The sequence below is a fragment of the Amblyomma americanum genome, chromosome 4, assembly GCF_052857255.1.
Source record: "Amblyomma americanum isolate KBUSLIRL-KWMA chromosome 4, ASM5285725v1, whole genome shotgun sequence".
Lineage (NCBI taxonomy): Eukaryota > Metazoa > Arthropoda > Arachnida > Ixodida > Ixodidae > Amblyomma > Amblyomma americanum.
In genome coordinates this window covers 51738735-51810823 of record NC_135500.1, presented here as the reverse complement: position 1 = coordinate 51810823, position 72089 = coordinate 51738735, and the positions used below count along the sequence as shown (strand labels likewise).

At 46.9% G+C, this 72089-nt stretch overlaps 1 long non-coding RNA gene and 1 pseudogene across 1 annotated transcript; both read right to left on the bottom strand.

Moving 5' to 3' along the window:
* Positions 1 to 24627: 24627 nt before the first annotated feature.
* Positions 24628 to 70465, bottom strand: LOC144129493 (uncharacterized; annotated as a pseudogene).
* On the bottom strand, positions 53317 to 58728 carry LOC144130116 (uncharacterized). The gene is made up of 4 exons (XR_013313973.1): positions 58519 to 58728; positions 57935 to 58032; positions 55457 to 55596; positions 53317 to 53363 (listed from the first exon to the last, which is right to left on the bottom strand). It is a non-coding gene; the product is annotated as an uncharacterized LOC144130116 (long non-coding RNA).
* Positions 70466 to 72089: the final 1624 nt, after the last annotated feature.

Sequence of the window (72089 nt, the reverse complement as noted above, 5' to 3'; positions counted from 1 at the left end):
TACGCTTTTTGATTATTAAAACGATACCGGAACGGTGTTTCTGTTTGGCCAATATATTGAATCTTACAGATATAACATTCAAGCATGTAGATTACGTTGCATGTATCACATGAATAGTTACCTCGAATATTCACAATAAAGTCTGATGCTGTGCTAGAAGCCATTGCTGATGTCGTCATCTGCGCGCAGACATTGCAACGCGATTTTTTGGATGGCTGACAGCCGATTGGCACATTTGTGCTTGTTTTAGAAGAAGTGAGAATGTCACTGAGGTTTTTGCCACGGCGGTAGACAACACGGGGCGATTATTGAAAAATGTGCTTGAGTCGATCACTTTGCATGAGGATGACATGATGTTTTTTTTTTTTTTCAAAATGCCCTTGACGTTTAGAATTGTTTCCGAGTGAGTAAGCACCAGGTTGATTTGTGATTGATTAGATGATTGGTTTTCTGTTTTGAGGAGTGTCTTGCGGTGAAGAAGGCCTGAGGACGGAAGTTTGGACTTCGAAGAAAGGGTGCACGATGCTTTGTCTTTTTTTCGACAACATAGAAATGGCTTAAGTTTTACATTGTTTAGATGTTAATATTGAGTTTTGTGAGGAACAGGGTTTGTTGGGCGTATGCTCCGCGCGCAAAAAAGGGGCTTGTGCCATATGACTGTGCTCATTCCAAGCTCATAACAACTGGTATTGCTACACTTTGCCTCCAATCCGACCTTAGAAAATTATGCTCTCACAAGATGCACCTAAGTTTTAAAAAGCAATTGGCCAGGCTGTCTTCAGCTGGGTTCCCTGGTTCGCTCGGAACAGCTGTCGTTCAAAGCCTGCGGCAGAAGATGAGAAGAAAGGCTGTGAGAGCAGGGGGAAGGATATCTCTCGAGAAGAGGTGGTGTGACCTGTGGTGGTGCCCTACGTGCACAAGTTAGCCCACAACTTGAAAAAGGTCGCGGGCAGGCATGTTGTGCCGCTTGTTTTTTCAACCCCTGTAAAGCTCGGAAGCCTTTGGTCTCGTATTGAAAGAGGGCGCAAAGAAGAGAGAGGGTGTGGCACCAAACATGTGCGATCGTTCCTGAAGTGCGCAGAAAGAGTTGTCTATGAAGTTCCCCTCTCGTGCGGCCGCTATTATATACGGCAAACTGGGCGCTGTGTTAAAGAGAGAATCAGGGAGCTCTAAAGAAACGTTGAGCGAGATAAACAAGGCCGAAATACGCCTAAGCATATAAAGTCCTGCCCGTCACGCTCTTGTGAGCCATGTTTTCCCGATGTGCGAATGCTCTTAAAAAGCAAAGACACAAAAGCTAGGGAATTGATCGAAATTTTTTTTTTTATTGCAATGAAAAGAAGCATGTGCGTCAGTGACACGTAAATATCTTTGTATAAGGCCGAGAACATTTTTTCACCCGTTCGCTATCATATTAACTTTGACGATGATAGTATTCCTTGCATATATGATGGTATATATTTGTGCGTGTTGCCTTCGAATAAATTAGTTGTGAGTGGCGCTCCGTCCCGTCTCTCTGCCTTGTGATGTGCCTTTTTTTGGGTCTACAACGAACGATGAATCGGATGTCATTAACCTGCATTTGTTCCCTGAACCACTCTGCCTACTTCCGGTCTCTTAACGTTACACCTATCAGTTTTCTTTCTGTAGCTCGCTGCGTAGTCTTCAATCAAGCCCAGCTTTCAGGGACATGGCCGTTTAGTTCGGCAAACTGCCACCACGGGCCGCTTCACCCTGAACTCCTTCTTTCTCTTTTCTTTTCTCCTTTCCTGCCTCGCATAGCCGCACGCAGGCAGACGGGAGGGCGCACAGCTGCGGGGCTGGGTTGGGCGGTTAACCATTGTTCGGATTCCACACTGTAGGAGGAGGAAGGAGCAAGAAGGGCTTTGTGGGTGAAAAAAACTATCAATGCGGCGTGAAGCCTTCGCTGCGCCTGAGGAACGCATGTTCAGTAGCAGGATATTGAGAAAGGCGCCCAGTTAGAAGAGAAAGAGGGGACGGAAAAGGCAAGCTGGCTGAAGGGCTTGTTGAGGCCGTTCAATAGGGACGCTGTGTGGAGTGAAAACGCGTGGTTCTTTTTGACGAGTTGTAAGGTCGAGAAGAGATACATCCCAGCAGAAGCAGGAGGCAGTAATACAGTGTTTCATGTCTCACCGGCGCCGTATCTTTTCGCTGCCTTACAACTAGCCCAAAGTGCCACCTTAGTGAACTCCTGGATTTAGGCTCGTGATTAGAAGCCAAACTAACATGTATAAAAATAAAAAAAAACAAGGACGCCGAATGCAGGGATGTCAGATGCTTGTAGAAGAATTTTTTGGGCGAACGCAATGGAAGCGTCCAAAAGGCCAATCTCGACAATCATTTGGGGAGTTAGTTGCAAGATGCCGTCTTGGTTGTGTAATTGCTGTCGCCTATCTTTGTGGCGGATCAGTGAACCAGCTCTTTTATCGGCGTAATGCCATGTACAGGTTTCAGAAACACGTCGAACTCCTCATCAGCGCTATATTTCGCGAAAAGTAACGGTTATAATTTTTCTTTCTTTTTTTTTCCGAGGACGGTTACTGACTGCAATGCTCTCCTTGTGAGAGTGATATCCGCTGTTGACTTTCTGAAGGCCTTTGATGATGTATTTTAGTTACTGTATAGAGATATTCTTCAGTTTAATTTGTCGTGCATGCCTTCATTACTGACTTATTGCCCTTGTATGTTATATCTTTGTGCCCTTCCTGCTTGCACCCAAGCAAGAGGTCTGCAGTATTGGGTAAATAAGTAAATAAATAAATAAATAAATAAATACAGGACTTCGTGTCCAGAACTTGGCGTATCTAACATCAACTGGTGAAGCCACGAATAGCGGCGTACTCCAGGTTTTTTTTTCGTGACCGTAGTGAGCCGCTCCTGTGCAATCTGAGGAGACTGAACGTTCTCTTTGACATCGTCTCTCTCATCGTGTACCCTCAGCGTTCATGAACTGAGCGGCCAACAATGGCTTTGCGGGACAGTGGTAGAAACACATTGTTTAAATTAAGGGGCTCAGATGGAGCAATTGCCGACAGACCACAGTAAGGGTAATCCCGCTTGTACATTGAAACCACCACCACTGCTCTCCCGACAAGCGTCACAGAGCATGAGTAGGATTGTTTCTTGGTTCTGTTACGTAGTTATCAAACAAATCCATGTATCATTGTTTGTGCTTGTTTGTTAAATTATCCTAGCCCGAACATTCACCGCGGTGGCTAAGTGGTTATGGCGCTCGGCTGCTGGCCCGAAAGACGCGGGTTCGATCCCGGCCGCTGCGGTCGAATTTCGATGGAGGCGAAATTCTAGAGGCCCGTGTATTGTGCGATGTCAGTGCACGTTCAAGAACCCCAGGTGGTCGAAATTTCCGGAGTCTTCACTACGTCGTCCCTCATAGCCTGAGTCGCTTTGGGACGTTAAAAACCAATAAACCAAACCAGACTAGCCCGGAGCAGAAGAAAAAAACTAACCGTCCTCACCATGTTTTGTGTACTACAGCTCTTGTACATTGTAATCGGGCCGGACAGTTATTCAGAACACTGAGTTCAGTGTTGCCACAATATTAGAAGCGCTGCAACGCCATGCGTCGGGTTCCGACTTTATATCCCTCTACGGTTGCCTGTCGGTCTCCCACTGCATGCAGTTTGTACATTTGCAGCATAGTTTCAGAAGGGAATCTGTGGATAAATTTGGCACATGCAGCAACGTAACCTCCCGAAAATGGACACAACGTTGCTATACAGAATACGCGGAGTGTAATACGCTTCTTACCCGCGCAAATGTAACATTTGCATCGCAGTCTCAGGCCGCAAACAATTTTTACGTTAGAACCAGAAAAAAATTCAGGGGGCACTTTGTTGAACTAAAGTGCGGTGAGGCGAAAGCCTTGAGCGCGGTGTTGCTGCTTGTGTCACTGATGCGTTGGCAGGAAGTAGCGTAGTCGTTAGCACGCTTGGTTGCGGAACGGAAGGATGGTAGAACTACTCTCTGAGTATTTGCATGCTTGCATTCATACTATTATGCTCCTGCAAAAGGGATGAAACCGTTTGCTGTATTGGTTGCCGGCGGCGACACCGTAACAATGAAGTAAAGACTTCGAACGGTGATTCCCTGTCAATGCACTGCTATCAGTGAATGTTTGCGGCCCGATTTTAGGATAGTGTCTCGCTTGTGAGAAGAATTCGTTCTTAACTCACTCTTGAAATCTTTTAACAAAAAAATAACTAAACAGATAGCCTCACTGGAGAGAATACATGGGTGCGCATTTACCCTTCATCTCGTTATGAGAAGCTGAGTTCGCGTTCTTGCTTGTATCATACTCTTTTGAAAATTTTTTGCGTGTATATTGAATTTTTTCTTTGTTTTGTGCCTTGTTATGAACGCTGCCAAGCTGCAGACGTGACGGACGTTCATTACTATCGTGTTGGCTGCAGCAAATAGCGCGTGCTTTTTTTTTCTAATGTATACAGATATTTCTTTTAAAAGCCGTAAACGATGCATCATCGTGGTCCGTGCAGGTGGATTGTGCGCCAAGGCGGACATTGTGTCCGTGATAAAGTTCATTTAAAAGACTATTAATGAACTATAAATTGAAGGCTATAAACATCGAAAGTTAACCAAGTCTTCAAAATTCTTTAATGAATACAAAGTCTTTGAAAGGATCCAATTCCCAAAGTGACTCGCGAAATGCGCCGGTAGTAGCACATCTCCACTTTATGCCATGGGGATTAGTTTATCGCCGCAATAACTAAACAGCGATACTTAATCGTCGGGCCAACCAGCTGCCTTCTGCTGTGCGCCGCGAGAGATTTTGGGAGGCAAAGCCGCTTGGATAGTGAGAATTACTCGCCCACATTCAACATTACTAGTATAGGACTGATGCTTCTGACAGAGTTCCTGACAGAGACGCACCAAAATAAAAAGAGAGGAAAACAGGGAGCACGGCAATAAAGTAGAAAAAAAATGGCGAATAATAAATGGCGTCGGCAACCAGCTGAAGGAACATGGTCTGGGAACGAGGGGGACACATAGGTATTTGGCTTTTCCGGTAGCCGCCTTTGTCGCTTCGACTCAGGCGGCTGGAATGCGCGTTTTGACATGGGTGGGTAGCAGGTGCTCGTCACGTGCAAAGCCAGCTAAGAAAAAAAACTTGACGATTCTGCTCATCGGGCCTTTCCCCTTTGACGTCACGCTGTTTACCCCAGGGATAGGTCTCTCCCCGCTGTAAAGGAAGTGACAATGCTTTGGTTTACACAACCGGTTTCGTCGGAAGGTAAAGCAAAATTCCAAAAAAAAGGAATTCGTTCGCGATGTTTAGTTTCCGGGAGGCGTCTTGGGACAAAAGGGAAAGCACGTGAGCCTTGCACGTGATCCCGAATCCTTGACGCTGTTTTTATGCTAGGTTGTACGATGGCGTACTATAAATACAGTACCATCGAGATGCTGAACACCATTCGTCCACACCCAGCAACTGCAGCCTCACCTTTCTGCCAGAAGCAACAGATGTACCACTCCGTCGAGAGAGTCATCGCGAAAACGGTAAGTTTTTGACGTTTTTGTTTGAATATTGTAACATTAAAATATTTTTTTATATTTGTAACGCACTGCTGGGTACATTTAGTCATTACCTGTGGTTTGATTTTGGTATGTGCAGCCATATACTTCATCAGAAAAATAAAGTGCATTTATTCCATCAGCAGCACTAAGTTTGAAACCTAAGTAATGGTCTTTCAGAGATTGTTAAAAAGGTACCCTGGAAAACTCGCTGTATTTAAAATAACGGCAACGGAAGAACAAAAAACAATTTCGCATTGTATTAGATTATCTGCTTTAAATGTGGATGATTCATCTATCACAGAGCACACAGGCTTGTTAAGGACAGTATGCATATGGTAGGGAATAAAACAACATTGATGGTCACTTATATTTACTCCGCTCACGCATCATTTAGGCTAATAGTTGTGACTGTTTTCACCCGGTTTAGGCACGAGGTGCAAACTGCATTCCCATATTCAAATGCACTTGCTCCACTTTGCACCGGAATAGTCCCGAGCAAGACAACATCGTATCATTCACAAAAATGTACAAGGTAATGTACATATCGTTTTCTGTAATGTTGTTATAAAAATGTTTGTTGCGCTTCTGTTATGGGTCACAACATTTTCGCGTAGTATTGCGTGCCGGCAAATAGTTGTTCAATTTAGTATTTGATATTAGTAAGTCGCACCGACCTTAGTATACCGAATTTAGTATTATACCCCTGCTACACGGGCGCTTCGAATGCCTTCCAACCTAATGTCATTCGACTCGACTGCCGAACTTACGCTGCTACATGAAGTTTCTCAACGGCATTCGGTTCGGATGACATTCGAGTCGACGGAGCTCGGCGGAGACATAATAATAATTGGTTTTGGGGGGAAAGGAAATGGCGCAGTATCGGTCTTATATATCGTTGGACACCTGAACCGCGCCGTAAGGGAAGGGTAAAGGAGGGAGTGAAAGAAGAAAGGGAGAGGTGCCGTAGTGGAGGGCTCCGGAATAATTTCGACCACCTGGGGATCTTTAACGTGCACTGACATCGCACACGGGCGCCTTAGCGTTTTTCCTCCATAAAAACGCAGCCGCCGCGGTCGGGTTCGAACGCGGGAACTCCGGATCAGTAGTCGAGCGCCCTAACCACTGAGCCACCGCGGCGGGGCAGGCGGAGACATTCCAGATTTTGGAATGCCGTCGAAACGCGAACGCAGCCCGAACCGACCAATAGGCGTTGCCGCCGCCATCGCTTCGCCCCGCCCACAGCCGCGCGAGGGCTTTGGGCTCTGTGGCTGCTCATTTTGATACCTGCTGCTCGCTTTTTCCTGCTCTTTGCTTAGCAAATAGCTCGTGTTCTGTCTACGTAAGTGCTTGAAGATAACAGTGCACCAAAGAACATTTACCCCGTGAGCATGAAATTTCTCCAGCAGTGTGCCGATGAGGACGCCTGCGCGCATATACTATTGTTTACATAGCTGCGTACGAACAGCTAGCGCTCGTTTGCATGACTTAAAACACATTCTGCGTTTTAGTTCTATTAAATAATCTCATCTTTTTTGTACTGGTTGTACCCGTGGCTTGTTAAGGCAGTGCGACAATCCGTGGCAGGAAGCGCCATACGATCGCTCGCCAGAGAAACACTTGACAGCTGGACTACTGACATCGTGTACGATCGGCGCTTGTCGCTAATTGTCCCGACTTCGTCCGACGCGATCAGTAGTTTATTTTAAACTACTTTATTCAGAAGTATGATTGGGGACCGTTCGCGGTAATTGAAAAGGCATAACTTGTTATCCACAAAATAGCAACAGCGACGACTGCTGCTGGTCGTAAAGCAGTGCTCAGCGGTTTGGGTCACACCGGCGCTTCCCGTTCATCGTATGCGCGCCCTGCGATGTTAGCAATAGTTGATTTGAGGTCACTGTTGTCCAAACTACACTCGTGGATCATTTGCGTTCGCTCAAACTTTTGAATTCGCTCTTCACAATCGCCGAATTCGAAGACGTAACCCTGCGGACTCGCGAGGCCTAGTCGTCGCGGAAGGGGAATCGCCGTCGATTAAAATTAATTTGGCAAGCGCTTATAGCTGGTGAGTGTGCGAGTGTGCACATGTGAAATATACCCGTTCCTTTCGCTTATTAACAATATGGATAAGGCAGAAGGGCGAATATATTCACACCGTCGCCTCATCAGCGTGTTTTCGCTCAGCCGCCGGCCTGCCGAGGACATGAAGGCTGACAGTCCGCCGGTCGGTGTCGTTGGCCTAAAAAACTTGTCCCACTACAGTCATATATCCTGCTGTTGACCGTGATAGTGTCGTTGTCGCACTAGTGTGACCACCACCGTCGTCGTCATCGTACACTGAAAACGAGCTGAGGAAATTTGAAATGCGTTTGGAAAGTGTCGTGTAGCGCCGCGGAAGTCCGTCGAGTCCGAATGCCATTCCAAGTTGCGAATGTCATTCGACTCAGGTGTCATTCGAACGTGCCCGTGTAGCACAGCTATTAGCCTTTCTCGCGATTGCCAAGGACGATTTCTATTAGCGTTTGTCGTGATGACGCTATGCCGCCTTCATATTAGCAGCAGGAGTTTTTTGTTTCATAGAGATAACATGCCAATTTTCCTCGTAATAAGGTGCACGTGCGCTTGCGGATCTTATAAACCTAATAAGCACCACAAGAAATAAAATCCTGAGACTGAGTTTCAGTTTCCCTACTTTTGGTTTCAACCCCCCCCCCCCCCCCACCCCTCCCGCTATCTTCAGATAAATGAAATCATTTCCTAAAGTATTGACAAAATGTCTCCATTTGTCTTTCATTTAGCGCAAAGGATACCTGATCCATTGGAAAGGGGTACTCCAAATGGCATTGTACCCTGGAGCCTAAGAGGAATCTCAACGATGCCTGTCTGCGCGAGTTCACATCCCCAAGGAAACCATCGAATCGACGCCTCCAGTATGCCTCTGAAGAGATCGTGTACGAAATTTAAAAAAAAGCTGTCCAACTGCCGTCGATCAAGCTGTCTCCTGAAGGTGAAAAATGACCAGGACATTTATCGATGGGCTTTTCACGGGAAAGGCCAACCATTAGAAAAAAAATGGCTACTCTGTGAGGAACAAGATTTCTCCAGGCTCCAACTTCCGTCTGCATGGTCGATACGTGAAACGAAACTTGGGAACAAGGTGGCGATTGAGTTTCCAATCAGAATTAAAAGTGGGGTAACACTTCAGAAGTCCTGCAAGAGGTTTTCTTGCGGATTTCCTCGTGAGACCTTGAAGGTTTTTATCGTGACAAAGATCATTGCTGGCGCATCGTAATACAGTGATAAGTGTTTATTCCCATGGAGTTCTACTTTTGTTCTATTTGTTTTGTTTTCGCGTTATTTTGGCTTGTTTTGTACAACGTGTCACCTGTTTAGCTCACTGAGTGTTACTGTCTCTATTCCACTGTTATGACTTCTTGTTCGTCAACTTTTCTAGTCTTTATTTAGTTTGTTGTTTATAGCTCCACGAAATGGCCACGCCAGATAACCATATAATCTTGTCTGCTACCTTTGACAGATGCAGTGTCACATTCACGCTGACCAATGAGCGAACTATAAAGACAAGACACGAGAAGGACCTTCTTCGAAAGACATACTTTGAAACTGTGCAATCATTTTTGCCCCCGAATGGAAGGGTTCCCATTATGGGTAAATATTTTGAAGACCGGTTTAAGTCCCTGTGCAATATTGCGGATAGGCGCTACAGGACTTTGACAGGCCGTGCGAAAGCGTCCTTCTTAAAAAATAAAAGGTTCATAAAGATTCACTTCGAGTCTCAATCTAGCCCACCTGAAACGAATAGCGGAGAAGCCGCAGAGAACATCATAATTTCTGCTCTGCAAAAAGAACTCGAAAGAGTAGGAACAGTTTCAGAAAAGGCCATAAATGAGCTCAGAGACACTCTCTGCCTATAAGGCTAAGCTTATTAACCTAGAGCAGGAGAATGAAAAGCTGAAATCCGAAAAAACTACAATGCTACTGAACAAAGGAATAATGGTCGGCGAGGGGTGCAAAAAAACAGACCGAAGGAAGCTTAATGCCGCTGGATATTCCATTGCGCAAGCACTTGACGCTGTACTGGAGAGCTACGGCTTAGATGCATGCCAGCTTCTCGTAACTGACTTAAAAGGCCTGCTGCATAAAGTAACATTCAAGGAAAATGGAGAAATTATTTGTAACTGCGGTGTAAAAAGAGGTTTCTGCAGCAATGGTCAGGTTAACTATAATGCCCTTTCTTCTCCAAACAAACAAAGCTTGCGAGAAGTTGCAGCCCTCTTGGACGTACATTTTGTCAGTAACGTTTTCTGGGAGCACCTCTCCGCGAGCGTCCCTAATCTGCCTCCCGTAAGGATAATTAATTCTTACAGAGAGCACCTAGATAGCAGGATAACTGTCTTCAAGACACCAGGTACCTCACCTGGCGCTCAGGTTTCATTTGAGGAAGACTTGGCGTTAGCTGTGCAAGAGCTAGCTAAAGATGTAGGCATAAGTGTGACAAAGATCTCCACCGAGGCACTCCTTGTAAAAATAGAGGGTGATGGCTGCTTTGTGAGTAGATGCGCGACCTGGACAACATTATCATTCGTCATCATTTGCAAAACGCGGCAGCTACAAAGCCATAACCTTCATCGCCTTCTCGGTGTGGCGGAGATCTCGGAGGGTTAAGAGAGGCTTTTCGGGATTTGATAAAAGAAATTAATGTTGTCGCACGAAGGGGTAGCATATCTGTAGGGGACCACGAGATTCCGATTCGCATCTGTCTAGGGTCAGATTTGAAAATTTTGCTTGTTGTTCAGGGTCTGCAGTCTGCTGCATCACACTATCCTTGTCCATTTTGTCGAGCAAACCCACAGACAAGGTGCTCAGTTCTGACAAGTAACTGGAGCTTTAATGAGCCTCCTTTGATCCGCACTCTTGAGAACATGAAAGCTGATTGCTGCGCAGAGGCGAACGGGATGAAAAACGTGCCATTGATTAACTTCGACTCTGATTTAATAATTCCTGATGTATTGCACATGAAGTTAAGAATAGTTAACCGCCTTGTAGATGGATTGCTTTCATGCAGAAGCAGGAGACAGATATTACCGTGAAAAAGTCCGCAACCCACGTTGTATGACCATACACGTTCAGGACATCGTTGACGCCATAAATAACTGTGGGATTAATTTTCACGTCTGGGAAGCCAATGAAGGAAACAAGGGAAAAACATTCACGTCGGTATCGGGGGCCGATTGTGAGCGCCTGCTGAAGGCTTTTCCTGAAAAACTGGCCGGGAAATTGCACCCTCAAACAGAGGAAAAAACTTTGCTCCTTTGGAAGCTTATGCGGAAAATTTTGTACCACGTGGAAAATGATGTTGAAGGTCGCAGCATAGAAAGAGAAACCTCAGAATTCTTTCACACGTCCTTAGAATTAGGAGCCCAAGGTTGCAAAGGATATGATGGCGATAGACTTACGCCGTACATTCCTATTTTCGCGCACCACGCTTCCGCAAAGCACGAAAGGTTCAAGTGCCTTGGTTGGTTTTCAAGCCAAGGGTTATAGAAAAAAAACGACGTGCTAAAGCATCTACACCATGGGAAGTCTAACAAGTGGAATGCAGCCGCTGACGCTCTCAAGCTGGCGAAAAGGCTTGAAGTGAGTGAGAATATCAGACTAAGCCGTGCATATAAAAAGCGGGACCAAGAGTATTGGTTTGAGGGACTTATTCAAGAGACACGGGCGAAGAGGCTGCGCTGTGCAGAAGAAAAAGTGAGCGAAGGAAACTGTCTACAAAATGTGGACGACATGGATGCAGGAGAATTGCGCACGGAGCTTCGGGCTTTCGGAATGTCGACGAAAGTCAAATCAATAGAAAAACTTCGCAACTTTGTAAGGAAAGAAAGAAAAAAGCAATAATTGTAGCCATAGGAGGAGATAACAGTTATGTGGTGAGGTGTGCCTTTTAGTTTTGCGTGTTTCCTCCTATATTTATAGTGCTGTGTTGTACCTCTAGTTTAGAAAGTGCATCACTGCTTGAATATGAAGAGTACTGTTCCTGATTCCTTATGTAACCTGCCCCTAAAGGAGTGTTCGGTATGTACTAAAAATAGTGTATTTGTAATATGTGACTGTTTACCTGCCATATATGCCCTGAGCAATTTTTTGGTGTAATATAAATGTGATATGTGTGTTTTGTAAGTATTGCCCTTGTCACTTTTAAAATGATCTTTTGGCTTGTCTTTTGCGTAAGAAAATTCTGTTATGTAAAGAAACCATGGATAACCGATTTATAACGCAATCAGTACAGCTAGAAAATGTGCCTGGGGGGGGGGGGGGGAGGGGTGCTTTGAAAATGAACATGCACACACGCCTTTAAGTTTAAAAAATTTTGCAGCGAACTTAAGAAAACTGATTGGGCGTATCGGGCGTAGATCATATGATACTGGCATCAAGTGCACAATGCGCACAAACAGGCTCGAGAAAAGTGACGACAGCAGTACTACGCACATTCAATGCCATCATTTATGTTCATTTGTATGTCCTTCTTTGCTGACTCATTTTGTTTGGCAACCGATTAAAAGTTTGCCTTGTTCTTTATTCTTTTCGCAAAGTATTGCTTCTTTTGTGCGCCATGTTGCTGTGAAGTGTGTTTAGTTATATTCATATTCGTTTCGTTTGGAGTGCATCGTTCTGGTTGTACATGTAACATAAACACAAGGTAATGACGCTATGTGATTCTGACTGTACACATTTTGTTTCCAAATGTTGTCTAAAAACTGTATAATAAAATATTTTATGTCGGCACTATAGCCCTTGTCCTTGCCTTTTTGCGGGGAAGTTATAACCCCTTCCGCACCAGCTATCAGATAGTGTGACAAGTGCAAGTTTATTGACAGCAACGCCATGAAAATAGACCTATTACATTTGTTCGATTTCCTCCCCAAAGGTGCAAGGAGAAAAGAAATATAACCTCCAGTGCTTCGAATATTACTGTAAACGTAAAAGATCACTTCCCATGAGTGTTATCGTTACGAAGGCTTCCCCTTCATTCATGGTAATTTGCTGACATTGCGCTTTCCGCTACGTGCTATAATGACATCCCCGCCTATTTGATATTCTCATTAACTTTGTAACATAGAATGCAATTCGTGACTTATTTTATTGGCATACATTCCTTTTTAGCGTCTGGTTATTTTTGTTGCGCTCTACCTCTCTATTACAATTGTATTTGGTTTGATTTACCAAACGCTGCTGCTTCCAAAGTAAGCGATAATATTGTTCAGTGCAGTATAATTAGTTTTTCACGTGACCACAGAAATCAAAGCTGGTGCAGGCAGAGTAACCTGAGAACTGGGAAAAGCTACAATGAAATAATACAAATTCGTTCCATTACGGGCTATGAGGGACAGCGCACTGGAGCGCTTCGAACTAATTCGACTCCCCGGGGGTAAACAGCCGGAGCGTTGTTGCATTTCGCGTACGCTGAAATGTGGGCATAGCGGCTGGGTCCTGAGCCGGCCTTACATCACCCGGCACCCTGTGCAAGACTTTGCCACCCCCCCTCCACCCGCCTCTCTCTCTCTCTTTGAATGTATTTGTGGGGATGTTTCTCTTGATTTTTATTGGCCGTCCTAACGGGGGGCACTTCTAGTTTTCATTCTTTTAACAGTCTCAATGTAGTATTTGTACTGGCGTGGGCAGGACAATTAGTTGTTTTTTTATTTTTCTTCCCTCTCTAATTTATACCCCTTGACATCCTTTGATCTTGCTATTGGCGGTCAATTCTTTACACGTTTTCATAGCATTTTGAAGAAGATGAATCTTAAAAGCAAGCTGCTTGCGATAACGCAAGTCATCTATTATACTGGAGAAATAGAAAAATTCATTGCTTAAAATGATTACAGCCCAGCCTCAAAGGACAGATGCAAACGTTCTTCAAAGGAGGCTCTCAAGACAGTCGCTCCAGACGATTGATATGACATCGCACTAACACTGTTAATCCGTTGTTATCCCTCTTGCACCTGGCGGCCCCTTGCGATGTCACTCTGGGAGGTGCGGGAGAATTAACTGCGATATCATGACAATCGGCCGACGAAGCAGCGTAGCAGCGACTGGCAGCGTAGCGGCTGGAAGCGTCGCAAATTGCGACAGCCACCATATTTACCATTTATATATACCGTTATGAACTGCTTCCTTGATGACGTCCATGTGAAAGCGCTTTTTCGAAGCACAGAAGTGGACACAATTAAATTCACCAATTTGTTTGCAAAAATGGAAAAAAGTTGGCGGTATCTTGCGGTATCTTTAAAAGCGAAGTTTCGTAGCTCAAAAGCGAAGCCTCATTTTTTCAGTTGTGTTACACAGGATGGATCCAGGCAATACATCATGCATGCATATTACAGAAGTCAGAATGAAAGAACAGCAAAAAAAAAGTCGCCAATAGCTGCAGCAATAAAAGTATGAATAGTGATCATGCGTGAAATTTTTCATTCATACATTCATACTAATATATTTTCTATAGAAACGAGCACATTTATTAAAATTAGTTGACCAAAACAAAAGGTTCTGAACCCAGGTTAGAACTCTAAGTGCAAACTCGAGTCACCATATTCGGACAACGCTAGAGTCACTAATTTGAAAGCATTACAGGTGAACCTGACAGTAACAACCTGAACGTCTATCTAGACGCTATTTGCTTCTAGACTCCAAATGCTGTGTTCTGCCCGACAACAGCTGAACAGCTTCAGAATGTTTCTGAGTAAAGCTATGTCAAATTTTCTTAAATAAGTATCAAAAGAATAACTTAAACATTTATATCCGCGAATACTTTTTTATGTCGGCCGTTTGAATGCCGCTACGCGCTTTAAAAGTAACAAGAGTAGCTAAAATTCAGGCGAGCTAGCTCTCATACCCTAATAATAGGATCACACGCCCCAATAAACTTTTTAGATAATAGCAAAGGGCTGACAATTTGCAAAGTTGCTCCATGACAAGCATATATGAACAACCGCGAATACTTTATGTAGCTGCGTTAATGCATGGTCATCGTAACAACCTTCTTTATTTAAAGCTCCGGTCGAGACAGTGGGTTCGAGCTCTGACATGTGTTCTTGTCTGCAAGGCAAAAGTCACCCGATAAAAAGGTAAGCTAAGAGCACTTGCTGCTGGGCTAGTTGGTTTTGGTTCATAATTAAATAGTTTTAGGCGCAAAAAAGGACAAGACACATAGGGTAGGAGACAGGACCAAGCAACAGGACACATAGGGTAGGAGACAGGATGGCGCTTCGTCCTGTCTCCTACCCTATGTGTCTTGTCCTTTTTTGCGCCTAAAACTATTTAATTATGAACCAAAAAGGTAAGCGTCGAAATGGACGCAACATCAGCAGTGCGAACCATTTCTGCAGCGTAGCTCGCTACCGGGCGCCATCTTTCATATTTTAGGCAATATCAGGTTTCAATTAAAAGGCCTCAGGAAGCTTCTTGATCAAAGCTATGCCAGATCGTTGCGCACCATTTTAAACACCATATATTTGGGTACCTAAAATCTGGAAGCATTTTCGATATCTATCCGTGTTACGGTGCTATACAGTTTCAAAGTCTGGAAAAAAACCAAAACTTTGGCCCCCTCCCGTAGGCAGCATCGTATAATATGCAAACGCTCTGGGAAGCTGGTGTATTAATAGCACAGGACTGAAACTTCGGCACATTCCTCAGTTTAGTGTATACTACACAAATCCCCGAAGCATTTTTTGTAGGTGCTTTTTTTCACGTTTTACGATTTTTTTTTGTACCCCTTCCCATTCAGTTACGCTCCCTGTCGCCGCCACTGCCTGTAGATGGCGCAAGTAGTAGATGTCCCAGAAAGCTGGGCATGCGCTTGCTAACTGCACACTAATATAAAGGCAAGGTTAAGCAAGTGATAGGCAAGTACCAGCTCGGTTTTCAGGCAGTTTGGTCATACATTTCGCTAACGTAAACAATCGTGTGGTTGAGTTAGGACTTGTATAAAGCAGCATACTCATAGTTGTGGCCCTTAGTAAGACCTTTTTATAGGTTGTGCAGTCCAATAAGGGTGGACATAACAAGCAGTCTACAAAAGCAGCGCAGCACGCGGTGTGTACAGTATCGCACGGAATTGAAATTAATGCACTTCTTGAAAGTCTCCAGGAAAGCATCCCAGGACAAAATAGCATCTATAAACTGCTAAAGACAGTGCTTTTTTTTGTTTAGCGGAAGATAACAGAGGCGACAATTTGCAGGCGCACAAGAATACCCCTTTTCCGAAGCCGACGTGCAAAGCATCAAAATGAAATTTTCGTGCAACCATGTTCGCAAAACTGAAAACTAAAATTTCGTGAAAAGAAATGCACCGACAGAAAAGAAACAGAAAAACTGCACCTCAAGCACAAGCCCCCATAAACGAGGAAGGTGCAAAAACATAGAAGACGCAGTCAGGGTCTGACAAGCGACAACTAGATTGAGCTCCGTGAACACATGGACTATCGGGTGCGAGGTGTATCTGAAAAACATGAAACGCGCAAACATTCTGTCGCACACAAAGATGGGCTATTAACCAAGCTCCCCAGCGCTGAAATGTCTGAAAAGAGAATCACGCTCTTACAGGCTCAAATGACGAGCCTTACACAAAAGTCGCAAATAATCTGTGAAAGCAGTAACTGCAAAGTCTGCCACCACGAATAATTTTCACAATATAATGAATTTTGGTTTCCGAAAACATAACACAGGTGGTATCTTTCCAAATATTTATACACCGTGTGGGAGGACAAGAGTCTGAACCTAGTGCTAAGGGGTCCATATATATGCACGGTGCTTTCAGCAGTGTGCGCTAAGCTTGCACGCGTTTAATGGGACGCCAAGGTAGTTTGGCGGCACACACGAACACCGTATAACACCAGCGTAATCAGCTGGCGTAGACCCCCTTTAATTCACACCATAGACCACAACTCTTGGAACCGAGCACGAACAACCCAACCAAATTGTTCTGCCAAATGAACAGCTTTATTGGTGCTGGATCTGGCTCCACAGCAAAACGCGAGAACAACTGCATGAGGTGCTAATTAAGTACACTACCCAAGACAGAAAAACCAGGAATTACTCAATGGCATCCATCCAAGCGCAGCCATACGGCTACAAAGTAAAGCTATAGAGCTTTCTCAGAAACTTCGCAATTAAAGAAAAATTCGACCTGGTCCGGGTTTCGAACCGGGGGACGTCCCACCGCTTCACTGGAGCAGTCGCTCTACCAATTGAGATAACCGGGCGAGAGCGAATTGATCAGCAACTCGAAGTGGAAACAGTGTTGGTCAAATGTTTAGGGGAATCCTCAAAGGTGGAGTAAATTTGTAATAAGGGACTAATAATTACTCATTGGCTGCGCTTGGGCTGATGCCAGCTTCACATGCGTTCTCGGGGTCAATTTGAAGCCTTTCCAGGTGTCCGTGAGGGTTGCCGCTGAACCGGACTATGGGCACCATGCATGTTAGTTAGTGATGAAAGGCCTCTCAAACCGCACAACGACTGAGGTACAGTAGTAGTTAATACTGTAAAATGCAGCCGAATCGACAGCACTTCTCCGAAAATTATGCGGTCTGCATTAGATAGCGCAATCTGTCTGTAGCCCGCTATAATTCACAATTTTCTTTTATCATCGTCTGCATTTGGCGCATGATGGCCATAGCCGCCTATAAAACACCCTTTATCGTTGATTTTCGGAATGAATAACATCAATTCTTGTGCATGACGGGAGCCAACCGCCGCCGAAAACAAGGAGCGTGGGGATGTTTTTTTATTTGTGGCGTAAATAATTGGAGATTTATAGTGTAAATAATCAATCACTAATTGATCGATAATTGATAAAAAGTATAAGAAAAAACAAACACATGCCGCCGGTGGAATTCGAACCCACGACATCCGAATTTCGCGTCAGGTGCTTTACCAACTAAGCTACCAACTGAGGGACTCTGAAGGTTCGGCTACACTACACACAAACAGCCCCGAAAGCAGAAGATTATACAGCAGTCGCCGTAGCTCAGTTGGAATTTGGTAGAGCACCGGACGCGAAATTCGGAGGACGTGGGTTCGGATCACACCGGCGGCATGTGGTTATTTTGCTTCTGCTTTCTTATCAATTATCTTTAAGTGATTGAATATTTACACTATTAATCTTCAATTAACGAAAAATTGGAATAAAAAAACGTCCCCTATGCTTCTTGGTTTCGGCGGCTGTTGGCTCCAGTCATGTATGTCATAAGATATGAGATAGACTTCAATGCCCTCTAAATTTTACCTGAAAGTCCGTCAGGTCCAGGTGTCTTTGAAGGCCGCACTTGATCAATGGCACCTTCCAGTTCTGCTAAGTTAAATACCCACTTATTGCCGTGTACTTATCCCCTGACAAGGGCTCAACAGGTACACGAAGCGGCCTACCTGCTCGGTGTCAGGGATGTCGATGGTGGCGGTAAACAGAGACGGGCAATATTTTTTAGAATAATTTAGAATATTTTTTGGTATAATTTCACTTTTACTTCTGACCAAGGCACTAGTACAATAGAGGTCCAATATTCCCATGGTAGCCGCGGGGCGGCTTTCATCAAGCAGGGCCTATCTAATAGGTTGCCCAGAGTGCAAGACGCAACGTGTGAAAGGCGGAGCACTCACACATCAAAGTTCAAGATGCCATCTTCAAAAATTTTCCACTGCACCTTTTCTTTCTTTCATTGGACGGATACTTAATTTTACCCCTGAAACCGCTTATGCCTTGCATAATCAGGTCGCATTATTGCGAGCCCTCCATGAACATTTTCACGCCGCCCCTGTAGCATGCGCATCGAAACTTAGGAAGGCGCGCACACGCGTAGAGCTAGGAATGACATGGACAGTTGTACTGCGCTATTGGAAAACATACTGTCGAACATGGGAACTGCGCATGGCGGCCTATCTCGCGGCTCTTCCAGAGGCTGAACAGTCCTTTGAACACCAAAAGGTTGCAAGTTGTTGCAGTGCTTTTTCTGTGAAGCCATAAATCAGACGCTGGATGGCGTGATCTCAGTGTGCTTTCTTAGAGTTGACTTGAAGATTTCCTAGCAGGTAACGGCATTACGACCCAAGGCAAAGGAATGATCAATGACTTCTGACTGATTACAGAAGTGGCAGTTCTCAAACCTTAGCACAAACGCCCCTCTAGTGCGCGGTAATGTTTCTGAAAGCTAATGCCGACGCATGAGCTTGAAATAAAAAAAAACTTTTCGCAGCCGGTTCAATATACGTAGGTCTGGCTTTAGCGAACTCTTGTCAAGAAACCCTGGTAAGGCTGCCTTCCGCGCAGTGTTTGCTGTTGCTTCGTTCGCTCCGTACGCTATCAGCGCGCTACCGCGCTTGTTTCGGAACCGAGGCGGCGCCTACACGAAACAAGCACGGCAGAGGAAAAAAAAAAAAACCTTTCCATTTTTCTTCAGATCCCGTCTCGAAACGTTGTAATAGGGCCGTGCTGGGTGCATGCACTCCAATGTTGCGGTGTTGAAAATTTCGCTTCATCTTTTCTGCACTTTGTTTTGTCCTTGTGCACTTTGCGTACATAATTGATTTTTAACGGGCTAAAGCTAAGCCTGGGACATGCGACTCGCCGTGGAGCGCAGGGCTTCAGATTCCTTTCTTTCGTCTTGTTTCCTGAAACTTGCACGAGAATGCCAGCATGAGACGAACTTTCTCACGTTTCACCTCCATGGAAATTCGACCACCCTGGCCACATGTGTATACTCATTTTTCAGCAGAACAGCGCCATAGTGACTATGCCACCGCAACGCTTTATTCTGGGCGTAAGATAATTTGTCAGCCGACGATCGAGCGTGCGGTGGCGACCGATGCTCGTGAAAGTTGAATGGTGCGCGGACAGCTTTCAAAGCATTACCGCGCACTATAGGGGCGTTTGTGCTAAGGTTTGAGAACTGCCACTTCTGTAATCAGCTAGAAGTGACACATACGCACACACGCAAACCCGTCCTTTGTTGCCACTGGTCGAAGGGAGCACAGCACAAGCCAAGAAGAGTGATCCGGAGTTCCCGGGTTCGAACCCGACCGCGGCGGCTGCGTTTTTATGGAGGAAAAACGCTAAGGCGCCCGTGTGCTGTGCGATGTCAGTGCACGTTAAAGATCCCCAGGTGGTCGAAATTATGCCGGAGCCCTCCACTACGGCACCTATTCTTCCTTTCTTCTTTCACTCCCTCCTTTATCCCTTCCCTTACGGCGCGGTTCAGGTGTCCAAAGATATATGAGACAGATACTGCGCCATTTCCTTTCCCCAAAAAACCAATTATTATTATTATTAAGCCAAGAAGAGTGCGGATGCAACTAAGAGTGCGCAAAATAATAATGGGCAAAAACAAAAGAAAAATATTTCGAATCTTGGTTCGAAGCCAGATTTGAAATTTATGGCAGCATGCAATTGAGCACAAATCACAACAAAAAATGAACTGATGCATTTAGGCCACGTTAAAAAAAAAAGTTAAGCGGACAGCATTGGCAGCATATATAGCAGTTGAGAGTGATAGTATACAAAGTGTCCAAATGGGATGTTACACGATTTGATGGAAGACAAAAAAAAATATGGAGAAACTCAAAACAAGTGAAAGCTTGTGGACGTTTCCTGTTTTGCGTGCACGTGTTTTATTTTTCACTGAACTGGATTCAATCCCGAGAGGTTCGATCAGGAGCTGAACGCCAAAGCTACTGAGCCACCGCAGCAGGTCGCGGCGTTGCGACGTTGGGAAGCATCGAAAAAAGGTGCCACCAGGATGCAAGGTGCCCGAACTTTCATACAATGGCGCTAGTGCCAAAGAAACCGCACTCCGCCGAGACCGAAGCCCGATAGAGTGAAAATCAATAGCCGGGCCATGAAACAGAACCTTTCCTTTTCCATATGCTTTCTCCAGAATGTTTATTTCAGAACGCATTAAACATTTACAAGATTATTCAATAAGAGGTCCCGTAGTTTGGAATTGGGGCCTCCCACAGTTAGTAAAAACGGAAGATCTATAAAACATACTGCACAAAATTAGCAGATTTAAGTAGACAATGCTATACTGGATCTAGACGTGTAAATGCCCAGAACATAAATGCCACAGGTTAGAGTACAACTTCGGAAAAGAAAACGAGAAAAATATTTGTCACTTCATGGCAAGAGTTAGCGTATTACAAATGAATTGAGAAATTGTTAGTTGTAATCCCCGCGGATCGTAGCAGAAGTGAAGTCAACGCTTACTGCGAATTTCTTACTATTATAACGAGAAAATGTTCACGCATTGTTACCAATGTGACTTTGTTACCCTGAGCAGCAGAAGAAAATAGACAACACAGAAATGCGTTTAACGTCAGCTTCTAAGACCACATCTGGGAATACACACAAAATAAACAAGGGTTGAGCGGAAGCCTCAGTCCGCTAGCCAACGTTTTCACAACAGAACCTCTTTTCGAGAGTGTTTTCATAGCGGCGCAAATAACCCGTTTTCAACATAAGCCATCTTCTGCGTGCATCTGTTAGGCTTCGTCGTAGAAAATTAATCTGAGAAAACTGACTTGCCCTTGAAGCGTAATGAAGGCAACGTGCGAAGAGTAAAAAAAAAGCAACTTGAGTATACGCGCGCGTTCACGAAAGCTGGGGAAATACAAAAAAAAATTGGCGCTGGTTCAGCTCTGGTTAAACCTGGAGTGACGCGATAGCTACAGCTGGCCGAGTGGAACTTGGTCACGTGACCCACCACGTAATGAACCACGTGATCAGCCACGCGCGGCGCCGCCAGCAGCTGCTCCGAACCACGTGACCACCCACGTGACAGCGCGGCGGCGCCGCCACGCTGAAGGCTCGAAATGCCACCGTAATGTACCTATCGCTACAAATACGAGGTCGTAAAACAAGCCATGTCCCTGCCGGTGTCGCACGCTCGTATCAATGACAGTTCAGGCTCGTGGAGACTTCGTGCACAAAACCTCGACCAATTCTCGGATCATGATTCCACTGATTGCCCAAGACCTCGGCGCACACCGTTACAGAATTAACAATGTGCTCCAAATACACAGAAAGTGAGCCGTTTATGGAATTTTTATCGAGTATATTTTACCGAATATCAGCAATCTGATTTCAGTGGCCGGCATCTTACGCTCTCGTTTGCCTCAGTTCAGCCTGAATCTTTCCACGTGACTATAACAGCAGTGGGAGGGGGGACTTGGCCGAAAAACATTTAGTACGGATGCAATAACGCGAAGAGGTATGCCGTTCGCAGTTGGCTCAATTGGCACAGGTCTAGAGTGCTTCACTGCAACGCATCACATAAATGGCGGGTGCAGTCTGAATTTCGATAAAGCCGAGTTCTTTAAACACACAAACCACTCGGCGAGAGGAAATATTTGCGCGTAGGACAAGAAAATATCAGCGTGAATGGTAGACGTCCCTGGACGAGACAGAACAGTCATTTCAAAGCTTGCAATATCGGCAGTGATATAGCTGGTGGGGAGTCTATATACCGGAGGAAATTTTATCTTATCATCCATCTCTTAATTTTAATAGCCAGCGAAAGCGTTAACCGGATTTCGGACTGCCTTCTATTAGCCGACTACACTAGGCCTGGATAGTATGAATGGGTAATGAAGCGGAATGGTCTTTAAAAAATAACGGAGTCGATTCGAAGAGAAGGAAAGCGTAGGAGGGGGCGGCAGAAAGTTTGGTGGGCGGATGAGATTAAGAAGTTTGCGGGCATACGGTGGGCGCAGCTCGCAAAGGACAGGGTTAATTGGAGAGACACGGGAGAGGCCTCTGTCCTGCACTGGGCGTATATATAGTCAGGTTGGTTTATGGGGGTTAACGTCTTAAAGTGACTCAGGCTATGAGGGACACCGTAGTGAAGGGCTCCGGAAATTTCGATCGCCTGGGGTTCTTTAACGTGCACTGACATCTCCCAGTACACGGGCCTCTAGAATTTGGAAAATTTGTTTTTTGGGAAAGGAAATGACGCAGTAGCTGTCTCACATCTAGAATTCCGCCTCCATCGAAATTCGACCACCGCGGCCAGGATCGAACCAGCGTCTTTCAGGTCAGCAGTCGAGCGCCATTACAACTGAGGCACTGCGGCTGCATAGTCGCGCTGGTGATGATGCTGTTAGGTGCCCAGCAAGTTTGAAGGCAGGTACTGGACTTTTTCTCTACGAGGATAGTGATTTCATTTTGATTGCTGCGACGGGAAATTGTGAGCAATATTGAACATTGTGCTTCCACGCCCTGCATGCAGAGTCGTCCGCTCAAAGAGCATCGCTGCCACCGGTTGAGCGCATGCAGAGAGTACTGCACCGCCAAGTGTCGGCACTGCACAAACGATGGAGTACGATTCCTCCGGCGATGCCCGCCCGGTTTTCGCTCACTTCACATTTTTCGTTTACGCTTCCGCTCCAGCGAAGTTATGCACTCAACATAGGCAGGTTATCCATGTAATCCTCGTGAACCTTGAATAGCAAGAACGAACCGAGGAATGTAGCTTCGATAAAATACCGGCGCTTTTGCGGGCAACCTGTGGGAATGATGTTATGGATGTGTTGCACTCAGCTTCGTCCGTTTCGTGGGTAAACACGGAAGGGCCAATGACATCTTTGTACCGTTACTTTCGTACGTTCCGCACGGTTTCGCTCATTACTGATGGGAAAGCCTGCGAGAGTCATGTACTATCTTAGTCTGTGTTAGAGTTGTTTTTTTTTCCCAGTGCACAACCATCCGGTTTCCGAAATCCGCATCGTGGTGGCGGCCACTGTACTGGAATTTTGTGTCGGAGAAATTTTAACTGGAACTGCAGCACACTGAAACAGTAGTTGCTGGCCCCCGTGTCAGAATGGGGAAGGCGAACGAACCGGCGAGACAAAGGAGAGCCGCAGGAAAAGGGAGAACAACCGGGAGCCGATACGGTAGTTCTGGCTCGGAGGAAGAAATGCGCATGGGCACGAGATGCAATGCAAACAGAGAACCGCTGTTTTATTAGTCACTCTGGAGACGACAGGAAGGGAAGCGTGGTCTGGAGTAATGCAGATAGGGTTGCTGTGGCGAGGTCAGTGATTAGCAGGTGTGTGCCTATTGAAGAACAACCCAACTACTGGGAAAATAGCGCAAAAGGCGAGGACAACAAGAAAAGAAAAATACATGACCTTGTTGTCCTCGTCTTTTGCGCTATTTTCCCAGAATTATGTATCACCACACCAACTCGCCCGTCTCGCCATCGTGTTGAACAGCCGAACGGCTGGCACCAGTGGTGGACTTGGGGAGAAACGAGCACGTAGAATGCAGACTTGAGGCTTAAGACTAGCGCACGCGGTTGGGGCTGTTCAAAAGCCATGCGAGTGTGAAGGCCTGTGCATGATTTCACGGTCGGCGCACCATTGGTGGGCCCCTGCGTTTGTCCTGCAGCGAACGTAACTGGCCTACTGATGATTACATACTGAAGTAGAAACCACTAGTTGCACGAAACCAGCACGAAACGATCAGTATCTGTAACCAAGAGACACGCATCGATTAGCTTTAGTCGCGGTTGTAACGTGCTTGCCCTAACGTGGAACAAAATTGAAACCGTTAAGATAGAAAAGTACAGGTGTCCGCACAGACTTTCGGAACACGCCTGCCGTGAAGAATACAGCCGCCAGGCATGATTCAATGAAATCAGAGGTTCAATCAGCACTGGCGCATGCATACGATAACAACACTACTTCAAGCTGAGCCTATGCCACAAAAAAAAGAAAAGAACGATTTTTTTCGCGCGGCAGCCGGGTTCCGAAACATTGTGCTCATCGGTAGGCTGGTACCGGCTAAATAGACAAAAGCACACTTTATGCTACGAAAAAAAAAAAACAAGAAATACAGAAACGAACAAGTAAGAACTGCAGTGAGGCCATCGTCGAGGTCATTTGCCCGAAAGTTCTCCCGCTTCCATCCCAAGGTGTCCTTATATTAAAAAGAGCTAAAAAAATGCAAAATTGGTCGCTTATCCTGTAAAAGGTTAAAAGTGAATGTTTAATGAAAAACTAAAGTCTGGCCCCGCACCAGTGACGCGCCAAGGCAGTAGGCTCTGAGAAGGGCAACTCAGCCGCGAATGAACTGCTCGAGGCTGCGCTTCTCGACGGCGGTGGCGAGCCAGGGCTGGAGCAGGAGCTCCTCGAGGAACCAGCGCTGCCAGCCGCGGCCCACCGAGGACACGACGATGTGGCGGCCGCCCCCGCGGTCCGCGCCGCGCCGAATGCGAACCTCGTGCACGCCAGACCAGACTGCCAGCAGGCTGACCACCTCGTCCTGGCCGTGCAGCAACATGTCCCGGAAGCCCGGACTGGTCACCTGCGGCGCAACGGGCAGTCTCATCATGCACCAACCGCCGCGGCCAGAAGAAAGGGAAGGACGCACTATCGTGGTGTTGGGTAGCGGTGTGTGCTATCGGCAACGGATTACTTGAGGGGACATAACCACGCAGGATATATGCTGCCAAGTGGGTACGGGCCTCCCGAGAATCTAGGAGTCCTCGGCGCTACTCAATGCTGCACATGTGCCCAGCTAAGCCCACTACGTAACCGAAGGACCGGGCTCAGAGGATAGTAAAAATTTTGACTTCAAGTTAGGATAAAAAAAAATGAGTTGTGGTTGAACAGGGCTGAACCTAGTTGGACGAGCGAAAGCACTGTTAAGGTAAGCACACAAAGGTGAACACTCATCACACTCTTTTACGTAGCGAATGGTGTGTCACGCGATTTCCGACAGTTGCGAGAGTGCCGTCGGCTCCGCATACGCAGCTGTGGAGAGGCGCAGCGAGTCACGGGATTAGTTTCGAGGCTAGCGAACGCTGTTGGCTCAACGCGCGCAGCTGTGGCGAGTCACGTGGCATGACGTCAGAGCCAAGCCACCACTCCTGGTTTTGAGGTCAAATTTCACAGCCATATCACCTTCAGCTTTGCGCGGGAGGAGTAGAGCTTTCGCTCTAAAAAGAAAGGAGGGCGTACGTGAGAGAGTGTTAGGCAACCTGTGGCTAGCGGGCCAGAGGTAGGAAAATTTCTAATGACAGGAAGTTTAATAGCAGACCGCATTCTCTTTTTCTAGCGAGGAGATGCTCGCAAGGGTGATCTAAATCAAGGCGTAGATCACCGCTGTATATGCATGAAACTTGTAGTATTAATCGTAAATTGTTGCGTACCGGGCTGCTTACCCACGCCGCTTTCGGAGCCTCACGAAGTGGACGGTCAGAGAAAGGTAAGATGAGGAAGTGAAGGAAAGAGAAAAGGGCATGCACTGTCTTGACCTTGACGGAGGTTAGAAATGGAAACTTGATCGTTTCGCGTTCAGCAACTTTTGTCCAGAATTGTTTGGTATGAGTGTTGACTTGTGAAACAGTTTATGAACATAATTTTCATATATTGTAATGACAGTTTACCACAATCCCTATATTCGCAAATCTCATTCACAGGCGCGCATTTTTTTTTTGCTATTAACGTTTTTGCGATCGTCAAAAGCCTCCACAATTAGTTTTCTATGGTAGTCTTAACTTCTCCATGCGAGCGATATGGAAACGATAGTTTTAAACATTTTGGTACACATCGGAAGAATGGACCATTACCTTCGGTTTGGTCATGACAGTACCTCGCAATTTCGCAATATTCAAAATTTTTGTCCAAAAATACTGGACACGATGCTGCATAGGTTCGAAGCTTGCAGTGGGCGTAATATTGGCCCTGAACTTCGAAAGAGCAAGTGACTTCTGTATTGAGATTTTAAACTTCGTGACGATCTTGAATGCAAATATATTTACCTGGCATGCTAAGATGTGAAGTATTCCATTGTGTTAAAGAGAATAGCTGTGTGGGAAATATGAAGTTGGGCTTTGGCCGAACTGAACCCAAGTGAAAGTGACTGCATGAGGAAAGTTGCAAGAGGCAACACAAGAAACGCGCCGTCAATTTAAAAGCTGCAACTCTTGACGTGGACTTTTGCCTTAAGAAAAACCAAGTATAAACACAAGCCCTAACCCAAGTATAGGTATAGCCTTAGTGCAACGTGTAATGTAAGTAGTATGAAACTCCAATGCCCCACTTTGGGACAGTGGCGACAACCATGAGCGCAATTTTATGAGTTCTGCACTCAAAGTATACAATGCAAGATGCATCAGTAAATAAAAAAAAACGGGGTAGAGAGGGCTCACTTTGATGCGCACGCAGTTGCCTTCCTGAATTTCCTGCACAGGCTCATGCAGTCTGGCGTCGCAAGAAGGCCCAGATGGCACAGATCGCAGAAGATAGCTAGCAGGCTGTAGGTTCTGAGCGCGGCCATTGTGAGCGTGTGGTGTGTGTTTGCGATGACCAGCTGCAGGAGTCGCATTTGGGGAAGGCGACAGACGTACTGCCGACGTAACGGAAAAAGGACGTCACGTAACAGCCAGGAGAGGGTGCCCCCTCGCCATTAGCTCGCTTCAGCTCTTGCTGAGTTGGCGAAGAGAGTCTCCAAACAATGTCTACAGATGCGGGCGCAGCGAACACCTGCGTCTTGCAGCAGTAAGTCTTCCTTTACAGCCCATTTTAGTACCACTTCAAGGGCAATGCTTTTGGCAGACAGCTGAGATGAAGCAGGAGGCAGCTGACTGTCCAGGCAGGTGATCAGAAGGTTGCCTTGCCGGTATGGCATCTCGCGTCGAGACGCACTCGCCATAATCAAGAAAATGAGGCCCGAAAATATCCAGGGAAAGCTGGAGCAGGTCTTGTGTGCATTAGAGTACGTCACCATGAAGCATGCGGACGCCATTCTTAGCAGAATGGTCGTTTTCTCCTCGGTAGAGAAAGCGCTTTCCAGGTAACACGGCTCTTCAAATTTTTCGAAAAATCTCTCCCTTGTCGACTCCGCTGTGGCACGGTACTGCTTAGTGACGAGAACTTCCACGTTGCTCTTTTCGTAGTGGCTCTTGTTGAAGCTGGAGGTGTCGTTGATGAAGCCGGACACAACTTCTGCTTCAGTCTTGATGCCGTACTGCTTGAGTATGCGGTCCATATCGGACTCGTACGCCGCTCGCAATCCCTCCACAACGCTCCTCTAGCTCATCCAGCCGTGGAATTCGAGCAGCTTTATGTTGCTTCTACCTTCGACTAGGTGGCTGTTGAAGCTGGTGCTAACTACAGATTCCAAGAACCTTTGGAATCTGTAGAGGTGGCCAAGAACCCGGTTTGAACGATAAGTGTTCTTGTGACATCCTTTTGCCATCAAGTCCGGGTATTCTCGGGGCCTTTCGTGTTTCTCCTACACGGCGGCCACCCCGGTCTTCGCAAAGTCTAGGCAGGTGGAGATTTTGGCCGCTATGAAGAGACACTTTGGAAAACACGCCGTCCTTAAGCTTGTCTGCCATTGCTAGGTGCGCGTTGGACATGACGCCAACGTTGCCGTTCTTGATGTAGTCCGAGATGAATTTCGTCATTCCATCGACCTGGAAGGAGTACAAGATAAAGCTGGTATCAATACCCAATTTCAGCCGCTGGAACGGAGTAATGAGTAAAACCGGAAGAAGTAAATGTTAGCATTCACCCCCTGCAACTTGCATGCAAATTAATATTACAGTTCGTAGGAAGCAGTCGTAGTTGGCTTCGGTGCATTTTATTTGACTCCAATAGCAAAATAAGAGCCATCTTTTTCGTAATTACCGGACTCAGTTCAGAACGCTGCTGTTGAACCTTTTGTCCGTAAATCATGGGCTCTTGGTTGGGTCCCGGAAAGAACAGATTACTGTCCCAAATGACAATGTACTCGTCTCCACCCAAGTCGGAACCTGCAAAAAGATGGTATTTAATATGTACGCAGCGACACTAGCTATCGAAATGGAGTTGGTGGCTTCTGTATTTCAATTCTTTTCGTCATGGGCGTTTCCCCATATTCCCTCCATCTCTTATTACCGAGAGCCTATGCTCCGGAGCCCAGTGACGAGCCCGGAAGAGAGACTGGAGCAATCGACTGAATATGGCTCTGCCGTGCCTTTTTTTATCTGCGGTAGATGACGTAGCTGGAAGCTGTCGGGCGATACTGATGGCCAGTTGATGTAAGGGTTAGGCCACAAAAAAACTGGAACGAAGGCTCGGAACTTTGTATACAAGCCAGCAACGCAAAATGCTCAAAGTGCGGCAACGCAAGGAGCTCATTTACCGAGGAAAGCATTGGACTGCAATTGAGTTTTTACACGCTCAGATATCGAAGTAGTTCACTCTCAAATAATTAGTATTGACAATCCAGAACGACCACACCTCTCGCTGGTGTAGCAGAAAGCCTTCTAGTATGCTGGCGATTACAGACATCGTTTTGAGAAATATGGCGAGAAGTGCGGGTAATGCGCATTGAAGTGTAATTCCCGATGCAGTACTGGCAGTGCAGAAGCTGTATCAGATAGCAGCTTATCAGCCCGAGAACGGCGGGCCGCATCTTTCCCTCCCTCGTTTTCCCTCCCTCGGCTTTTTTCTTCGTCGGCACAGCACCTTGCTGCAATGTGTGCCTATTCCCTTTAGACGTACGATACATGGTGTCAGAAGTGCCGAAGCCCCGCCGATATGGATATTGTCAAGCCTCCAGAGCCGCTACAGTTCTCCGGAAACCTACGAAGAAACTGGCACACGTTCAAGCAAAGACTGGAGCTTTTCTTCCCGGCTACGCCCACTACACCGCCCAGATCGGAAGCCGCCAAGACGGCAATCCTTCTCAGCGCCGCGGGTGAAGAGGCTCTCGACGTCTATAACAACTTCTCCTTCGAAGCAGGTGAGAGCAAGGAAGACTACCAGACAGTGCTGCGCAAGTTTGAGGCGTACTGTGTGGATGAAGGAAACGAAGTTTACGAAAGACACGTTTTTCGCCTCCGCGTGCAGGATGAAGGAGAGCCTTTTGAGCAATATCTGCGGCAGTTAAAGAAACAGGCGAAGCTATGCAATTTCGGCACGCTCGAAGAATCTATGATAAGAGATCAGGTTGTTTTCGGCACTAACAATCCGAAGATAAGGGAGAAAATGCTACGAGAAAAGGACCTAACCTTACAGAAGGCGGAGCAGATGTGCAAAGCGGCCGAGGTCTCGGCGCGGCAAAATGCTGCTTGGTCGAATGACACCCTACAAGTAGACTACGCCCACAAACGGGAGCATGAGCGGAAACCTTTTCGATGTCGACAATGCAACAGGGCTCATGCGCAAGGAGACTGCCCGGCGTATGGAAAGATATGTTATGCTTGCAAGAAGCCGAATCATTTTGCGGTATGCTGCAGGCGCCGCCAGAGCAGACAGGTAGGTGAAGTAAAAGAAGATAAGATGGAGGACGGGTTCGATATTTTAGATATCGGAGTGTGCGGAATCAGCGACGGGGCCGGTGCAGACTGGACGGTCAGCGGAAACATACGCGGCAAAGAAATTAGATTCAAAGTTGACACAGGCTCACAAGCAAACATAGTTCCTGTAACTCTTTACCGTCGTTTGAAAAACACCGCGAGCCTCCAGAAAAGCACTGCAGTGCTGAAGGCGTACAACGGCAGTGCTATCAAGCATGTCGGAGTGGATAGAGAGATCCTTGTTCTCAACGGTGTGGCACACGTTGTGACCTTCTTCGTGGTCAAGAAGGGTCGGCAGGCCATACTAGGGCTGCAGACATGTCAGCAGTTTGGGCTAGTGCCGAAAGCTGTGGATTCGGTGGAATGGAATGAGACAGCACCGGAGAAAGCCTTTCCAGACTTGTTCCAGGGTACGGGGTGTGTTGGACGGCAGTACCGGATGGTCCTGCGGGCGGATGCTGTCCCAGTAGTGCATCCAGCACGAAGAGTACCTTTGGCTCTCCGGGACCCTCTTCGACAAGAACTGGAGCGCATGGAAAAGGCTGCCATTATCAAAAAGGTGGATGAGCCCACAGAATGGGTAAGCCCTTTGGTGATAGAGCGTAAGAAAGATGGAGCGCTTCGTGTCTGCATGGATCCAAGGGAAATCAACAAGAACATCAAACGCGAGCACTATCCAATGCCAACAAGGGAAGAGATTGAGGCAGAGATGTCGGGTGCAAAGTTTTTTTTTTCCCGGCTAGACGCAAATGCAGGTTTCCATCAAATCCCATTAGACGAAGCTACATCGCGGGTGTGTACTTTTGCGACACCATTTGGGCGTTACCGATTTTTGCGTCTTCCTTTTGGAATTTCATCAGCGAGCGAAGTTTTCCAGAAAACGCTAACTGAAATCTTCGAGGGACTGGAAGGCGTCCGCATATACATTGATGATATTCTAGTGTGGGGTGACAGTGAGAAGCAGCATAACGAGCGCCTCCATGCCATGCTAACGCGGGCAGCACAGGCGGGCTTGACGTTTAACAGGCAGAAATGCGTGTTTGGGTTGAAAGAAATTGCGTTCTTGGGCGACGTAATAGGTGAGCAAGGCGTTCGTCCCGGTCGCAACTTAGTTGAAAGCGTCCTTTCGCTGCCGGCGCCGCAAGATAGGCATTCAGTGCGCAGAATGATGGGCGTTGTTAACTACTTTCGCAAGTACGTCCCGTCACTGAGTGATAAGACAGTCTTACTGCGGACACTCTTAAAAGAAAACGTCATGTTGGAATGGACGGCGGCGCATCAGCGTGAATGGAGAGAAATTTGCGACGCACTGACAAACCCTCCATTACTCGCGCTTTTTGATGAAGCAAAGGAAACCAAGATCACTGCGGACGCTTCGGGGACTGGTTTGGGCGCTGCACTACTGCAGCGATATGGCAGTGACTGGCGACCAGTGTCGTACGCATCAAGGATCCTAACAGATAGCGAAACCCGCTATTCGCAAATTGAAAAGGAAACGCTTGCGGTAGTGTTCGCATGCGAAAAGTTCCATCATTTTGTTTATGGCCGCAGGGTACTGATCGAAACTGACCATAGGCCCTTGCTTGCAATTTCCCAAAAGAACATTGCAGACATGCCTCCGCGATTGCAGCGTTTTTTTATTAGGCTGCTACAATATGATTATACGTTGCAGTTCGTTCCTGGCAAAGACTTGCTGCTGGCGGACATGTTGTCACGTGCACCGGTGCCAACGCAGGCGTCGAGTGCCTCATCGGAAGCAGACTGCGACATCCATGCCGTACAGGTCGTCTCCAGCATCGTAAGCACGCCAATGAAAGAGCGTCTGGAAAAGGAAATCAGGGATGACCCGTACTTAAGCGAGGTGAGACAGCGAATTTCACAAGGGGCTGCCATCGACGGTGAACTGAAGCCGTTTGCCAGAGAGCTGTCTGTGGTAGAAGGAATACTGCTCAAGGGCTCTAAAGTTGTCGTACCTAAATCTATGAGAGCAGAAATTCTTCAGAGGATTCACGAGGGGCACCTTGGACTAAATAAATGCAAAGCCAGAGCGCGGAGATTGGTATTCTGGCCTGCGCTCAACAGTGCCATTGACGAGTTCGTGCGAGTGTGCAGTACTTGCCAAAAGTATGCGTACAACCAGCAGAGGGAATCCTTGCTCATGCAGCCCACCCCGGATAGGCCATGGTACCGCGTAGGAATTGACCTCTGCCAGTTTGGGGGAGCCGCTTATGTCGTAGTGTACGATGCCCACTCAAATTTCCCTGAAGTAGAGAAGCTAAGAGGCACAGCGGCAAAAGAGGTCATAGCCAAGATATCGGCCATTTTCTCACGGTACGGCATCCCGGTGCAAGTGTGGACTGACAACGGGCCCCAGTTTTCATCGCGAGAATTTCGTTTGTTTGCGCAGAAGTACGACTTCCAGCACATCACATCGAGTCCAGAATTCCCAAGGTCAAATGGGCTTGCGGAAAAGGGGGTTCAGATAATTAAGCGCATCCTTAAGAAGACGAATGAGTCACGCGGTGACTTTTGGTTGGGTCTCTTAGCCTATCGTTCTTCTCCCTTAGAAGATGGCCGCTCTCCGGGCGAACTGCTGCAAGGCCGACGCCTCCGCACTTCCCTGCCTGAATACAACGAGGATTCCAGTGTCCCAGTGCGAAAGCATTGCCAATCTTCGAGGGGAAAGGTACTGCCACCTCTCAAAGAGGGCAGTTCAGTTCGTGTGCACGGCGACAACTGGTCACGCACAGCAACAGTAATAGAGAAAGCAGCACCGAGGTCGTACGTGGTGAAGACTGAGAACCAGCGGCTCTTGAGGCGAAACAGGCAACACTTGCTGCACATTCCCGGAGGCGATGAAAGTATGCACAGAGATCAGGACGTCGACAGCCTCGGAAAACAGTGTCTCAGCGACAAAGACCAGGATATCGACCGCCCGGGAGGACACGCACATACAGACCGACAAAACATGGTGCATCCGACGCACGCGGCTCAGGAGACAGGCCGGGACGTCGACATCTCGCAAGAACAATCTCCACGGCACAGACACAACATCGAAGATCCAAAAGCAGCTACGCATGAAAACGATCTCACCTCGTCAGGTCCGCGGAAATCAACCAGGCAACGTGCGGAACCTCGACGACTTCACTATGACTGCAGTTTCCGCCAAATATCGTAGTTTGTCTTTTTGTTTTGTTTTTTATACAGAAGAGAAGATGTATCAGATAGCAGCTTATCAGCCCGAGAACGGCGGGCCGCATCTTTCCCTCCCTCGTTCCCCTTCCCCTCTTTCGTTTCGTGGCCTTTAAAAAGGAGAGGAATAAACTGCCGAGGGGCTTTTTTCTTCGTCGGCACAGCACCTTGCTGCAATGTGTGCCTATTCCCTTTAGACGTACGATACAGAAGCAGCAGCAGAACGTTTTCTCGGGGACAAACCGACTGCTTGCTTTCATACTGGAGCTACCTGCATACGTGACTGATTACAGGGTTACAAGTTTTCGGTACTTCTGGTCTCCAGCACAGGGCAAGCCCGAGGCATCACAGCGCGCTTGTTTAGGAAAGTAAAACGCATGGTAACAATGTATGCGATACCCGCGCAGTAAATACAGCCACGTATTTTTCTGTAGAATTACTTTACTTTTTTTGTAGAACTGTAGACCTGACGCAGGTACTATTGACCGAATATACTTGCCAGCTTCCGCACATTTCACAACGCAGAATTGGAGTATAGGCAGTCCACAGTGCCCAGGCGGCGCTGAAATTGTTCCGCCGCGCACGTAAAAAAAAAAAAAAAAGCTGCCGTCAGCCAATTGGGCGGTGACAAACGAGAGACCACGTTCTGAACGATTAGAGGCGCGCGTTTGGCTATCACATTCCTTGCCAAAGTGCTGTCGACGTAGCCCAGTTGACTGACGCGCGCGCCACGTGTGGCTTGGGCAGAGTGCGGAAGCTCGTGGCTATACGCGCAGGCAGACAGCGTGGAAATGCACTACGGGTGCGCGCCAGAAACCGCTTGCCCCTCTGGCTAATTAAGCAGTGTTCCAGGTAGTTTGCCGTGTCGACAGCAGCGCCGGAAGGTTGCGCATACACAGGCTGTAAAATGAAATGGCAGTGCAAGTGAACGGCAGCAGTACTAGCCCCCTACAGAATGAAATAAACCTGTTCAAATTGCGCGCTTTTTGAGTGCGGCCGACGGTACGCGGATTGAAGAAATGCGCTCGCCGCTTCAGTGTCCCGCTGCAGCGCGTTCTACCGTCAGAGCTAGTCTTATGCGATGACGACTAGGGTCAGTGGGCGCAGCTGACAGTACTGGAACCGTAGCGGAGGCTCTTAACGTCAATCACGGGTTACCGAGTAAGACTTGACCATGCACTGTACGCATACGGAGAGGGCGCGGCCGTACTAAAGGCGACCAGAGAAAGCGCACCGGCTTGCGCAGCTATACGTGCTGAATCTCTGGCCATATGCTGAATCTCTGGCCAGGTTTTTGGTTATTATATTTCGCGCGTCATTGTTAACCGGGTGTGTACCTGAGGACTGGAAGATAGCCCGAGTCGTACCTGTATTTAAAAAAGGCGACCGCCTTCAGGTGACCAATTATCGACCTATATCCTTAACGTCATCTTGCTGCAAATTAATGGAACATATTGTCGCAACTAGCATTAATGAATTCTTAGATCGCAACAACATTCTGACAGATTACCAGCATGGTTTTCGCAAAGGGTTTTCCACAGTAACTCAACTACTTTCAGTTATCCATTCATTTGCGGTATCACTTGACAATAACAGCCAGATTGACGCGATCTTTCTAGATTTCAGTAAAGCGTTTGACAAAGTTCCACATCACAGCCTTATTCTAAAACTAAAAACTATTGGACTTCCGCCTATATTTATTTCCTGGATAAATGATTATTTAACTAACCGGAGTCAACATGTTTCAATCGGTCGTCACCAGTCTGGCTGTCTCCCAGTCACATCAGGTGTGCCACAGGGAAGCGTACTGGGGCCACTACTCTTTCTAATATACATTAACGACATCATCGGTGAAGTTTGTACTGGCGTACATATTCGATTATATGCTGATGACTGTGTTTTATTTCGCGATGTTAGCAATGAAAACGATCAGAGTGACCTACAAAATACGCTTACTAATATTGTACAGTGGTGCAAGCGCTGGGACATGACACTGAACGCAGATAAAAGTGTTTCTCTTCGCATAACTAACAAGATAAACGCTCTACAATATGCATATAAATTAGAATCATCACCATTGCAACAAGTAGCGTCCGTAAAGTACTTGGGTGTAACACTTACTAATAACCTTTCCTGGAACTCTCACATAGATAACATCTGTTCACTCGCATTCCGTAAGCTCTGTTATATAAGGCATAAACTTCGAAACGCCCCCGCTAACGTTAAGCTCTTAGGTTACAATACTCTAATTAGACCCAAGCTTGAATATGCTTGCATAATTTGGGACCCGTATACTAAGTCTAACATAAGAAAGCTCGAGAACGTTCAAAGGAAAGCAATTAGATTCATATATTCAAAATATCTACCCACTGACTCCCCCTCAGACTTGATGCGTGCTAACGGTATTGAAGAACTACAGGTAAGAAGACGAAATTTTCGTTTAGATTTTCTTTCATTACTTCTTAATAATAAACTCAGACTTGACCCTTCTGCTTATCTTTCCCCAATGCCAACACGGAATACACGACACTATCACAAAGCTCTTTTAAGACCATATTTTGCCCGGACTAACTCGTTCAAGTTTTCCTTTTTCCCACGCACCATATCTGACTGGAACTCATTAACCGAACCAAATCAACCCTGAAAAACCGACGCGTTCCTCAGCCATCTTTGATATTGCGTATTATGTATTTTTTCTGCTTTGTCTTGCATTGCTGTATTATTGTATTACTACATTATCTTTGCTGTATTGTTGTATTTTTGTTGCTTTACTTTTGCTTTTTGTGCACCTGCCCTTCCTGCTTGGACCTAACCATGGTCTGCAGTATGCACATAAATAAAAAAAAATAAAAAAAGCAGTTCGCTGCATGCTTGCCGGCCATTTCGTCAGAGTGTGGCCTGAAACCATTTGCCGGGAACACGACACAATCTTTGATGTGATGCAAGGCCGGGACATTCACTGCGGTGAATTTCCTCACGTCGCCGGGGTGCAGACAAGGGCAATTTGTCACAAGCACTGTTCCTGTAAAAAAGCAGGCACGCTTCGTCGAAACTGCACCGTAACGGTTGTCTGCAAGCGAATGGAGGTGAAACACTGCATAAAGAAGTGGCGCATAGGTATAAAGGTAAGTTCACATCGAAGTCGTAGCTTTCTTTTTCTTTTTTGAAGAGTAATGTCAACACGTGTGCTGCCTTGGGAAAATACTTCTACACTGTGCGACATTCATCATTCGTATAGTGTGGTCCCTGAGCCCATGATTTCAACTTAATGCCGACGGATTACAGGCACCACAAGCGTATGCGTGCGTGAAAGTAAAATCATCCTGGAGGAAATTTCCTTGCGATGCTCACAATGCAGTGGCACGGCACACACGCCACCTGCACAGAGTGGCACTGCTGCATCGTTCGCCAGCGAAACGCTCGCATGGCAGCAAGAGGCATGGAGGGCTTGAAAAAAGGTCGTTAAAAACAGTGCCGGTACCGGGCATCCCCTAGCGACCAGATAAAAGTAGAGTGACAAGCAGTGGCACCGCAAGGCGGCAGCTTCTGCGTGAAGCGGCGTACCAAGCCTGCGATATACCGCATTGTCCTGCATGCAAGAAGTAGCGTGAAGGAAACCTGCAGTGGCGGTCGTTTCTCCAAGTGTTTTTGCAAGCATGTCAGTGGGCACAACCTGAGATCAGCTTCCCGGATATAAGGTCTAACGTATGTGAAAACTACGCACGAGGCGCAGCGAATAGATTTCAGTCGCCATGTGCGAGTTCATAACACTAGTTTTGCAACAGGAGCATAGATTAAAAACGTGAGCACCGAATTGAAGTGAGGAGGACCACTTCTCAAAATAAGGCCAGAAGAAAATTCACAAGATAGGCTTCAGGATTGAGCGGCAATAGAATGAGGACGGATTTGTTAAATGTAGGGTGTGAGGGCTCTTTGGAAAACGCGCAGAAGTGTTTCGGCCTCAACCTTCTCTAGTTTTCCCGGGAGGTCTGGCTAACGAGTGGTGCTTGAACACATTAGGAGGACGGCTAAGCTTCGCCTTAAAAAACGAAGAGCTATCGCCGTCTACTCTCCTTTCTATACCTTTTTTTTTCTCATTTCTCACCGATTATCAAGCTACAATCACATTCCCGATGACGTTCATTGATTACAATACCAATTACCAACCACAGTTATCGATGACAAGTCACTAATCATTATATGGGCTACACTGCAACACATGCTACACCACTACATACCCATACGTACCATTTGTTTTACTACGTTACTATGTCACACACCACAATGCGTTCACTAGGTGTCCCCCTAACACACTTGAACCAAGGACAATTTGTGCACTACGCGCTGCGTGCCCACCTAGAACGCAAAGGGTCTGGGTTCGAGGCCCAGTGCCGGCTAGTTTCTTTTTTCATTTAAGACTATTGGGATTTTTTCCCGACTGATGAAGGACGTCGGCCGACTGCGGGTTTTCAGCAGAATAAGCTCCTTTTGATGTCGCGCAATATGAGACCCAAAATCCGATGAGCGCGGGCGTAGAGGGTGTTAGGAATATGCGTATAACTAAGCAAACAGTTAGGAGGTATAAGGAATATCTATTATAACTGAAGTTCGCAACACCTTTCAAGGAAACCCGACGTCAGAAGACACCCGAGATAATGGCATAGCGGGAAGACTAACGTTTCGAAGGTGCGCATGCGCTACGGAATACTCTGTAGTGTGGAGGGCTCCGGATTAATTTCGACCACTCGGGCGTCCTGAAAGTGCGGAGACATCTCTCCTCCATCGAAATACAGGGTCTGAAGCAGGATTCGAAGCCGCGACTTTGGGCACAATATAGTTAATCTGGAGCCTGGAGACTGCAATCCCATGGTATTCTGCGGTATTTTTGCACATTTGGTATCATTGCACGTCGCCCGCATTTAAACGCGGTCCCAGCTAGCCCACTCATGCGCAGCAGAATGGTGTAGCCACAGCCACCGCGACGGGTACCTGACAGGATGAAAACCTGCGGGCCATTTTTCTGTCGAGTGGACGAACCAAGTGAAGTGAACTGCACGAACACCTGGCCGTACTTCAGCGTCCTGGTCTCATCGAGCACACCGAACATGTTTCGACCCAAGTTGCGTGGCACAGCGATGCGAGTCTTGGACAGAAGAGACTCTGGAATAAAGAAAAAAAATTAAGCGTACATTAAAAATCTTTTACATATCGACTTCAGAACTGCTATATACGCGAATTCATTACTCCGTACATACTGCATAGGTTTATGGGGGGTTTAACGCCCCAAAGCGACTCAGGCTACGAGGAACGTCGTAGTAAAGGGCCCCGAAACTTAGACCACCCGGGGTTCTTTAACGTGCACTGACATCGCATAGTACACGGGTCTCTAGAATTTCGCCTCCATAGAAATTTGACCGCCGCGGCCGGGATCGAACCCGCGTCTTTCGAGTCAGCAGCCGAGCGCCATAACCACTGAGCCACCGCGGCGGCGTACTTCATACTGCACAGTTTCTAGGGAGTTTTTCCGGTAAAATCGGCGTAGCGCCCGATGCGTTTGAAAACAGCGCGAGTGCTGTACAACTGCTGGTGCGTAAAATCATTCGCAGCTAGCTACTGCGCTTCTTGGAACTATCGCTGCCGAAGGCCGCACTGTTGGAGGGGCGGCGGCGGCGGCAGGGATGTCTGGCTCACCCATAGATGTCCTGTAGACAGCAAACAGGATGGAGCGCACGAAGGGGTCCCGCGTGAGCGAGAAGCCGTGGCGCAGCAGCTGGCTGAAAGGGAGCGTGGGGCCCACGTACGTCTCGAGCACCTGCAGCGCGACGCTGTCGCTGACCAGGGCCTCTGTGAACAGGGTCACCATGCGCTGCTGCAGGCAGAAGAACACCCGGCTGGGGACGCCCAGCTGCTCGAGCAGTGTGATCAGCTGCCGGTTCAGGAACACGGGTCCTGGCAGAACGGGGCACGCGATGGACGGTTGCAGAGTACGCTGCAAGGGGCGACTCGTACGACAAGCGAGCCTGACGTAGCTTGCGCAAATCGAAAGTTGCGTGTGCGCGCTTTGGATTAGATCAGACTTGAGGAAAAAAATGACATGCCGCGCCTGCCGAACTGTAGAAACATCAGCCCAACTAAGTGCACTACAGGACACAGCCCTCTCCCGCTGACCCCGAATAACCACGTCCTGCGGGACCTGCGGTAACCTTATCCCCGCATACTTCCTAATTTCATCCGCCCACCTGACTGAGTCAGGTGTACCTGCAACGTCTGCCTTAAGCCACGTCGTTATTCTAAGGGACCAAAGGCTGTCTTCAGGCATTACATGCCCTACTCATTCCATGACATGAAATAGGAATTAACTCGCGTTTATTTCTTGTCCCGCTCTTCTCAATCCCCGTCTTTTAACGTTGCACGTATCATTTTCCTCTGCTCTGCGTACCGCGTTTCGCTGTGCTTAGCTTAATTTCAACCCTTTTCGTTAGACGCCATGTTTCTGCCCCTCAAGCGAGTGCTGGCAAGATACAGCTATTGTATAATTTCCTCTTGGGGAACACCTGTATACGCATGACCTGAGATTACCTCCTGTTGAGGCGCATCGCATATGCTGTGCGCTCCATTAACATTACTTCAAGCACGTAGTTTCGTTACGCCCGACTGAAATTGCGACGCGTGCGGAATAAAATATGGAGAAAAGGCATGTTGTGCACTTACGCGGAGTTGAAATTTTGATGACCTCAATGCACTCCGAGTTGACGCAGTTGAACTTGCGCATGCTTTTTTTCAGGACTAGCTGCCTTCCGCTGAGCAGTGGGTTGACGCAGAGCATGCCTTTGTATCAAGCGTAGCGAATTTGAATGGCAGATGGAGAGACAGTGAGGCCGATCTTTTCGGTCACCTATTGGAGAAAGGCAAGTCACGGCCCGCACCATGGGGGTTGATGTCGCAGGTGTCTACAGCTATCGCAAGCTTGCGGCACACGCATGATAGAATTAATCTATGCATGAAGGCATTAGCCTGCCGTTACCTCACGCGGCAAATACCCATGTAAAGCCAGCAGCGCGAGCGACTCATTACTTTCTGGAGCCTCACAGAAAAATGAAATCATATTAGGCAGAAAATCAACCGCAATGCTTCACAGCTTCCTATAATAGTGGGCTGTCGGAAGCTGGTTTCTGATCGAGCACTGAAAAGGCGAAATCACCAGAATTTAACCAGGTGAAAGACACGGCAGGGGGACCGTTCCTAGCCACAAGGCAACGTTTGAATGTCCCGAAAGCGACGAATGACTCGGAAGGGCAGCTCATGTAACTAAAGCTGCATGAATGAGTTGTGTTCGCAGCAACGAGGAGAGGCACAGACGGCAAGGCGCCACCCCCCCCCCCCCCCCCATTTGCAACATGCACGCGCATTATGTGAAGGACTGAATACATGAGGACTATATATTGTTCACAATCAGGATTCCAAGAACTCGCTCCGCCGACTTGTGCCAGCGACATTGCACCTGTGTGCAGAATTATAGACCTCGACATGCCTGCGAGTGCGCTGGATGTAGAAAGCGGAGGGCGCTACGGACAGACCGCCACAGAAAGCTGCAGGTAGAAGACGGGAGGCCGAGTGCGGTGCCCGACGCTGCCGATGCTCACAACGGACTCCCTGCGGTATGTCGTGCCGTTGTTCTCCCCCCGCCTCGCGGGAGCGGGCGGACGAGCACGTTTGTGCGTGCGCGCGTGGCGGCATGCTTCCCTACCAGCAGCAGACGGCGTAACCGCTCGAAGTGGCGAAGGAAGTCGGCGCCTGGCACCACACGGGCTGCCAGCAGAGGAGGCAAGACGTTGGCTGCAGGAAAGCGCTGCCCTGCGAGGGACACCTGATCCCCCCGAGACATCCCAACGAGGTCATCGGCCCTCCCGTTGTAACGGGCGTGGTTTCTGGGAATTGGGCATGCCTTCTTGGCCGGCTGCAGGAGCAGCGAAGGCGAAAACACCGTTGGGCGAGGAGGACCCTGAGAGAGAAAGAGAAGCCGAGAATCTCCAGCGAGACGCGTTGGTCGCGGCGGGAAGACAACGGACACAGGAGGGCCAGCCGCCGGAAAGAGAGGCAGACCACGGTAGAGCCGAGGCCGCCGTGGCCCGCCCACGCAAGATGAGCGGAGTGAAGCCCCGACCTGCCGGACGACGACCAGTTCTAAAAACCAGCGGTGAGCGGACCCCCCGTTTCGCCTTCAGGCAGAAAAAATAATGTTTTGCCGAGTTACGGCCTTGTTGGCTCAATTCTCCTCGCTTCAGCAGGACCCGTAGATAGCAACTAATTAGGTTGCTTTGTGAGCGACCCCCGACAGGCGGGAGCGTCACATTAAAAAGAAAATGCTACTATCGTTGAACTTTTCTTAAAGGAGTACAAACACCTAAATTTTGGGTGCTCGTTTTCTTGTTTGTAATGATGCGTAAGGCATTAATATACATGGATTACCACCCGATATTCTACGACAACTAAATAATTTATAACCACATTTTTTTAGTGCTGTTTCGATTTAAACAGCCGAATGAGGACTGACGTCAACTTGTACTTACAGGTCACGTGACATAAAAAAATCCAATATAACCGCTGCTTCCTCATTCGTTGTCATTCCGGTTCGTGAGGAAGTCTGGCTTCAGCAATGCAGTAAGTTAAAACGATAAAGCTGCGATTTTATGGACGTTTTTTTCATGCCTTACTTGAAACAAAACCATTCTTTGACGTCACAACTATCTTTGGGTTGTTGAAACTGAAAAGTAATGACAGAAAAAATTCGATTATAAATTATTTAGCGGTCGTAGGTGAATATCACGTGGTGATTCATGCGTAGTACCGTCTTCCGCATCATTATGAGAAGAAAACATGCGTCCAATATTAGGTGTCTATACTCCTTTAATTTACGTCTATAAGGATTTGTGCAAGGTTTGAGTCGCCAATATAATTAACGTTTGATTTACCGGTTGTCATTATGCATGGAACTTTTCCTGAAGATCTAGCTGTAAGCTTCGCGAAAATAAAATTTCGGCATCAATGACGCCTTCGACAATTGTAGGATGATCGATTTTTGCACGCCATAGCAACACCAATGTGCTTTCAGGCAGGCAGTAGCGGAATGTGCTAAGAGTTAATTTCGAACACCTTGGCTCACTGGCCGAGGCAGGAGCGTGGCCGCTCCAGTTCAAAGCAGCGCGCAGGGCGTTGCATCACATAGACCGGCTCCATCGCGCACCGGACGGTGGCTCGCTACTGCAGCGGATGCGCACGCACCCAGGCTCACGAATGGGTGCGGCGCTGCAGGAACATGAGCGCCTAACTGAAGCCGCCCCCTACGGCCCCTGCCCGCCCTGGACTGCTGCATCGGAGATACAGCGAGAGATCAGCGGCATCGCCGGAAAGCGGAGCACACCCCTCTGCGCTGTGCAGCAGCTGGCCAAAGCCGTCATAAACGAGGAGCTTCGGGACCATCTCCTCGTGTACACCGACGGCTCAGTGGTCCGCGACAGCCGCTCCCTCGCAGCGGCGGCTACCATCCCCGCCCTGCGTCTGCACAGCCAGACACGCCACCTTCCTGGTCTCCTGCACCACGACGGAGCTGATGGGGCTGGGATTGGACCTGCTGCTCTCCATCGTCCCTCCGCCACCCAGGAGTGCTCTGCTATGCGACTCCCGCACCGCCCTCATCCGCCTGCAGTGCAATGGCCGGGGTAGCCCACTAGTGCGCGGCATTCGCGCAAGCATCGAGTGCCTCGCGCAGAAAGGATGCGTTGTGCGTGCACAGTGGGTGCCCGGCCACTGCGGCATCGCCAACTACCTCCAAGTGATCTCCCCCTTTTGGCTGACGTCTTCTCCTTTGTCCCGCCACAACACAAGTCCCTCTACTACTTCCTCTTCTGCCACAATGGTTCCGCTCCCGCTCTGTGTGGACTGCCAAAGATCCACAAAGAAGGCAACCCAATGCGCCCAATCGTCGATTTCTCCCGCTCCCCGCTTCACAAGCTGTCGAACTATTTGCATCGTGTTATCTCCCCTTTGGTCGGTAAAAGCGAAACGCACGTGCACAACTCACACGACTTCATTGAAAAGGTTCGCAACATGGTTATAGAGGACGAAATTTTGGTGTCATTTGACGTGAAGTCACTGTTTACGAGCGTGCCCACTGACCTGGCCGTGAAGGTTTGCACAGATGCGCTCCAGGCGGATGCAACACTACCGGAAAGAACACCCATTGAAGTTCCAGATCTCAGCAGACTTCTTCAGTTCTGTTTGTCAAACACCTATTTCACGTTCCAGGAGAGCATATATAAACAGGTTCATGGTACGGCCATGGGAGCATCAATTTCCGTCACCGCTGCGAACTTGACAATGGAGTAACTGGAGTCCCGCGCCCTTTCATGCTTCACGCCACGCCCGAAAGTCTTTCTTCATTATGTGGACGACTGTTTCTGCATAATCAAGTAACCGGCTGTGAGTACATTCCTTTTGCACCTGAACAGCATGGAACCGGCCATACAGTTTACCACTGAAGAGGAAGTAGATGGCCGTCTGCCTTTTTTGGACGTTCTGGTGAAACGCGACGGCCCTGGAATATCATTCAGTGTATTCCGGAAGGACACGCACACTGGCATGCACCTCAATTTCAGTTCCGTACACCAGACCTGTCACAAGAAGTCCGTTGTTGCCTCGCTTGTCCGCCGATCGGAGAACCTCTGCTTTACGCTGGAAGAGAAAAAGACAGATCTGGACACCGTTCGCCGCGACCTGATGGCTTCGGGCTATCCCAGTTCTTTTATACAAAAATCCGAGAATCGCCTAACTCACCCGCCGCCACAGCAACCGCAGCGAGAGAAGAAGAAAAGGATTCCGATACCCTACGTCCCCGGAGTAAGTGAAAGTTTATCCCGCATATTCCAGTCGTACGAAGTCGACGTCGCACATGTACCCACGCAGAAGCTGCGACACGCGTTGGTTACAGTGAAAGACAAGATAAAGAAGGAGAAGTTGCCGGGCATCGTGTATAGGGTTCCCTGCGCTGATTGTGAGCATGCCTATATCGGTGAAACAGGTGATTTTCGGAAAAGATTGCAGCAGCACTACAATAATGTCAAGAACAAGCGCGTGACAACAAACGCACTGGCTGATCATGCTATCTCCGAGCGCCATGACATCGACTGGGACGGCACGAAGATAATCGGAAAAGAAAAGAGCAAGACGACAAGGCTTTACCTAGAATATTTTTTTATATTCAGACGACGGCAAACACGCTTAATCGCAACGAAGGCAATCTACCCCCGATATACTCCCGTTGCTTGCGTCATACCATGAAACCTATATAACTTACCTTCACTCCTGCCTTTCTTTCATTGTGAACAAGGCCCCCGTAAGCCGGGGCCGAAACGTCATCTTTTTTAACGATTGGTCGGCGCTTGAAGATTTTCCGCCATGAACATACCCGATCAGACGGGTTTCCGTCGAACCCTGGATTTCATCTCCCCCTTGGGCTGGAGGACGTGCGTGAGGTCACCCACGACCATCTCTGACGACAGCACCCCGACCCGCGCATCGCCGGAGGTGAGCGCATCGCCAGCATCAACGGCTGCCGCGCTCTTTCGCGGTCGCAACGCGCAATGATCCTCCGCGCGCGCATCGGCTGCGTGTGGCCTGGGGAACGATGGGTGCGTCACGGACTCGCGACGAGTGATGTGTGTGATGGATGCGGTGCAGTGGAGACACTGGAGCACCTGATCCTTCGCTGTGCCGCGTTCGCTGACGCTCGTCGTGATATGCTCGCGGCGCAGGGCATACTTCCAGACTCGCTCAAGACGCTATTGTGGCCGCAGGGTAGTACGCGCACACGTGAGCGAACCTTGGTGAGCCTCTGTGCATTCCTCGAACCGACGGTCTTGACGCCCCGTCTGTTTTGCGCCAGGTAGGGAAGCGCAGTGACAGAACGCTCCGCATGAACCACCTCAGACCAATAACAGCTGGGCGCCCCACCCCACCCCAGCTGTTGTGTGCAAAGTGCTGTGCGCGCGGATTTTTATTTTTATTTTTCTTTCTTGACTGCACATGCGCACATCCTGGACAATTTTATTGTTACCCTTTGTAAATAGTGTATATATGACCACTCCCTGTTTCTTTTCTTGCGGTCCCCTCCCCTCTTTCATTTCACTTCTTCAAACAGCCTCCTATTCTTTATTTCCTCTGCCCCAGTCCAGTTGCCACCGCCACAGTGGTGGCAGATGGCGGGGGTAGCAAAAATCTTTTAACTTTCATTTTATAACTTTTATTAAACACTTAATACTATTTACCTTGTCTCTGACGTATTCGTTAACTTCGGTACACGAGCTTTTTTCTTTAGGCGCTGGGGGAAACCTGTGACTCTGCACTCAACAGCCGAACGCTGTATACCCTCTAAGTAACCGCAATGACATTTGCAGGAGAAATGACTCTTAGAAATTACAAGGTGAATCGACAGTCGGGCGTCGATGCGAATACTGCGGGAGTTTTGTAGCGAGAGCTACGTTATGTTAGTATTTCGAGCCTTCAGCGTGGCAGCGCCGCCACGCCGTCACGTGGTTGGTCACGCGACCAGCCACGTGTGCGGAGCAGCTGCAGCTGCTGGTGGCGCGGCGCGCCGGCGAAACCGAGCTGCAACAGCTGTGCGCATGCGCCGTGTGAAGTGGGACGAAGATGAAGGAACGCCCAACGAAACACAGCGGCGAAAGACTGACTTTGCAATTCAACTGAGCAAGTTCCACCCGGCCAGCTGTAACTATCGCGTCACTCCAGGTTTAACCAGAGCTAAACTACCGCAAATTTTTAGCAATTTAGGAGTTTATCAGGAGCACCAGTTTAAGCACGTATTCGACCTAATAACCTCGCTCACCACCTTGAAGTTACGATAGTTCGGTGGTGCCTATTGAAAAATCTCGTATATATGTGTTAAATGTGTCTCATATATATGCAATTATTGGATATGTGTCCACATATATGGTCGTATGAATACGTGCTCGCATGGCATCCGCGTTCTCTCCACGTATGGCGAAACACATATATACGGGTGATACGTGCCTCATATATACGCTATTGGATACATGTCACTCCGGTCCCTCGTATATACGAGGGCCACGTAACCTTCGTACAGATACGAGGGCCTCAACATGGGATACAATGGCCTTGCAACACGTACTCTGGTGTACAGTTAATACCTCTGAATATGTAGGCTACCCGAATGAACTTGCAACCCTTCAGTGCAGCAAATGCTGCATCCCAGCACTAAGTACCAGGCTACAGTCAATGAAATAATTTTTCTTGCTGCCTTTATTTTATCATTTTTATCTGACTACAGCCATTGACTACAGGGGCAGGTGCAGGCGATGATTACTTGATGTCCCTCAGCATGTCCGCCAGGTAGCAATTCAACTGCTCTGCAATTTCATCCTCGGCAGCTTGTGCAGCTTTGATGTGTGCATCAAATGCATCTGAAAGAGTATTAATCATGACAAAATTGAAGACATGCAGGTGCTGTAAAATAAAGGTATTTAAGTCATGCACACTTAAATAAACAAATGCCTTTGTCAGTCAGGAAATGTACCTAAATAAGAGGCTTACTGCCCACAGATGCTAGTTTTTCTGAGCTCATCCGAGGCTTCTGCATGCCACCAGCCTTAAGCGATTGCCGGCATACTGAGCCGGTGATGCTCCTTCCCTGAATGCTCTTTCCCCTAAGGCTCTTCGGGGAAAGAGCATCACCAGGAAGGAGCGTCACTTTTGTGGGGAACCCCACAAATGTTTTGTGGCGTCCTTGCAAAACAGGAAGTCTCGACCTTGGGAAAGAACCCAGCGCCACCGCTCTGCACTGACAATTTCCGCTCCCGAGGTGGATCTGCAATAAAACAGCTGCACATATGCTTTGTATAAAGCCCTATAACACATTGGGGAGAGAAGTATTTGCCACATTAAAACGGCTAAAATCCTATTCCTCAGGACTCCTATATGTAACATTAAGAAAATGGCAGTTTTCCTTGCAAACGCTACTAATGATAAAACATGACACATCGCTCTCTTCTTCCGAGTGAGCAGCACGATGGGCCACCAGGTCACGTTTATGTGCAATCATATAAGCTGCCTTTGACAACATAGATGAGCCTTTTTATCTTTACTTCAGGCTCCACTGCACCCTGGCAACAGTAATGCTGCCAAATATTCGGAAACACAGAACGAACAGATGAAAGATTATGAATATTTAAAACACAGCAATTAAATCTTAGCACAAGAGGCTGTGCTAATTAGAACATGAAAGGTGAAAGGTTGTGGTCATGGCTTAGTGATCTAAGAGTTCATTAAGCAAAGCTGCCCTGAGCTGTCACAGGTTCAAATTGAGCCTGGGGCTCCTGCGCAGGCAATTTTTTTCCGCTCCACGCCATTTGGATGGAAAATTCCACGTGTCCGAGAGGTGTGCACTGATCCTCAGCCCTATACGTTTCCACAGTTTCTAGATTGTTTGCCTGCAGTTACCAAGAACGAGAGCTAACAGCATTTCAAGCTTACAAACTAGTTCTAAATATGAGAAGCCATCGTACCTGGCCATTGACCTCAGCAAGAACACCTGGATTCCATGGTGCAGCAGGACCCATGCTAGTGGAAGCCTGGAAAGTGTGCAAAGTGTTCACATTTGCAACAAGAGTAATGTACAGTGTCGGTGAAGTCTTAAGGCCAAAGGCTTTTCGCTTCAGCCGCATAACAGAGCCATTACAGCAATATTAAAGACCAAGTGACCTTGAAGTGTAGCAGGTTTCTTCTTGCGATACAGAAGCTTCCTGCTTGACTAGAGTTTTGAATGATCCGCTACATGAATTATTCTAGGAACATTGATTTCACTGCAGCTGAATGCTGTAGCCTTAACACTTTTGACCTAGACTGTATATGGTACATTAAAGAGACAGTGAGGAGAACTCAATCAAATTTCTTTTGTAAGCAAAATCTGATAGTTCAGCATTTCATGGCTTTGTTGCCGCTTGTCAGAGTGCGAAAGATGCATTTATTTCAAAGAAATTTGCATTCGAAGTTTAAAAAGTTTTTCCCGCCACTCCGATTCAAACTCGGGAACTCTTATGACATCACGGCGCACTCTTATGAAGTTACAGGACGCAGTGACAAGAAACATGACGTAAACGCAGACTCCGTGATTTCTCGCGGCTAGCGATGCGGTCTAGCAGCAGCCAAAATGAAAGCTACCGCCGCCACACGTTGAAGGCATCTATCGGGGGTCGCTACCATTGCTTCGTTTATGTTTGCACCAGCATCTTGCCAGCGTTACAATGGATCCCGTTCCCGAGCCCGATGACAAAGTTCTCGCAAAAACTCCGGCCTTCATTTCAGCGACCTCTGCCCTACAGAACGTGCGATGCCTTTGAGGGAGCACGGTTAGTTATGCGCTGGCGGGTCGTTCCCCCTTCCGCTATGAGCAGCCGTTGCAAATTAAATATCATAACCCCAGTGCGGGGAGTCACGAGGGGCCAGGACAAGGTCAGTGCGTCGCGCCCATCGGAGGCTGGCCGGGGCTTTGGGGTCAACAGATTGTGATTCCTTGAACGGCGCGGTTGCACGGTGCAGAAGACGGCGTCCAGGTCTCCCACGGTTGCAAGGGCGAGGTTATTTATTTATTTTTTTGCCACAAAAACGGATGGGTACTCAAGGGCGCTCGCATTTAAAGTAGGCAGCTTGAAAGTAAGGCCGACGCTTCAACGGCTTCTCCGCATTTCCGGAGGTACAGGGTCCACTGGATCGGGTTCTCTCGCCCACTTGCATGTACCTTCAGATGTGTACTGTGAATGGATTAAATTAGCCGAGAGTTCGAAAAGAACAGCACCGCTTAACGACCGAAGCTATTGAATGATGTCACAACGCGCACCTCGCCGCGGAACCGTATCAGTCTGGTCTGGCTGGCACAGCTGGCGCACTCGGCGCGAAATAGAGACATGCTCTAAGTCTCCGCCAATGTGGTCAGAGTGCGCCTAAGCTGCCAAACGCGTCACCGGTCAAGCGCAGTTGGAGTATAGAGGGTCTCGCTTTGGCCGACGTGACGTTGGTGTGCAGTGCGCGCGCATGCGTTACGCCAGGCTATAAACGCGCATTAAAGGGACACTGAGGAGAAATTGAGGTTGCCTTGTATCGATAGAATAAAAGCTCCTGATCACAAAAACGCAACTCTTACAGAAAACAAAGCTCTTGTAAGGTAGAAAATAGCAAGGACCAAAACACAGGTATCGCCGCCACAGGGCAATCTCGCAAGTACAAGCGTGATGACGTCATAGGACAAGAGACGCCACCTTGGAGGAATGTTCCTTTTTACATGGAAGCTGCTAAATCTCTGAGGCTGACAAAAGAAGGTTGCGCGGTTCAATATTGAAGTAAGTTTTGTTTTAAAACCGATAGCGCACTTTTATCACACCAGGAACACAGACAAAAGACAACCTGAATGTTGGAAGCAAAGAAAACCAATGCTTGGGGGCGACACAGGCAGCCACGAGAGTTTCGATTTGTTATGGCGCTTCGCGTCTATGAGCTTTGCGTGCCCCGAGGTTTTGTTTTTGACGCACCTCTATTTACAAGTGCCGAACATCAGAGGAACTCCAAGTGCCGCTTCAAGTGCTAGTTAACCTTTGAAGGAGCCTGTTAAGGCTGGTCAAATGATCGCCACGGTCGATGAAAAACTATCATGGCACGATGGTCGGTGATCGTACAAGGCAGTTCGCAGTATAAAGAGCACTTGTGTCTTCACATGCTCGCCCGGCGAAACATTCTTGGCTGTGCCAGTCAACTTCAAACTACTTAACGGAAATCATTTATTAGGGACGGGGGACAAGGTACAAGGCAGTTAAAAAAAATTGATGGCCTAGCTGTGTTAGGCCAGGATATACGTAGCGAAAGCGCGGAGACTTCTGCATCGGAAGAGTGCAACCACTAGATGCGCCTTTATTCATAGTTAAATCTTGAGCCGTCGTGGCGGAGTGGTAGAGTCTCCGCCTAAAACTACAAAGGCCCTTGTTCGATTCTGAGCCTCGGCACAGGTTTTTTTTTTTCAGTCAGTGGGCGGGGGGTTTCAGTGGCTACCATAGGTGCCGCCACTGAATACGTTGGTTAGCTGTTAAGCGCAGGCTCTGTTAAGGTGCGTTTACACTCCGGAGTAATGCGCGCGCGCGCTGCATGGCGACGTCACATCGGCCAAACCGAGACCCTCTATGCTCCAACTGTGCTTGACCGCCAACGCGTTCGGCAGTTTCGGCGCACTCTGACCGCAGTGGCGGAGACTTTAAGCATGTCTCTATTTTGCGGAGGGTGCGCCAGCCACCGCCGGCCCGGCCAGACCGATTCAGCTCTGCGGCGAGGTACGTGTTGTGACGTCATTCAATACCTTCGGCAGTTGGACGCAGCTGTTGTTTTCGAGCTCTCGGCTAATTTAATCCATTCACAGTACACATCTGAAGGTGCATGCAAGTGGGCAAGAGAGCCCGATCCAGTAGACCCCGTACCGCCGGAAACGCGCGGAAGCCGATGAAGCGTGGGCTTTACTTTCAAGCCGCCAACTTTAAACGCAAGCGCCCTTGAGTATCCATCCGTTTTTTTGGCAAAATATAAAATAAATAACCTGGACCTTGCAACCGTGGGAGACCTTGATGCCGCCTGCTGCACCGTGCAACCGCGCCGTTCAAGGAATCGCAATCCGTTCGCCCCTAAGCCCCGGCCAGCCTCCAATGGGCGCGACTCACCGACCTTGTCCTGGCCCCTTGTGACTCCCCGCACTGGGGTTATGATATGATTTGCAACAGCTGCTCATGGCGGAAGGGGGAAACAACCCGCCGGCACCTAACCTAACCGAGCTCCCTCAAAAGCATCGCACGCTCTGTGGGGCTGAGGTCGCTGAAATGCAGGCCGGAGTTTTTGCGAGAACTTCGTCGTCAGGTTCGGGAACGGGATCGATCATAACGCAGACATGACGCCGGTGCAAACGTAAACGAAGCGACAGTAGCGACCCCCGATAGATGCCTTCAACGTGCGGCGGCAGTAGCTTTCATTTCGGCTGGTAGACCACACTGCTAGCCGCGAGAAATCACGTCTGCGCGTACGTCACGTTTCACGTCACTGCGTCCTGTAGCGTCATACGAGTGCGCCGTGATGTCATAAAGTTCCCGAGTTTGAATCGGAGTGGCGAGGAAAACTTTTTCAACTTTGAATCCAAATTTCTTTGAAATAAATGCATCTTTCACTCCCGGACAGGCGGCAACAATGCCTTGAAATGCCGAACTATCAGATTTTGCTAACAAAAATAATTTTATAGAGTTCTCCTAACTGCCCCTTTAACAGAGCCTGCGCTTATCCGCTAACCAACGTATTCGGTGGCGGCATCTATGCGCGCCACTGAAACCCCCCACCCACTCACTGAATAAAAAAAAACCTGTGCCGAGGCTCGGAATCGAACCAGGGCCATTGTAGTTTGAGGCGGACTCTACCACTCCGCCACGACGGTTCAAGATTTAACCATGAATAAAGGCGCATCTAGTGAGTGCAATCTTCCGCTGCAGAAGTCTCCGCGCTTTCGCTACGTATATCCTGGCCTAACACAGCTAGGCCATCAATTTTTTTTAACTGCCTCGTACCTTGTCTCCCGTCCCTAATAAATGATTTCCATTAAGTAGTTTGAAGTTGACTGGCACAGCCGGGAATGTTTTGCCAAGCGAGCGTACGACGACACAAGTGCTCTTTATACTGCTAACTGCCTTGTATGATCACCGACCATCGTGCCATCATGGTTTTTCATCGACCGCGGCAATCATCTGACCAGCCTTAACAGGCTCCTTCAAAGGTTAACTAGCACTTGAAGCGGCACGGAGTTCCTCTGCTGTTCGGCACTTGTAAATCGAGACGCGTTAAAAACAAAACCATGAGGCATACAAAGCTCATAGACGCGAAGCGCCATAACAAGTCGAAACTTTCCTGGCCGCCTGTGGAGCCGCCAAGCATTGGCTTTTTTTGCTTCCAACATTCAGGTTGTCTTTTGTATGTCTTCCTTGTGTGATAAAAGTGCACTATCGGTTTTAAGACAAAACTTACTTCAATATTGAACCGCGCAACCTTCTTTTGTCAGCCTCAGATTCGCAGCTTCATGTAGGAAGGAAAATTCCTACAACGTGGCGTCTCTTGTCCAATGACGTTATCACGCTTGTACTTGCGAGATTGCCCTGTGGCGGCGAAACCTGTATTTTGGTTCTTGCTATTTTCTACTTTACAAGAGCTTTGTTTTTCAGTAAGAGTTGCGTTTTTGTGATCAGGAGCTTATATATTCTATCGATACAAGCCAACTTCAATTTCTCCTCAGTGTTCCTTTAATTGGCATCTCCAGGAGATTTTAAAGCACTTTGAGTTTACTATCACATTACACTTCTTGAACTTTGTCTGAGTTGCAAGAAATAATTCTGCAAAATAATGAAATGTCAACAACAAGAACACAAACAAAAACTGCATTTCGACCACAAAGCCATCGCTAAGCAATACTGCTCCGAGCTGCCACAGGTTAAATTTGTGCCTAGGGCTGCTCTGCAGGCAATTTTTTTTCTGCTTCATATTATTCGGACAGAAAATTTCCCATTTCCGAGAGGTGTGCACTGATGCTCATCCCCATGTTTCCAGTTTCTAGATTGTTTGCCTGCATTTATCAAGGATGAGAGCTAAAAGCATTTCAAGCTTACAAAATCATTCTTGTAAGATCGACAATTGGGCTTTGATGCCCCAGCGCCCCGTGCTGAAGAAGGAGCAAAACACAGGCAAAGACGAGGCTGACAAAGTTCAGTTTGGCACACAGAAAACGCCTGGCTACCGAGGTGCGCTGTACTAGCAAAGATTGTGGCCGTCGACACTTCTTGTTAGCACTGCGCACCCAGCCCCTCCACAAGTGTAAAGACGCAAATCAAACAAAAAGTGTGGACGGCCACAATCTTTGTTAGCACGGCGCACCCCGGTAGCCAAGCGTTCCTGAGCACCAAACTGAACTTTGTCAGCCTCGTCTTCGGTCTGTGTTTTGCTCCTTTATCAGCACTGGCCGATGGGGCATCAAAGCCCACTTGTCTTACATTCTAAATATGCGACACCTTCATACCTGGCTGCTGACCTCAGCAAGATATCTGGGTTCTGTGGTGCAGCAGGATCCATGCTAGTGGAAGACTGCAAAGTATGAAAAGTGTTCATATTTGCTACAAAAGACTAATGTACAAGGTAAATTAAACGGCAACTTCAGAGGATTTTCAAACATATTCTGTTTACTATCACATTACACTTCTTGAGCCTGGTCAGAGTCCCGAGAAATAATTTTTCCAAATAAGGAGCAAAGAAATAATAAAATACCATTAACTAGAACACAAAAAAACTTGATTTCAATCAACAGATCAAAATATGATGTTAAAGGGTTTTACTGGTAACACTGGTGACTCACATTCTGTAATGCACCAACTAGCTTTAAAGGAGTATAAACACCCATCTTTTGGGTGTGTGTTTTTGCTTTCTAATGAGGCATCAGGCATTATTATACATGGATTACCTTGTGCTATTCTCCTATTCTCAAGTCTAGCAAGAGAACAGCAGTTCACAATTGGTAGCGAGGTAAGGGAAAAGGTAAAGGAATACGTTTATTTAAGGCAGGTATCAATATGACAACTGATCCGGATCATGAGGGAATAACTAGAAGGATAAGATAGCGATGGAACGCATATGGCAGGGTCTCTCAGGTCATGAATGGCAGTTTACCAATATCCCTCAAGAGAAATGTGTACAACAGCTGCATCTTACCAGTACCCACCTATGGGGCAGAAACGTGGAGGCTAACAAAAAGGGTTCAGCTTAAGCTGAGGACAACGCAGTGAGCCACGGAAAGAAAAATGATAGGCGTAACGTTAAAGCAGTATAACACCTTCCGTTTGGGTGCGTGCTTTCTTGCTTGTAATGATGCATAAGGCATTATTATACATGGAGTAGCAGCTAGTAATCTCTTACGACCGCTTAATAATTTATAATAGCATTTATTTTTCGTCCAGTTTCGGCTTCAACACTTGAACAAGGACAGTGACGTCAATGTGTGCTTACACGTCACAAGACATGAAAAAACAGCAATATAATCACTGCTTGCACATTTGTTGTCATTCCAGCAATTGAGGAAGGCTGATTTCAACACTGCAGTAAATTAGAACAATGAAGCAGCGATTCTATGGACATTTTTCCATGGCTCACGTGAAGGAAAAGCCCTCTTTGACGTCAGAGCCATCGTTCGGCTGTTCCAAAACTGAAACAGCATGCCAGAAAAAAACAATTATAAATTATTTAGCGGTCGTAGGCAAACATCACATGGTGATTCATGCCTAGTAGCGTCTTCTGCATCATTGAAGAAAAGAAAACATGCCACCAAAATTAGGTGTCTATACTCCTTTAAGAGACCGGAAGCAGGAAGAGTGGTTGAGGGAACACACGCGGGTTATTGACATCCTAGCCAAAATCAAGAGGAAGAAATTGGCTTGAGCGGGGTATGTAATGCGAAGGTAAGATAGCTGTTGGTCCCTAAGGGATTCCAAGAGAAAGAAAACATAGCAGGGGGCGGCAGAAGGTTAGGTGGGCGTATGAAATTGAGAGGTTTGCAGGCATAAGGTGGGCGCAGCTGGCAAGACATGGTTAATTGGAGAGACATGGGAGAGGCCTTCACCCTGCATTGGGTGTAATCAGGCTGATGATGAAGATTCTCCCATGACTACTAAATAATTTATAATCGAATTTCTTTCTCGCGCCGTTTCAGTTTCAAGAGCTGAATAGGGACTATGACGTCAAAGTGAGCTTATAGGTCATGCGAGGCATGAAAACTGCAATATAATCGGTGCTGCTACATTTGTCATTCCGACTATTGAGGAAGGCTGGCTTCAACACTGAAGTGAATTAAAACGATCAAGCAGCAATTATATCGCATTTTTTCCATGCTTCACGTTACATATAACCTCTCTGATGTCACAGTCTTCACTCGGCTGTTGAAACCGAGACAGCATGGCAGAAAAATTCAATTATAAATTATTTATAGGTCCCAGGCAAACACCACATGATGATTCATTAATAGCAGTGTCTTCTGAATCATTGTAGGGAGGAAAACATGCCACCAAAATAAGGTGTCTATACATCTTTAAATCTTTAAATTATCATTGGGCTTTTTCAAATTGCCGTGCTCGGAGAGCCTGTTCGCGGCCAGAAAATTCACTCCTGACAGGAAGGTGCATCATGCTCACATGAACTAGTCGCCGCCAGAACCAGCCTGCTGGCAATCATGGCGCCAAGGCCGTCCATGGATCACGGAAGGCGAGTGCCCTCTGCTGCTTTGCTTGCTGTTGCGTCTCATTGCTCGCATGCGTACGGTAGAAATCTGATCCTTGGGAGCGAAAGAAAGGACGTTAGTTATTCAGGGCAGCCGCGTACTCTTGCACTCAGATGCATACATCGGCGGCAACAACGCAAGTATATGTCCTTCAGTGCGTTGTGTGCTGTCGTGAAGACTGCATGTAAGCTTCGAGATATCCTCAAAAGCATATGTGACGGGCAGTCGCACTCTAAAGACTTGCATTTGACACCACATAGGAGGGCTAATTGGACAGTGTTAATTGGAAAGACATGGGTGAGGCTTTTGCCCTGTAGGTGTAGTGAGGCTGATGATGAGGAGGAGAAAAAAACTGCGGATGCACTGCTCAAACAACATGCTGTAGTCTCAGATTATTGCATATTTGTTAACCACACACTAATTACTTGGGCGCCAATGATCGACCCTGCCTATACTGACTCTGCTGTGGTAGTTGCAATTTCTGTTTGTGAACTAATTCCTGTGGGCTGTAAGCAGAAAACAATCAGGATATGTTCCTCTCAACTGTAGTCTGCCGCCCTCCAGCTGTTAATATTGCTGCCAGCAAGTAATGCACGCATTATTTTGACAAGCGTGCATATCAGCTGGTTGAACATTTTTCTGAAGTGCGTGCACTGTACAAATTTAGCTGCACGTCGTGTCTGTATGCTATCGCTTTTACTGCAGAGCTAGCACTAGAATGAAAGGAATTACAGTCTGGCCTTGCATGTCGGCCCCGCACTGTGTGTGCAGGCATGATGATCCACACTGGGAAATTTTTCTTTTTGATGAGTCAAATGCAATGTGAAGTATGCATACGGTATTTTTCAGGTATTTTAAGCACTTGTGGCAGAAGACCCGAGCACCAAGCTTTATGGCAACAACCGAATCGGCACACGCAAGGTTATGCTTCATCTTCAGCTGTGAAATGAAAATGACCTCCGCAGAGAATAAAAATTTTGAACAAATTTGGCAGAGCACACATGCACGCCAGCCGGCAGCCACTACTTAAAGTGCCCCGACCACCCTCTGGCTGAAAATGTCCTCTACCACGGTTGTTGTGAGGCACCAACCCCGGAACACACAACCGCAAACAATCTTTAATAAAAGACATTATATTGGAGTTACATATATGGCAAACTAGCTACTTTTCCATGCTCCTCTCCTTCCATTCCCTCTCAGAGGTTTTTCTCCCTTCCGCTTGGACCACTAGCTTTAGTCCTCCATCCCTGCTTGTTCTGTGTGGCTGCCCTTCCGTTTACAAGAGTAGACAGCACCCCTTTTGTTTGAAAGTCAAATGGGGAGCTTTTGGTGGCGTCCGCGTTGGGCCTATTATGAACGGAATGCACACCAGCCGAAGAGGATTAAGGTGCAGATCCCATCGACAGGGATGACCACTGTGGCGCAGCAACAGCAGCGGCAATTTCGACAGCGTCATCAGGTGGCCGACGACTGCACAAAATGAAAGGATGACTAGCTGGGAAGGAGCCTGTTCTTCCCACGCTCGGCTCAATTCAAATGACCTTCCCCCTTTGACTGGTTCCCTGCAAGAAGCGACCGACGATGAACAGATGACGGGAAGAGGGGAACGGTGCCTTCCAGTAATTAATCGTGTCTTGACAAGAGCCGCCCCGACCGGAGAGAGCCCACCGCAGTTGTAGCCCACAGCGCAGCACCGGTGTTTACGATAGACACGTAAATAATAATTATCACCCCTCGTGAATAATAATTATCAGAGGCCCTATCCGTGTCTCACGTGGCCCGATTCGCTTTGGTATGCCGCATAACCGAAGAATAGCAGGGCTTATAAATTTCCAGCAATACACATATTTAACCAGTATCATGGCACTGAGAAAACAGGCCACCGGGTTGCAAGCCGAAGCTAAGACAACGTGCTGCAATGAGAGAAGTGCGCTGTCCCGCAACGCCGTATCGGTGGGCTCGATACAAAGCTCTCTGTTGTTGAAGGCAGCCTGGCTGCTCCCCCAAACAATAAATATTTTAGACAACAATGCGAGGAGGCAATACGAAAAATGAAACTTTGACCTGACATGAAGCACACAATATATGAGAGAACAAAAAACAGAACGATGCTTCCCTTCCACATGCGGTTCTCTAGTGTCCTACGCAATCTTTTACAATGGTAGCATTTAAGCAATATCTCTATACTACAATTGAAAGATCTGCTACAAAGCTCTCTGTTGCTGACGGGAGCCTGGCTGCTTCCCGCAACCATAAATATTTTAGACACAAACAAACAGAGACGCCTGCCTGGCTCTGAAGTATGCTGCTATGTAATGTACATATTGCGACTGGTAAGCGTGCGAGTGGCAGTAGCAGAGGCATCCGCAGTAAAACTTACCCCAGTACATACATGTATCTGTGCAACTGTTGTTGCTGGCTCAGACTTTTTAAGGTCCATTGCAGTGATTTTTCTCTTGGACACCCTCTGGATAAGCTCCGCTTTTGTTACTGGAACACAAGAAATGAGAGATAAAATAATGAAAGCGACAGCAAACACAGGGCAAGCTACGGAAACGGATCAGTTAGTGTGTCGCGTTCATTGCTTTCCAAAAATCATATGATGCGAAAAATTAGCAGATCTGAACACAGCCGATTTCCCCCTGCCTCATGCAATTACTTGAATTCATGAAAAAAATCACGATATATTATTTCGCTCAGAGTGACGCTTACGTCGAGACCTGCTACAACGCGACCACGCAGTTTTTCCCTTCTTTAGGAAGCATGCGCTGGGCTGCTGTGTGCTCGGATCGCAAGCACAGAGGAAGTGGTATCGTAAGCGTTCTGCAAGTGCTCGCAACAGTAAAAAAGCATGTGCATCGACTTTATGTAAAACGCCACCAAGCTTTGCTAAAAGCGTTAGGCTTGACTGTACACGCATCACACGTTTGGCACTTCTGAAATCTGACCAAGTAGCGAAGTAACTGCAAAACTCACCTCCAAGCTCCATTACTTGGGCGGAATAGAATGCCTTCTCATCTTTTCCGCCGCGCCAGTAGACGTCCTTTTTTTTGCCAGGTCGCTAACGCCAGTCGGTGAGGCATCATGGATAGGTGTAGCGCAAAGGAAACAAGGACGACATAGAGACGTGTACGATAGCTTTTGCGCCGTCGGTCGAAGTATTTCACGTACGCATAGCTCGCCGCAGCTGACGAATTCATAGTGGAAGTGTCACATGTGGCTGCAAAACACACAATCTAATAACTGTAACAACCACACACACCGACACGAGTGACGACGCAAACGTTGGACGCAAACGACCGCAGACTTGGATTGGCTTGGCGACGCGCACCGCACAGGGCACTGCATACGATGATGATGATGACCTCTTCTTTACAAACCAGAATAATAAATACGTTTTATTCGTTCAATTTCGTCTGTTTGTTTCCTGCGGCAGAACTTGCGTCTCCGACCGTGATCTTTATACCGCTCCATGTCGCAGCCTCCTCGTGCAGCGCATCCGGCCATCCAGTTGACTGCTGATTGACCGCATGTAGTAGCAGACGACGCGGGGCTCTACACACCATGAAATACTTATAGTTGAAAAGTTACAAATACTACTTTGAAGGGGAAATAGTTATGAGTTCCGTGTCAAGCTGTGCCACAGAGCGTTGGTCCAACATAAGCAGAACCAACTGCAGAACCAACTAGCCCCTCAAATCGGTCTTGCGCCTGTGACTGCCCATGGAGTGTGAATAGGGTAGCTTAGTGTAACTATGTGGGCTCTATCATGTATGAGCATTATGGTACCGCTGTAACCTAAATGTTTGAAGTGTTCTGCGATTTTTGATCGCCACTGCATTAAACAAAGTAGTCGCTATGTGACAAATCGCTTTCGGTTTCGGTTTCAAAGCTGGAAGCTATAGTGGCGCGCGGTGCCTGATTGTGCTTTGCGTTTTTTACTTAGTGCTTTAAGCAGAAAGTTTTGTATGGCTTACGACAAACAGGAAGCACCTACAAAGTCTGGGCCTAGCCGTCAGACGACGCTAGAACATTTCCAGTTTCGGTTTCGAAATATAAAAGCTCCTGTTGCGCGGCTCTTGATCATAAATAACGCTGGGCCCTTCCCTGTTCTCTGCGCTGTAAACAGCAACTTCTGTGTTATCTACGATAAAATAAACACTTCTTTTACAACTCCCCTAAATGCAGCAAGTGCTTGAAAAGTCTGTAATTGCTGCAAAAAAGTATTTTCTGGCACGGTGCGAGGTAGATATCATAAGTACTATATTGCCACTGACCTGAAATCAGCGACTTAGGACCAGCAGAGGGGGAAATATAGATTGCTGAATAGGTAAATTGATGCACTGAAAGAATTTATGTTAAGAAATCAGAAGTGTGCAAGGTACGAGGAGGAAGAGGCTCTCAAAAATAAACTGCTAGTGTGCGCTAGAACACGGAACTGGGTAGCACAACCGCGCCCTCGATCGAGGTGCTTCGATCGAGGTGATCGAGGAGCTCTATAATTATAGTTTCGCAGTGTTCTCTGGCACACCGCTGTCGCGTCCGGGTCGTGATGGCTGCGGGTGAAGGTTTGGGCTATGCTCGAGACAATTAATAATAGCCAGGGACTCCGGAACTCTTTTTTTTTAGTGGGAGGGCAGGACTTCGAGCTTATTTTATTTATTTTTTAATGCTCATTTACATAATATATATATATATATATATATATATATATATATATATATATATATATATATATATATATATATATATATATATATATATATATATATATATATATATACAATGTTCAAAGCTTGATGCAAAGTATCACGATGCGGTGACGACACTCCAGCTGTCAGGAAGACAACGAAAAGGCTTCCAAAATTAACTGTTTAAGGGGCTGACTCACGCCCACTAAGAACTGAATTACTCGGCGGCTGCAATAGGCTTAATCATGCGTGCTCGGCGGTCATCGACCTGAATGCCATGCAGTTCTTGGTCGTGCTGAATTTAAAGCTGGCAAGGAACCTTCGAGATAGAGAACCAAAAGCAGCAAGAATCTGGAAAAATGTGGAATCATTTGCACGTGGCCATGATCAACGGCATAAGTCTGGTCGCACCTCGCATTCCAAAACAAAATGATAAAGCCGCGTGCCGGAGGTTGTGAGTGCGAACGAACAAACGGAGCAAAGATCTATGGCAATATAAAATTAATTGAAATGAGGAGCTTATAGGTGGGAAGCTGTACGCACGAGTAGTGATCAATTCCATTAAAAAGCCTGTGCATAGTTTGTTTAAATTCTGCTAATCGTGATCATGTACGCGGTCAGGTCGATATATAGTCGATCGAATTCTGTAGGGACATGACCGGTTCAGGTTACTCATATACCAAATGTTTTACAACTGGCTACTAAGCCAAGCAGCTCATGCAGCCCCACTGTGCTTTGAATTAAGAGGTTAGAACTAATACGTGTTTCAATTTCCAGAAATCTGGTCCAAGTAGAAGCAAATGGAGATTGGGGGAGCACACCCCCCTGAAAAATGTGGGGGGGGGGGAGGCGACCTTCCCCATTTCCACCCCCCGGTTTCGTGCTTCTTGAGTATAGCCCCACCTGAACTCGGGTAGGCAGCCCTATAGGTACGTGATCGGCCCACTGGAGTGGGTATATCTCGCATATTTTATATCTTATATTGGTCGCAAAGCCGATGTCTATTGGTAAACAAGTTTAAAACATCCAAGGTGTTCTGACAGATGTTCGATCCAGTGAAGCATTCGGTCAGGAAAGACCTTTGAAGGCAGTTCGCAGTGTATACCGGATTGTTTTTTTCCGAATATATAGCTTTCGTCGAACTATAGGAACTTTTTGGAATTCTTTTATTGACATATCTCAAATAAACCTTTCATTTCTCCAAGAAAAAAAACACATGGGTAAGCAGCCCTATAGATACGTGATCGGCCCGCTGGAGTGGGTATATCTCACATATTGTATAACTGATATTGGTCGCACAGCCGATGTCTATTGGTAAACAAGTTTGAAACGTCCGAGGTGTTTTGAGAGATGTTCGATCCGACAAAGCATTCGGTCAGGCAAGATCTTTGAAGGCAGTTCGCAGTGTATACCGGATTGTTTTTTTCCGAATATATAGCTTTCGTCGAACTATAGGAACTTTTTGGAATTCTTTTATGGACATATCTCAAATAAAACCTTCATTTCTGCAAGAAAAAAAACACACACGGGTAGGCGGCCCTATATATGCGTGATCAGCCCGCTGGAGTGGGTATATCTTGCATATTGAATATCTGATATTGGTCGCAAAGCCGATGTCTATTGGTAAACAAGTTTAAAACGCCCGAGGTGTCCTGAGAGATGTTCGCTCCGACGAATCATTCGGTCAGGAAAGATTTTTGAAGGCAGTTTGCAGTGCATATCGGATTGTTTTTTTCCCAATATATAGCTTTCGTCTAACTATAGGAACTTTTTGGAATTCTTTTATTGACATATCTCAAATAAACCCTTCATTTCTGCAAGAAAAAAACACACACGGGTAGGCGGCCCTAGTAAAAAGAATGGTTAACAGAATAACAGAATGGTTAGAAAGGGCCAATGCAACATATTTTTACTGAGAACAGAAATTATGTGGACATGTCCTTAGTGTTCCTTTGAGAAGCAGTATTTTCTTTTGTGTGTTGTGTAAACTATAGTTGAATACAACTCAAGAATGAAGTGGCAAATGCTTCTCTATAATTCCCTTCGCAAGTTGTTTGCATGGAAGGTACGACAACCTGAGCCAATCAGGATGGCGCACACTATATAATTGGGTTGCTGCATGCCTACCGCACCCGTTGCCTTGTGACAGGTATCTCCATTTGTGTGAATGAAGGTGTACTAGTATTTCGGCTGTTTATTTCTTCAGCAGGTGACACTTCATGTCTTTTTATTTTTATGTTTGTTTTCAGATGGGCGACATGTTCACACAGTGAAGAGGGCATATATGGCCCACTTTTCTTTTTGTCATTACCTGTCCATATTCAGTTCTTTAGTTGTCACGTCACAGTTGTTTGGATGGACATTTATTCACTCCATTGTGGTCTATGCCCAAGGAAGCTGAGTCAAATCCAGGCGAGAGCAGCCACATGTTGATATAGGTGAAGTGGAAAACACGCCTCTTTGCTGCGCTTTGTCAGCGCATATGCAGTTGAAGTTAATCTGGAGCCTTCTACCATGGCGTCTACAATAGCTCATTAGAGACATTGTCATTCTCATTATTGCTAATCTCATTGTGGCAGTGCTCGATGTGCTCGGCTTGTATACGCAGACGTTTAATGGATCACATTGGCCTGTTAACGGGCTCACATCTCATCGTCATCATCAAAACTCTCATGCACTGCTGGTTGTGTCCTCCTCCTCCATGCTCATTACAATGCCTGGTCCTTTGAGAGGCATCTGCCACTTCATTCTTAAGTTGTATTTGAGTATAGTAAATATGGAGAAATGTAACTAATATTGTATGTCACTTGCTGCTGTGTTGTTCGTGTGGTCTGTGAACAAAACTCTTACTCTTGTTCCATGATACAGTATATATGTAGTGTTTTTGTGTATTATGTAGGTTTGTTTCATTAAACAGATGGTATTGGTGGATTCTGTTTATACGAGGGGAGATCAGTATATTTTTTACCTCCTGGTCTGTAACACATTTATCACCTCGTGAAAGGGAAAGACGTTACAATGAAAAGAAAGTTTGATGTTCCCACTTTTCATATTTTCATTTTGCACATGGCACCACTGATATTGAAGTAGTCACAAGGAAAATGTTAGTATACATCAGTGTACGGTTATAACAGTTTTTCGAAACCAAATTTTGGATGGCAGAAGGTGTTCTCCCTATCATTATCCACCATCGAATGAGTCCATTTTATGGTAATGGGTATGTTAAGTTTCCAATCAGAAGGTGGGTACAAACTGTACGTACATGCAAGATCCAGCTGTGTTGAGTGTGAAAGACGAGGAGTGCAGTGGATGCCCACTGTCTGCATCTCGCATCTGAGCTCGTGGCACATATGGATGAATTTATTTGTGATGATTGTCACATTAAGCAGACGGTTATTGTGGGCATTCTTGAACTTGAGGGTGCTGAAGGACCGTGCACTTTTTCTTAAAGTTTGTCCTAAAAAAATCCATCATTTAATGTGACAATGCTTGGCATGACAACAAGTTAGGTGGCAATACCGCCGTGTTGAATAAGCTGCAGTTTCGGGATGTTCTGCATCACCCAGCAATAGTTCTGACCTGGTGCCTTGTAGCTACTGGCTATACCGTAGCTGAAGAAACATTTGAAGATCTTTAGTGTCCAGTTGGGGCCATCAGCCTCATTCTTCTCTGAGAGCATGTAAACAAGAATAATGCATCGATGATGCAAGGGCATCAGTTTAAGTGGAGGACGATATCAAAAAATGAATTACACCTGTGAAAAAAGACATCTGAAGCTTCGTTTATAATAATATCTTTCACTTTCAGTAATTAGCATGTTATAGACAAGGAGGCAAATTACTCAACACACCTCTCAAGCTTGGGATATATGTATGGGAAATTTTTGCATCTGTATAGTCACTTCCTTATTATTGGAAGCTACTTGAGTCATTTATCCCACGGACCAATGTTTTGTGGCCTCATTATCTATTATGTTTTAGATGGTGTCCTTGGCTTAATTTTACTTTTCCTGAGGGTGTTCTAAACTTTTTTTTGAATGTGTGCACTTCAGCTGAGATGTAGCTTTGAAACAGGACAGTATTGGAATGCCATATGCTTGTCCATTCATGTGCTAAGCTGATACAGCGTAAAATGGTACTATACTTGGGATTTAACATCCCACCACGTTAGAGGGATCTAATTTGATCACCTGTGTTCTTCAATTATGAGCTCAAGTGCACCGCATGAAAGACAAGATGAAATGTTATCCATTTAATTTCATACGTCGAGCCTTATAAAAGACATATATTGTTACGTGACGGCAAGGATGGTGAAGAGTACTACATAACAGATGGCGATGGAATGATTTAATAGCAGTGGGCCTAGCGCGAGAGCTCCGTGCCGCGTCACTGCCCACTTTGTCGTCTTCGAGTCCGTGAAACTACCCGGGGCTGCCGAGCGATCGTCTCGATCGCGCGAACTGAAAGACCGGCAGTGAAGACGAAACGCAGTGCGTGACGATTAGCGTGACAGGACGGATGAACACAGAAGAGAAGAAGATGCAGGGTTTGCCGTCACGATGAAAGAGATGAACAGATGATGATCAGATGAGCGCTGGTCCAAGAAGCTTCCGGGCCGTAGCTAGCTAGGTCACCTTTAGCCGACGGTTGAGGCCCATGAACACACCGAACGGCATGGGCAGAGGCTGTGTTCGAATATGTTGGCGACTTCTAGGGTCGGTGGGGTCATAGGTTCGAGTAGCGGCGGCGTCGTCAAGTTGTCGTGTCTTCTGGCCGGGGCATGGTCGGTTCTGGTCTGGCGGGCTCGGGCACAACCGGGCGGTGCGGGCAGGAACACACGACCGACGACCACGGCACACGCAGGACACCGAAGCTCCAGGACCAGGATGGGGATGAACTCCGCACCTCACGCCAAATGTTACGCGACGGCAAGCAGGTGAAGACAGTACTACATAACAGATGGCGATGGAATGATTTAATGGCGGTGGGCCTAGCGCGAGCGCTCCGTGCACGCCACTGCCAACTTTGTCGTCTTCGGGTTCGTGACAATATCAGCTCACTGAGACACGCAGTTCACCCATATGAGTGATACGAGAGCTGCATTTGCCTCAAATGAGTGATACGAAAGACACATCGGCCCATTCGGGTGATACGAAATCCATATTTCGGCTCAAACAACTGATACGATAGACACGTATCAGCCCATAGAGGCATACGAGGGACACATATGCCCATATGATGGATACGAAGGACACATATGCCCATACGAGGCATACGAATGACATATTGCAGCCCATACGAGGGATACGAAGGACACATATAAACCCATACGAGGGATACTAGGGACACATATCAGCCCATACCAAACACATATTGGACACATATCAACTCGTATGACCACATGGTAGACACATATCATCTCGTATGACCACATACTAGACACATATAAATTCATACGAGACACATATGCATCCATATGAGATTTTTCGATAGGGGGACGTTATAAAAATATGGTTTACCTCTTTGAGGAGCCCGGGCGAAATCATGCCGATGCCGTCAGAGAAGATGTAATGTTCGTCACTCACTGGATGTTTTAATCCCAAGATGTCGGGGACTTCACGCACAGAGTTGCTGAGCAGGGGAACCTGTACAGATTCTTCCGTAGACGAGAAACACTGTCCCATGCGTGCCATCTTTTTGGCAGTGCTCGCAATACCGCTGAAGTCACCCATCCAGTAGCGAATCATCTCGCTGGAGTATCCCTTTGCGTCCTAAGAAAAAGCGCGGAACGTAATAACCGTTGGACTTTCGAGACCCTAGTAAAATTAGTTTTGGATCGCATGCTGCGGTTACGCAGAGGCGTCGCACACATTCCCCAACGCATTACAGCAAAAACATCGTCTGATTGAAGGCTGTCCAGTATAGCCTTCACCTGCCTCGTGTAGGGCATGGTTTTCCTCCACAAGGCTCACTCAGCCGAGGCGCGAACAAACAGTTGATGGTTAAACGAAAACGCCATTCGCTGATGCTGCTCACTCGCAATCAGATACGAGCAAGGTGTCAAAAGCTGCTTTTTCTTATCTCGACTGCAAGGAACCAGAGAATGGAACACTACACTTGCGCTACCGTTATAACAAAGGCACCTAAAGACACATTCGGCAAGAAGCGGTGCAATCCATGCCTTAGCACTTTCCAGGGCACGATCGTAACAAGCCTGGGAATTTAGAACTGCCAACTCACCGTTGCGTAAAGCCAGGGCCCATGGTCCTGAGGCTGGCAGCACGAAGTGGTCAGGAGCCTGAACCGCCTGTTTCCGGCGACCAGGCCATCGCGGAGCGTTCTTGCGACAACCCGCTCGATGACCATGTGCCTACAGTGACCGGACATGAGCGAGTAGGACAAGTTCTGCATGTTGTCGTCGCGAAATGAGACACGCAGCGAGAACTCCGGGTCAAACTTGCGAACAATCCTGTTCTGGCAGTGGATCTGCGGAGGAAGCAAAATGACCTTCGACGGAGTGACGATGCAGCGTCGAACCAGGCAAGTACCAGCGGGCGTCTTTGAGAGAGCGGCGGCTGGGGTGCAGAACTTTGCGAACAGCTTCGGCAGGCATGAAATTATGTCGACAATCTCGTGCTCTTCGATGGCGCTTCGAATGGCGTACAGAGTCAACTCGAGGGCAGGACCACTGGTGTGGAGAAGCCTTATCAGCACCTCTCCGAACTCTTCCAGCTTGTCACAAGCAAGTAAAGCCATTTGAGCGAATCCGTCGTGTCCTTGCTGTAGGACAGCGCTGAAGGCGTAGCACGTTTGGAATCAAAGATTCGGCTTAATCTTGCTGTCGCATCGCATCTTGATCTCTCTCATCTGGGTGCCAACCTTCTTCGTAAGCATGAGGCTGTACTGGAAAGTGGTCTCTGGCTTGCAGCGCGCACTGAGGCGACTTATCGCTTGTCGCGCTTTCAGCTTGTTTCGGAGAGTCAGCTTGACGACTGAGTTCCCGCCAATGCCGTAGCTGCGCATCCCCCACCCGCAAGGACATCCTGGTTGGAAAACGCGGTCGTACCATACGCCATCTCCTGTGGATACTTCCCACTCATTAACGTCGTACGCACTTCGGTACAACAGCGGGACAGTGACGAGTTGAAGGTAGATGCTTAGTGCGTCGTGGTGGGTTTCAGCCTCGTTCAAAACGATTCGGAAAATACTGTGGTACGGTATCTGCAACTTGTATGTGCTGCAAGTATGACTGCAGCCTTTGTTGTGGACTAGCATGTGCATCACTTGCAATAGCCGTTCGTCGTGCTTGAAAGCGCAACTCAGGGTGAACCCGGGGGCGCCACCTTTTGAATAAAAGACGTGGCTTTGGGCGAAAAGGCAGAGCCCAGCGAAGGTGCCGAATGAGAGAGATGCAAGCGGAATGTCGGCTTCGTGCGGCATCCACCTGCACCAGAACCCACGCTCTCGCTCCGGGATCAGCCACTGGAGATGGCCCCTGAACGGCATCATTCTGCCCAGGAGGCACCACTGCTGCGTTACCCTGGAGCTTGCGGCCTGCAGCTCATTCGCGGGAACAGCTCTGCTGCCTGTGTCGGGAAACGTGTAGGTGCACACGGCCTGGTAATACCTCTCCTCCGTGTTCGTACCCGGTTGTTGGGCGACATAGCTCATGTGAAAGCGCGCGGGCAAGGGAATGTCGATGGTCGTGAAAAATCTGAGAAGGAGCGAGACATACTGCACTCTAAAAAAAGAGTGCGATTTTAGTCTTTTTGGGCGGTAAACTACTTGTCGCTGAGCTAACACCTTTAGGAGGGTAATGTTACGCTATTTGCTCCAGACTAAAGTTTTAGTCCACGACAAACAATATAAACGTTACTCTCTCTAGCGTAAAGTTACACTTACGCTGCCGAAGACTATAGTTGCACCTTTTCAGGAAGACTATGTTTTAGTCTACGACAGTATAAACGTTACACTCTCTCCAGCCTAAAGTTACACTTTGACAGACAGTGCAAGTTTACGCTGCCGAAGACTATACTTGCACCTTTTCAGGAAGACTATGTTTTAGCATACGACAGTGTAAACGTTACACTCTCTCTAGTGTAAAGTTACGTCTTCAAAGGCAGTGTAAGTTTATGCTGCCCAAGATTATAGTTACATCTTTTCAGGAAGACTATATTTTAGTCCAAAGGGGTTAACTCCTACTCCCACAGCAGCGTAAATTTATGCCATCAATACCAGTGCAATGTTAGGCTGTCTAGGAGTATTGATACATTTTTGAGAACAAGTATGTTTTATTCCAGACAGCATAACTTACTTCCACAGCAGCATAAATCTTTGCTGCTATGGGTTACATTTCTCTCCAGAATGCAATGGCTGGCCTTCTAATCATGCAGAGTAGTGGTGCAATGTGTACACAAGAAGCAGGCATGTATAATGTGTAGTAGTTGCGTGTTTTTGTTTAGGCACAGTGCAATAACTGAAAAAAATTTTTCACAACAGATTTTTCACATATGGGCTTTATTTTAAATAAGGTTACAGCCAAACAGCTCACAAGTCCACCTATTTCTTATCCTGGAGGACCAGACAGCAGGAGAGACCTGGGCAGCAGATAATACACACGCACTTAATACACTTAGACAACACATAAAGAGGCATAGAGGGACGAGAGATTTTGTAGTACAGTAACTTAAATGTACTGAAGTTTTTCAGTTACAAAATTCATGAAACAATCTGTGCTCAAGTGTTTACATGAAAACAAGAAAGAAATAAACCAGCGCAAAAAAAAAAATTTAGTTCTCACAATTCCTTGTTTCCAGAAAAAATAAGGCAGATAGGTCCATGTGCCACAGCATTGTGCCAAATTAAGGTTCCATCACAAAATGGCATCAACCACTACAAGTAGGTGAAAACCATTTCATGCTCTGAGGCTATTAGATGTGCAAACTAAAACCTTAACTAGGGCTATATAATGTAGCAATGGCACTGTCTCAAGAAGAGCATTTTCCGATGCCTCTATGTACCATGACCTCCTTGCAATAGCTACACAGAATTTAATTTAATCATTTAAGATGACAGCTAAATGGGAGCTTCTGCACTGCAAATATAATATGGTGCATGAGCATGTGTGCCATGAAAACACAAAAGTGATATGAGTTCCATCAGAGCATGCTACAGTCAGAAACAACTTAATCATGAGGTGAGCGCTGTTTGAACAATTAGAAAACGTGTGAAAACGGTATCGCTCTATGATCGACCGAAAATCCAGATTTTTAGAAGATACACGACAAATGTTTTAATGAGCTTTGCAAAGATTCTGGCTTTTGATATGATTCAGATCTTGTATTTTTGAACGGTATAATTATTTTTTAAATTTAAATAAAATGTAAAAATTCCACTATGACACTTTGTCTATTACACATAAGAAATGTTACAGCTCATGCAACTGAATGAGTCGAAGTGAAATAAAATGCTGAATTTGCAGAAAAGGGCGTTTGGGACCATAAAAACTCGTTCATTTCACTCTGAGGTTGTCAAAATAAAAATACTACCAGCGATGGCAAGTTTAGTAGAACAATTTATTGCATTTCATTTCTGAAGTTTTCATCCAGGTGATTTTTGTTTAAAGCGAGAATAAAATTTTTGAAGTAGAGCTCGTCTGCTGTGAGCTGCGTCGTCTCTTTGCGCCTCTTCAACACAAAGCACAGCACAGCCCTCAGAACATTGTGTACATGAACTGATAATTGTGGGAAAAGATTTTCTTTGTGCTGCCGGGGTGGCACTTGCACCAGTGGGATTGTTATTCAGTTTGTTCACGCCACACTAAGTCACTGTTGTCAGAGACATGACAGACATAACAGGCAACGCTGCGGGTGTAGTGTGTTCGCAAAACCATTTTACTCCACCACATATTATCTGTTCTTCTCAAAGCCTCGCTGAGTGTTTGAATGAAAACAAAGCGGTATAAAATGAACTGGCATCACCGAAAACCGCGATAAAAGCAGTGAGGTGCTTAGTGTTCTGTACTTCTGGATATAATTTTCACTGAGTGAGGACTACTTTTTAGGCAGAGATGGTGTATATGCGATTCGCCCTATGAGATGCATATCATATCAGCACATGTCATTTTTACTTCTCGAAGTCTCGAGCCGCAGGACAAAAATGTGGCAAGAGGTAAAACGAAGGGCAGGAGGCAGTAACTCACGGTAATTGAGATTTAATGCACAAAATATGCATGGTGTCACGCTGTGCTTGTATGGTGAACTACATTTTGGGCACGGACTTGACATTTGAAAATAGGCGTGCTAGCTTTGGCAGCGTTGCTTGCTATGCAAGAAAAAGAGTATACAGAATTCAAGGAGGAGGCGACTGCATGCCGATGCCACGGTTGCAGTATGTTTGACCACTCGAGAGCAAGGCAGCTCCACTCGATCGGACCGTGCCAACGCCAGCGTGTCTCGCGTTACCAGAAGCCATGGTGAGGACTTCGTACTGTCACGTGCGCTCCGGGGCACATGCCTTCCATGATCTTATTTGGACATAAAAAGGACTGGTGTTACGATAGTGGCAGGTGGTCGTTCCTTCCTTGTGGCTCAAGCGAGACAGCACACTGAAAGCCATAGTTTTGCTGCTCTTGGCTGCCTTATGCCATAGCGGGTTTGTTTGAGCTTCAAAAGCGAAAAAAACTCGCATATTGTATACTACCCGCCGAATGTCATGCGAAACCTGCTTTCACTTCAGCCCTAAACATGCACTACAGTGAGTGAGGGTAAACTGAAGTGGCTAGTGGATATAAATGTGTCATGACAGGTGCTGTGTTACTCGATGAAGCGTTAAGAGATGACGCAACTTGCAGCACGAGAGCTCGACTTTAAAAATCTTTTTCTCGAATTGAACAAAAACCACCTCAATTAAAACTTCCGAAATGAAAGCCAATAAATTGTTCTACTAAACCCGCCATCGTCTGTATTTTGACTTCGACCACCTCAAAGTGAAATAAAAAAAGTGTTTACTTATGTTCCGAAACCCTTTTCTCCAACTTCAGTATTTTAATTCACTTCGACGCATTCAGTTTCATCAGCTGTAACAACTTTTATTAGTAATAGAAATCTAGGTAGGCAAGCACTCCATTCTGAGAGGAAGTTGATATTTTTTTAAAATGTCGAAATAGTAAAATATTTCATTTTTTTTAAACTTAAAACTACTTATACCGTCCAAAAACACACGATCTGAATCATCAAAAACCAGAATGTGCAAATGTCATTAATACATTTGTGCAGTGTTTTCTAACAATTTAGATTTTTGATCATTATTGAGGAGTGGCTGGTTTCACACCTTTCAGAAATGTTGAAAATGACATCACCTCACAACATTTTTGGGGCAAAATTATTTAACATAGATAATGCACGCTGGGACCAGCTTGACTGAATTTTCATCAACAAACTGGAGATGGTTCAGCGCAATATGTGGGGCATTTGGAGTGGAGTGACGAATTCATAAATTGCACTTCTACCCAGTCATGCTAATTATAATCTAATTAGTGTTGTTGGTATACTCTCTGGCTCTTTCTTGGCACATTAATATTTGTATGCCAGCCAGAACCAATTTAGGACTGAGGTAATTGAATTTTAATATTTCCTAATGCTTGATTCAAACTCGTGATCCAAATACTCGATTCAAACTCCTGACATACACACCCAAAGACTGGATGCCACCATACTCAAGTGAATAACAGTGTAGCAAAGCCTCTGCTATCCGTTCCAAAAATTAACTGTAGACACGTGCAGTTGCTAACCCGGCTGGCCATGGTAACACTTGTATATTGTTGTTTGGTCATCGCTAGTTTACAAAAGCTTCACTT